The 71695-nt window shown below is 37.5% G+C and overlaps 6 protein-coding genes, 1 long non-coding RNA gene and 1 other non-coding gene across 8 annotated transcripts; 4 read left to right on the forward strand and 4 right to left on the reverse strand.

The window, feature by feature from the left end:
* The first annotated feature begins 777 nt into the window (after positions 1-777).
* LOC126609842 (uncharacterized) lies at positions 778-3667 on the forward strand. Its single transcript, XM_050277775.1, has 4 exons — positions 778-1287; positions 1987-2431; positions 2543-2658; positions 2984-3667. The coding sequence occupies exons 1-4, from the start codon at positions 915-917 to the stop codon at positions 3397-3399; spliced, it is 1350 nt and encodes a 449-aa protein (XP_050133732.1). The 5' UTR covers positions 778-914; the 3' UTR covers positions 3400-3667.
* A 160-nt stretch (positions 3668-3827) lies between these two features.
* LOC126609844 (auxin-responsive protein IAA21-like) lies at positions 3828-6615 on the reverse strand. Its single transcript, XM_050277778.1, has 5 exons — positions 5926-6615; positions 4994-5223; positions 4592-4733; positions 4309-4370; positions 3828-4176 (listed from the first exon to the last, which is right to left on the reverse strand). Exons 1-5 carry the CDS (start codon positions 6447-6449, stop codon positions 4139-4141), a joined length of 996 nt encoding a protein of 331 aa, XP_050133735.1. The 5' UTR covers positions 6450-6615; the 3' UTR covers positions 3828-4138.
* Positions 6616-9672: 3057 nt separating this feature from the next.
* Positions 9673-10093, reverse strand: LOC126611887 (uncharacterized). Its single transcript, XM_050280206.1, has 2 exons — positions 10016-10093; positions 9673-9963 (listed from the first exon to the last, which is right to left on the reverse strand). Exons 1-2 carry the CDS (start codon positions 10091-10093, stop codon positions 9673-9675), a joined length of 369 nt encoding a protein of 122 aa, XP_050136163.1.
* Positions 10094-27775: 17682 nt separating this feature from the next.
* Positions 27776-29355, reverse strand: LOC126609847 (uncharacterized). Its single transcript, XR_007618307.1, has 5 exons — positions 29181-29355; positions 28996-29021; positions 28728-28850; positions 28476-28593; positions 27776-28048 (listed from the first exon to the last, which is right to left on the reverse strand). It is a non-coding gene; the product is annotated as an uncharacterized LOC126609847 (long non-coding RNA).
* A 773-nt stretch (positions 29356-30128) lies between these two features.
* On the forward strand, positions 30129-30210 carry TRNAS-CGA (transfer RNA serine (anticodon CGA)). Its single transcript has one exon. It is a non-coding gene; the product is annotated as a tRNA-Ser (tRNA).
* Positions 30211-30396: 186 nt separating this feature from the next.
* Positions 30397-31257, forward strand: LOC126609846 (protein THYLAKOID ASSEMBLY 8, chloroplastic). The gene has a single exon (XM_050277780.1). The coding sequence runs from the start codon at positions 30412-30414 to the stop codon at positions 31159-31161; it is 750 nt and encodes a 249-aa protein (XP_050133737.1). The 5' UTR covers positions 30397-30411; the 3' UTR covers positions 31162-31257.
* A 193-nt stretch (positions 31258-31450) lies between these two features.
* Positions 31451-36861, reverse strand: LOC126609843 (peroxisome biogenesis protein 2-like). The gene is made up of 8 exons (XM_050277776.1): positions 36469-36861; positions 35889-36002; positions 35633-35786; positions 34865-35001; positions 34670-34770; positions 33919-34036; positions 32073-32239; positions 31451-31871 (listed from the first exon to the last, which is right to left on the reverse strand). The coding sequence occupies exons 1-8, from the start codon at positions 36574-36576 to the stop codon at positions 31757-31759; spliced, it is 1014 nt and encodes a 337-aa protein (XP_050133733.1). The 5' UTR covers positions 36577-36861; the 3' UTR covers positions 31451-31756.
* Positions 36862-67376: 30515 nt separating this feature from the next.
* Positions 67377-70675, forward strand: LOC126609845 (transcription factor bHLH68-like). Its single transcript, XM_050277779.1, has 8 exons — positions 67377-67820; positions 67987-68377; positions 68536-68610; positions 68771-68836; positions 69070-69135; positions 69356-69412; positions 70091-70135; positions 70270-70675. Exons 1-8 carry the CDS (start codon positions 67675-67677, stop codon positions 70399-70401), a joined length of 978 nt encoding a protein of 325 aa, XP_050133736.1. The 5' UTR covers positions 67377-67674; the 3' UTR covers positions 70402-70675.
* The last annotated feature ends 1020 nt before the right edge of the window (positions 70676-71695 follow it).

Here is a 71695-nt window from a genome sequence, read left to right on the forward strand (position 1 = left end):
ATAAATGGAGCTTGTTGGCATTGTAAATATGTATTTTTTTTTTTACATATGCAAATTACTGGTAAATGGACAGCAAAGCAGCATAAGGTAGCAATGCTTGTCAGTCAGGTTAAGAGCCTTCAAGCAAAGTTTACAGTTTGCAATCCAATGCTTGTGCCCCGATATGATGTGAATGAGACTTGCTTGATATGTTTGCACAATCTAACAATTCATTCAATGAGTTACATAAGCATAATATGTCAAATTTTAGTCCAAAAGCCCAAAACCTTGCTTGATATGTTTGCACAATCTAACAATTCATTCAATGAGTTACATAAGCATAATATGTCAAATTTTAGTCCAAAAGCCCAAAACCATTTCGGGATTCCCGATTTGTCCCGAAATCCCGAAACTATTTCGGGATTCCCGAAAATTGGAATTCCCGAAAATTTGGTTTGGGATCGGTATTCAAATTGGGATTCCCGAAAAATTTGGTTTGGGAATCGGGACAAGGGTTTCGGTATAGGATCCCATATCGAACCACCCCTAATCATGTGTGCACAGTGAGAAGGGGAGAGAGAGTGCTTGAGGGAGAGAGTGAGAGAAGAGAGAGGAAGGGATAGAGATAGTAGATGGAGAAATAAAAAATAGGAGGACATAATCCATTTATATGTGGGTATTTTAATAATTTTGATTTTATGCATGATATGCATGATTTGTACGTGACCGATTTATCCTATTTTTGTTCCAAAATTAAGAAATTGTCTTATTTTGAAATATTTCCCAATTTCTTTCCAAGAAACCAAATCCATTAATCCGTCTTTCTTCCCAATATACCCTTGCCACACTATGTTAATCACAATCAAGAAAAATAGGTCCCACCTCGCTTGCTCTTCCTGAAGGCCTGGAAAATCTCAGCTCAACGCTCCACAGCAATGCTACTCTCTCCGTCGAGCTCCACCCAAAGATCCCCCACCAAAATGCTCGATCGCGTCCTGTCCTCGCGCCGATACGCGCCGTACGCAGACGAATCCGCCGTGGAAAACGACGTCGTCGCCGACGAGTCCAAGATCAAGAAGCACCTCCCCTTCTCCTTCTTCACCACCCGAATCACCAACTACTTGACCCGAACCGGACCCGTCTGGCCCTGCCTCCTCATCCTCGCCCTTGTCCTCCTTCTCATCTTCTCCCTCATCTTCAACTCCCGGAGAGTCGTCTGCGTCTCGCCTTACGACCCGGTTTCTCGCACCGGCTTCTTCGGGTTCGATGGCCTCGAATCGGATTTCGGATCACTCGGCGTGCCTTGGTGTAAGTATATCCGGGTCGGATCTCCTTTCTCTAAAACTCCCATTCTTTGTGATGAATTGAAGGATCTGAGTTAATTTAGCTGTTTGATTTAAATATCAGATCGAGGGTTTTTGATATAATTTTTGCTCTGTTCAATTAAAATTAAATGAAAATTGTAGAATTTCTTATAGCTGAGTAAATTAGGGAGCTTGGAATGAATTTCAAATCTTTGACCTTTTGGGTTTATAAGAAAAAGTTGGAAAATTTAGTTTATTTAAGTTTACTTAAGTTTACTTAGTGCACAGTAAATTCATAGTAGTTTCAATAAGTTTATGATTCAAAGGAATTGCAATGTATATATTTCGCCTTTCGATTCTTGCCGGTATCAGATACGTGGATACTACGACCATTTCTATATGTTTTAGTCATGTGTAGCATTTGTTCATGATCAAATTGATGTTATGGTTTTTTTGCTAGACTACACAACAGAAATCTGATTAAATTTCGAGTTTTATGCATTAAATTTGGTGGCCAATGCCTATGTTAGTCCCAATTGCTCAATGTTTGGAATTCGGTAGCGTGTGGACCGTGATTGATTCTTTACGAAGTCAATGTTGGGATTTTTGAGTTCTTTTATTTGGTTTAAATTCCTTGTTGTGGCTGTGAGATCCCTGGGTTCTTGCCCTTGTTTGATTCTTATAATGTTATCCTTGGCAAAAGGCAGATCGAAACACGGAAAAACAGTTGAGTGGACAACAAAGGATTTAATCAAGGGCTTGGAAGTATTTATACCTGTATACGAAACCCGACCGATAAAAAACAACATGTACGGGATGGGTTTTGACCACAGCTTTGGGCTCTGGTTCATTGCCCAGTGGCTGAAGCCGGATCTAATGATTGAGAGTGGCGCTTTCAAGGGTCATTCCACTTGGGTTTTGCGACAAGCGATGCCAGACACTCCAATTATTACCCTCACACCCAAGCATCCTGGGAAGTTTCTAAAGAAGGGCCCTGCATATGTTGATGGAAACTGCACTTACTTCACCGGAAAGGATTTTTTGGATTTTGGAAATGTTGATTGGGGAAAAGTGATGAAGAAACATGGGATTACTGATCTCAGCCGTGTTCTTATTTTTTTTGATGATCATCAGAATGAACTGAAAAGGTACTTAGCAATATCTCAATATAATCTTGCTCCTTCCTCCTATTATGCATGGCCACAGGAATTATCACTTGCTGAATGCTGACTTATCGTATTTTATGCTCTGGTAAGCAGAGTAACGCAGGCTCTGGAAGCTGGTTTTCAGCACATAATTTTCGAGGATAATTATGATACTGGAACTGGAGATCATTATTCCTTACGGCAGATATGTGATCAATCCTATATCAGAGGTGCATGCTCTCTCCTGTTATCCTTCATTTTTCAAGTCTATTTGTTTGCCATATGCTTTACGTTGATGACATGCATTCTTACCTTTGCTCTCTTTTTTTCTTACTGATGCCCAAAGTAGCTTTAGTTAATGTAGTATGGATTGAATTACTGGTGGATAGTTTTGTCAAATAAAAAATCATTGTAGTAAAACCATGGAGTAAGTAAGTAATTGCTGAAAGACTCGGTGTGTGGCCAAATCTTTAACTCATAGATTCATTTATGATCTGTTGTCATGGTTTATTGCTTCAACAAGTAATTCTTGTAGTTTCTTTTGGGGTGCTTTAGGAGGTGGTCACAGCTGCTTTAAAGACAGCGATGAAGCTAGGATTAGGTCAAAAAGGAAGAAGTTCTGGGAGAAAGCGGTGAATATTGAAGAACTTTGTGGGCCTGGTGAAGCATGGTGGGGTGTTAGAGGATACATGCATGATAACTTTACTAAAAGTAGTAAGAAGATTTCCTATTCAGAACATTTTCAGAATAGTCGGTTTGTGGAATCGATTCTTGATGTTTACTGGGAGGTGCCACCAGTGGCAGGTCCATCCCTCACTCATCAAACTAGATATGATCCTGCTCGTGCCGTAACTCCTATTGTTGAAGATGGCCGGTATGGCTTATTCAATCGGCTTGGCTTAACCAGACTCGACCCTTCTGTATTTAATGGATATACCCAGATGGTTTACGTTCAGATATCAAACCAGTAATTTTTTAGCTGTCCAGATTCAGATACATTGTTTAGCTTCCAGTAGTTTGTTCATATTATGCAACATGCATGCAGTTTTCTCATAGCTTTCCGGCTCGTGTATTTCCTTTGAAGTTTTATATGAGCGACGATTGTTCTGTACTAGTATCATGCCATAGCTGAACCAACTCGGCCGTTTTCAGCTGTCCAGTTTCTTGGTTTAACTGATTCAGTTAACTTGTCTGTTGTAATACTTATAAATTCAATTAATTCAAAGTTCTCTGTTTCAATAGCGTTTTCCTTAATCCTTACTTCAAATTTCAATGAACTTTTTTTTGAGTTTGTTATTTATTTTTATCCGAGCGATATTCTAATCTAATCTAAACTATAGGGAGCTGATATTGAACTTCCGTCTTATCGTTTCCAAACAAACCCAGATCAGTTCTTGACTTTCGTTACAGGAAACTCAGTTTCAAAATTCATTGGAGGAACTTATACATACAGCTGCATTTAAGAGAAGGAAGGAGAGATTTGCAAGCAGCAAAAGACATTTTACACAGTAATTAGAATATGTGGTACACATAAGAGGCAAAAACAGCAGCATCAAACACATAATCTCGATGTCTCCAGCGAAAACTTTCTAACTTAGAAGACACGAAAACTAGGATACTATCAAACATATTTAGGACTCTGCAACAAGCACCCGACTCGAGTCCGTTTCAATGCCTGGAGAATGCTTTTCCCGGCTGGTACGGTTCGTGTTAGTTCCGGTTCTTGCATTTCTCCACGGCCCTTGGAGCTGCAAACAAGAACAGTGATCGGGTTAATTACTTTACAATCTGACTTGTAACAATCCCGGGATTAGAACATCGACAGAAGAGAAAAATACCATCAAATTCGTTATAGACATAACGTAGAAGTTAGAACATACCTAGCCCGATTGCTTCGGAACCCTTCATGATCCTCAGCCTCCTACAGGTCTCTGTGAACATCCTGTCATGTACACACACTTTATGATCAGATGAGAACATAAGACTGACTGTCAGAATTGAGATCCGATCAATTGGAAGGTAAAACCACGTTGCATATCGAATTGAAGGTAATTGCAATTCAATCAGCTATAGATAATTTCAATTTCTAATCACTAATCATGCTGCGATTAAGTTTAAATAGCCATAACACAGTGTTCGTACAGAACAGAACAGTTAACTTACTGCCAAGGAACATCACCAACAAGCATCCAGTCATCATCCCTGTCCTCATAAGTCAGAACAAATTCAGAACCGTTGAGAAGATCCATCAGACGACTCGCGCTCAGACCATCTCGCTCCGGAAGTCCATTACAACTGCTCTGCCCTGAATCACAGATAATCGCAAGGTTTAGAAGAATTGCTTTAAACACCCTATAAAACACACACCCTAATGCAGTCTCACTACTCCGGCTGCTAGTTTCGTTCTGGTACCAGCCCATTACAACACCAACCTTAAGTTATTCTCTGGATCAAACCCTAAACCCTACCGGACAGGCGTTGTACACCAAACTAAGTTGTGGTATAACTCAGTCTGCACATGAGGGAGAGAGAGAGAGAGAGAGAGAGAGAGAGAGAGAGGAGTACCAATGGTGAAGCAGCTAAACATCTTCTCCAGAGCCATGGAAAGTTCAGTGTAGTTGTTGTACGTTTTAAGGTCAACCTTTCGTAGGTACGGAGCACCATCCATGCCAACCTTCACATACAGGCACCCGGACCCTTGTTTGCCCTCAGCATCGTCGTTGTTCTTTGCCAAATTAGAGGCCATGGAGTTCTTCCGAAACGATCGAATTGGGGGCCATCCCACCACCTGTGCCCTGTTGCAAAAATACCACAAATGTAAGAATTCACTGCTAAGCTTACAAGTTATTGCAGAGGAAGAAGATTAGCAGATAAATTAACATTTTCTAGAAATTAACGGAGACAATTTCCATATATTTGAAGACAAATTTTTCAAATGAAAGATTAGGAATCAAATTATAGCATGGTATAACAATTCGGAATAGGATCCTATCCGGATCCTCTCCTTGTGAGGATCCTAGGATCTGTTCATTCTATCCGTTTAGAAGTGTTCATGCGGTCATAAATCATTTTGAATTTTTTATTTAAAATTGAACAAAAACAGTACTTAAAAAAAATAATGTACGATCAACGGCTAAACGATTAAGATGAATTGATCCTAGAATCCTCACAAAAAAACCACAACTAGTTCAGGGGAAAAAACCAAAAAAAAAAATTCAAGGGAATGACCAAATGAGTTCATATAGTTGGAAGACAAATTCTTCTTTATTTCTTCCCCTCCCTCCATCGCCCTTAATTATTCATTGTTTCCTCGTATCTCAAGCGCAAAAAAATGAAAACAAAAAATTAAAAACGAAATAGCTATTAAACATGCATTAATTTTTCTGTTTCTTCTTATAATTGTTGAATCAAATTTCTCAGAAATCAAAATTAACCAATAAAACAGAAACAATTAATGAGAAAAAAGGTAAAATAAAAAAAATTAAAAAAATGCTTACTTGGCAGCAGGAGGAGCAGCAGCATGCTCAGAGGCCTGAGGCTTCTTCTTCTCCAACTGAGCTGATGGCTTTGGTAGCAGAGGAACAGAAGAAACCTCTTTCTTGGATAATGGAGAACCCAACACTGCTGCTTTACCCACATCAACCTCAGATCCATTACCCATGGAGAAAACCCATTTCTCACACCCATCAATGGCGTCGGAGAATCCCCTTTTTGCCCCTGACACAGGGTTCTTTGGAGGATTTGGAGAACACCCATTTGGCTTGTTGTTGTCCTCCAAATCTTTCCCAAAAATTGAGACCCCTGACAGTTTTTTTCTGTCAGGGAAGTGGGAACCAGGAAGGCCGAGCCTGAGCTCAGTCTCCCTGAGGTTGATAGCAGAGGAGGAGGTCCTCTTTTCCTCAGCTGTTGTGGAAGAGAAGGTAGAGGAAGTGGAAGATGAAATCTTCTCAGAGCTTCTTTCCATTGGAGAAGATGAAGTCTCTGTTAGGCCTATGTAATCAAGCTCCAGTGGCCTAGACATCAAGTTTTTTTCAACCAATTGTGGACCTCAAAATTTCAGACTTTGTGAGAGAACTGAATGAATTCAAAGGAGTTCTAGAGAGAGAGAGAGAGAGAGAGAGAGAAGGGAGGGAGGGAGGTAGTTGGCAGAATCTGTCTGGTTAAGCTGGTTTTTGTTGAGGCAGAAAGGAAGCTTCTTTTAAGCCTTTCTGTAGCTGCATTATTCTTTTCCATTTTATTAAAAACTCTTTGCACCTTTTTCTTCATACTGCAGTTTACAATGATGAAAGTAGTTTTATGTATTTGTTGTTTAATTAAAAATATAAAAAAAAAAAAGGTTTCTTTTAATGGACTATCATAATGCCTATTCTTTTTTTTTTTTTTTGGTAAAAATCATAATACCTATTCTGGTAATTAAACAGATGCATTTGTTTATGTTATAACTACTAATGATATTAAACTTTTACCCAACTTTATGACTTGGTTTGGTCTAGAGTATAACTACTACTAATATTAAACTTTAGGGAACTTTAACAAAAAAACTCTTGGTACTGTTCATTTTAACGAAAAATCACATTTTTACACTAAAAAGTCAATCCTGGTACTATTCACTTTACCTTTTATTTTATCCTTATCGTTAAAACTCAAAGTTTTCAGACATTTTTCATTAGTTTTCCTTAAACTTTATGGTTTCGTTTGGTACATATGATTGGATTAGAACCTTCAGAATTCAAGACATAATAATGGTAGAGTTCAATTTTTCATTTTGAGGTGATTAGATATGAAGAATTTCTCCTTTTTAATTCTATCGTTTTGGGGACATGATGAGTTTTCTTTTTGAGTAATTTATCTTCTATGTCCAAGTTGGTCATAAAGTTTTGTTAAACATACCTTCAAAATAGTTTCGTATCCATTACAATCCAATCTTTTATACCAAACGAGGCATATGGTCTATGACATGTAGTATGTGGATATAATATCACGTTACAATATAATTGCCAAACTCAAAAAGCTTCTTATACATAAACATGTGTATCTAGTGCTCATACTATACCTTACAGGATATGTTCACCGCATCGTCTATGCTAAGTAGCATCCGAGAAAAGACCACTGAAAATTAGATTGTCATTTATCATAACGACTTTCAATAAATTAATTTACACGTAAATATTATCTACAATATTCGTTTGTATTTACTACAATTATCATCTAACGGTTATATATAATTCATGTGAATATTTATATTAACACAATCATCTTCTGATCGTTGAAATGGTAATTATATTAAATACATTTACACAAACCCGCATGAACAAAAATATTTTTTGGTAATGGAATTTTTTAGAGAAAACTAATGAAAAATGTTTGAAAATTTTGAGTTTTAACAATAAGAACAAAACAAAGGGAAATGAATAGTACCAGGATTGACTTTTTAATGTAAAATGTGTTTTTTCGTTAAAATGAACAAAACCGAGAACTTTTAATTAAAGTTACCAATTTTGTATGATGTGAAAAAGGACGCAACACCACCGACAGAACTCTACGTATTCCCCGTCAACTTTTAGATATTGTTCCCAAATACCCTATCACTTTATACTCGTATTCCAACCAACAATATCAATTCCCACTAAAGTGCACCGATCACAGAAGCGCAAGTTAGAAAAGTGAATGTTGCACGGAATTGAATCATACAGGGCAAGATGCCACTGAATACACAAATGGGGAAGGGAAAGTGATTGGACGAAAATCAACCACTGTCTTATTTTTGTAGTGACAAAATTCAAAATCTGTGATCATTTCCCCCACCACCATCTCCTAATTGGTAATTACCAAACTTTAGATTCGTATAGTGTTTGAGTATGTTCGCATTATGTTATATTTGGGTCGTATGACAAAATTCAAATATATAGCTTAAATATTTTCGTCCATCAATTATGACTTTATGTGTATTATGTCTTTGCTCGTTTTAGTTGTTGTTAACTAAACAACCAATCAAATGCCGAAAGTTTACTTAATGTATTAATTTGAAAGAGTGTAAATCTAATGGTGGCTAACATCACTCATTTCAATTTTTAATTCGATGTATTGTGTTGTGTCATGCTTTGCTCTTGTTGTTGTTTTTTTTTTTTTTTTTTTTTTCCCTTCCTACTAAACAAAACCATTGAGGAACAAATATTTACTTCAACATATTTCATAAGTTGTTAACTTGTGAGACCCGCCATGAGGAAAATGGTCGTGGGAAGGAGAGGAAGCAATTCCAGGCGTTGGCCGAGATGAAAACGATAGAGGAACGCCGAAAAAAGCACCAGAAACCAGATCGCCATTGCGAGTCGAGGGGAAAAGTTCGGTCAACCCGCGTCATCGTAGGATTGGTCCCCTTCCCACTTTCTTGGACTCCCAAGGGCAAAAAACAAAATACCCCTTGCCTTTGATCGCTTTTTTCCCCTTCGTTACAATACCATTTTGCGAATGGTTTTTGCTTATGTGTTATTTGCAACTAAGTAACCAAAACTCCAAAATTAACCAAAAATAAATAGTAAATTCTCGAAAGTACTAAATACGAAAGATTGGATAGTGAAATCCAGATATGAGATTTCACAGTGATAGTACATTAGTTGATATCTTATCAAGGCTTATTCATTGAACATGAATAGAATATCACGTACCATCATTCTCGAATAGCAAAATACCACAAAGCAGAATAGCACATTTCAAAAACATAATGATGCACCATGGACGATCACTGTTCAATGGATTCCACAATAGGATAAATAGACTAACATCACCACCAGTACCAGCCTTCAACTTTAATGGCACTATAGTGGAAGGAATAAAAAATCTCACTGCGAGATATAGACCAAGAGCACCAGGACTCACTAATAGGTTAGTATGCCTTGAGGCTACATGTTGCCTGCCTTGAGGCCAAACTTAGGCTCCATTTGGTATATATATATATATATTTTTTTTTTCACCAAAAATTGTTTTACTTTAAAGTTAAGCAATTAAAAAGTAAAAATTATTTTACTTTAAAGTTAAGCAATAAAAAAGTATAGGTAAAAATGAAATATCTTGCTTATTTTAAAAAGCAATGGCCTAGAGACAGCAGCCCTTAAAAGCGGTATGTAGGTTGCTTTTAAAAGCTACTTTTATAAAAAGCAGAGTTAAGCCTTTAATGAATATTTTTAATTCATGCAATACCCTCGTTAATTTCTAAAAATGACGTTATTTATTATTGTACATACATTTTACTCTTGGGGAACAAAGTGACCACCTACCACTATAGCCACTAACCTTACATCACCACCGCCACTACCACCACATTCGTTGCCACTACCAACGACACCACCACCACCACCGTTGCTGTCACAACCACAACCATAATCGCCACCACGAGCACCACAACTACAACTACCATTACCATTACCATCATTGTTGTTATTGTTGTCATAATTGTTACCATCATTGCCACCACCACCACCACTGCAACCGCCATCACTATCACCATAACCACCACGCTGCTGCCACCGCCTCTTCCACTATTGTAACCTCTGCACCCTAACTACCACACTCCACTATTGGCATTATTACCATACCCTTATAATTGTTGCTGCCACCATCACCATCGCCAACCCCACATGCCACCGTCATTGCTACTTTCATTGCCATGGCCACTGTTGTTGTCACCACCACATACAACTCCAACTAGGAACATAACACCATTGCAGCCATCATCACCACCATCATTGCCACAATGCACCAACAACGTGCAATCACCACTACTATCGCTGCCACAACTACTACCTTTACACCCCAACCACCACACCCTATTAGCAACACCACCGCAATCCCACCATTGTTAATGCCATTACTACCATTACTCTCGACACTGGTGTTGTTGCCACCACCCAACCCGTACTACTATGTCTAGTTTTGTCATTATATATATCTATACCATTTTTACATTGAAAATTATCAAACACTTTTACACTGTTTTTTCTACTCAACATTTTTTAAAATAAAGTTTATAAAACGCTCAACTATTTTATTTTACAGCTAGAGCATGGTAAAAGTAGTTTTTGAAAAAAGCAAAGTAATCCCAAATTAGATTTATTTTTCATTTTTATATTTTTTAACAAATGAAATTATTTACATTAAGAGGGTGAAGAAGTGGGTTAAACCTCACAATAGGCTAGCAATAATATGGTTCACACTCACTTTTGGCTTAAACCCTAAACCCTAAGATTTCTCACTTACAAGTGAAAAATATCAAAAAATTTTTTTATCAAAGAAAAAATAATGTCATTAAACCGTAATATTAAATGATAATATTTTAGAATAAGAAAAATATGATCTTAAATAATAAAAATTTATGTCACATGTCTACTTAGAATTTAACTTTAACTTATTGCATTTATTGTCTCATGCTTCTTAAGTGTCTGATGTATGAATCTTTTCTTTTACCATGCCCGTATCTGCGTAATAATTGTGTAATCCAAAAGTGGGGACGCGTGCAGGAGTGCAACGGATCTGAAATGTACAAGGATCGACGGTATAATATTGGCCATGTCTGCTGATGCGGTGGTTAGGGAACAAGACGGTGTTCCGTTTTCTAGCGTTGACGGAAGTAAACGCTCATGATTGGGATATAGACCATTGCAGTAAACGGGTAATGGAGGTGGTGACCATTTATCGTGAGTCCCGTAAGGTTAAAAAGTGGTCATGACAAAGACTGCCTTTTGACTCATTCCCTAAACTATTTTTCGACAACATTATTAAGTTAGAACTCAAATGGAATTTAGAACTCAATTTATTTTATGGAGTGATGTAGCATGTTAGATGTCATTACATGGAAATATTTAGTACAATTTAGAGCCCAGGAAATGGTTAGAGTATACATTAAAATACTTAATACAATTATTTATTAAAGATTATCAGATATGATCGTTAACTGTTATTATAACACGTGATCATTAATTAATGATTACACTAAGTATCTGTTGTATTGTAGCCAATTCTTCTCATAGAAGACTTTTTTTTACAACATTTTGTCTACACTCAGAGCATCTCCAAGGGAAATAGCATTTCAACAGCAACTTAAATTTCCTATGTCACCTCTAGGAAAAATGCATTCTCAACGGAGGTAGCAACTCAATTAGCAAAATCAAAATTTAGTAGCTTATTTTTTATATTTACAAAGTCAGTTGCTACTTCTTCAAGTTAGCAATTGAGCCCCGCAATGTATTTTAGAATTTGGCTACAACACTTATACTTTTGGTGCCAAGATAAATTTAAGATACCAATAATTTACAGTGAAAGATAAAATTTCAAGAGTTGATGGGAGTGATAAATTTTTAACATAAAAATGTCATATGGGTTAGCAAATGGCACTTTGCTCTAAGTGGGGGGAATGGACCTCACAATGGGTAGCCAAAATATTTTGGTTTGAATTTGCATTTTGTGAGAATCAAACCTAATATCTCTCACTTACAATTGAAGAGTAATATCGCTAGACCGTAGTACTAAATAATTTCTCATGAAAGACTTTAAATTTGCAAGATAGAGCATAAACTTAAAAAAAAAATTTAAAAAAAATAAAAAAACCTTATACTTTATTTCTTGATATACCTTAACAAATTACCAACTCTCCTTAATTCTAATGCATGTTAATGCTTGTATCAATATGCATTGCAAAGTGATTTTCACACTCTTATTCTCTTCCACACCTTTGTTGTTTTATATCATTGAAGTATTATTAAAAGAAAACTAACAACTATAAACAACAACAAAACGTGTTAATGGAGAAAAAGATGATGTATATATAAGTGATTTCTTTATGCATGATCTGCTGCGTGTATAATCTAATATATATATATATATATATATATATATATATATGTATGTATGTATGTGTGTATGTATGTATATATATATGTATGTATGTGTGTATGTATGTATGTATTTTGGGTTGAAGCACTATATGAAAATATAAGAAAACGAAAAACAACTCAAAAGGAAGGAAGGAAGGAGAGGACTTGAGTTCTCTCTTGTGATATTTTGATTACATATTTACATTTAAACTATTGTTTTTTACAATATTTTTTTGTGTTTATTTTTCACAAACAAGCCATATTGGAAGAGGTGGAATTAGAACTCTAAACCTTTAATTTTTCAGAGCAAATGCCTTTGCCCAATTGAATTGCAAAGTCCCTTGCGCTTTTTACAATTGAATCTCTTGTATGCAAAATAGGCACGGTTCGATCCCCACTCACTCTCATTCTTTTATTAACTAACTATTTAACCCATTAATACTATCGCCCTACTCAAATCTCTTGTTACTTAAATTTTTTCCTTTAACATTTTAACTTTTTAACCCACACACTTTTTCGACACACCAAATTAAGTTGAATCTCTTGTTATTTAAATTGTTTTTCTTTCAACATTTTAGTTAGCAGCATTTTAACTATTTAACCAATGAACTTTTTCTACATGCCAAATTAGCTAAAATTGTGTGCTTTTTTCTGTTCACTCAAGTTCAAATCCCCCTCATCATAACAATTTAGTTCATCCTCCAATCACAAATTTAATTAAAAGTAATATGTGTGCCCAAATTCTACAATATTGTTTACATGTTTAAAAAAAAGATAATCATCATATATGAAGTAACAAAAACTTCATTCAACAACATTGATTAATATGACTTTGAGTCTTCTAGGCATTATGCCGTATACATCACATGTAGCTCTAGAGTTTTCGTTAATGAAATTAATTCTTGTAGTAGTATAATTGTTATTATCATTATTCCATTTCAAAGAATATCTCTCACTAGTATAAGAAAAGAGTGATCCACGGAAAAGAGACTACTAATAAACCCTACCCTAATCAAAATGTAATCAAGAAAGAGTGTTTATTTAACGCTTTCATTCTTATATAATGGGTGAATATGTGTGCTAAGTACATTGCATTTGCATCAGTTGATGAAGAGCCGCCTAGGTGCCCAACCTATACATATGCTACTCGATCAGTATATAGGATTGGACTGGAAGAGATAACTCTCTAATTTTAAGGTATACGTATTAAATGTAGAAGAAAATGCCTTTTCATTTGGACAGGATTAGAAAATTATTAGGTCATGAAGAAAACTCGTTCATTCTAAAGTTTTAATCTTACAAATTTAGAGAGGATTGAAAGGGATACATTTTCTTTGTAAGTAATTCATCCAATACTACATAACAAACGAGCGCTAAAGGGTCGCTTCCATGAAATCATAATCTCAAAGTTGAACTTTGGATCTCTTAATAAAAAACCTAAATAAGGTACATATACCTTTAGGTCTATCTTTTTGGTAATATAGTAAGTATAAAGTTTAACACGCACTGCGCATAATCCCCACATACAAGATATTGTCACATCCCAGAGATACGTGAGATCAGAACCACCAATATTGGGTTTAGAGAAAATCCCATACTAATCAGCATGCTTATAAATATATAACCACCTTGATTTTCTTATCTTTAAACTTAATATATTAGTAGTGTTGGTAGGTGTTTGTTATATAAGACCCACATGAGTAATTGTGTGCCACAACATGAGCCAGTTTTGGTCAAACTTTGGGTGTTATGATCTTTCAAGCAAAAAGAAAATCTCATTGCTGCAATGAAAGTAGAAGCATCCAAACGTTTTGGAATAACATTTTGGATTTGCTTAGTTGGGGTATCAATACAACATTGTGTGTGTGTGTGTGTGTGTGTGTGTATTTTGGTTGTTCATGCTTTTGATGAGATATTCTACTAATCTAGATTTTAATATCCCATAGATGATCTTGAAGAACGGCATGTGTTGATCGACCCCGATCTTAATAACAATGTTGTTCATGCAGATTTAGACACATCGCATTATTTTAGAGTTTAATTAATTAGGGATATATATGAACGAACAAATCTTACGATATTTACACACACATAGTTAAGAAAAAGTGTACTCGTTTAATAAGTTCACAGCAAAACATACCGTATTATACATGTTACATGTACAATTACATGCATGTAAAGTGCGTATTGGTTCCAAAAAAAGATGTCCTCTTAGGAGTACTGTATGGTTCACAGCAAAACATACCGTATTATACATGTTACATGTACAATTACATGCATGTAAAATGCGTATTGGTTCCAAAAAAAGATGTCCTCTTAGGAGTACTGTATGTGTGTGCTCCAAATTTTTAATCTTGCAAAGCAAAGAAAGCAATAGCCACTATCAATTAGTAGTTGTTACTTGAGTAATAATATTATTATTGAAATAAAAGTGGTAAAACGCCACATTTTTCTCGTTATTATAATATCGTTATTACACCACCAATAACTACTAATAAATAATGGTTACATATTGCTCTCTTTTCTTACAGTCTAAGCATAGTAAAAAAACACTATGAGACCATGTGGTCTAGTATATTATCACTCTTCTTTTGCATCTGTACGACGGTGTTGAAATGTTATAATCTATTGCTTGGGGAATTATTTAGTTTTCCTTTAAATGATGTCCTTTATGAGAGGTATTAGCAAATTAATTGACTGAGCAGGAACTATGGTGCCCCAGTTGCCCCCCACGCCAAAACTACAAAAGATGCAAATTAAAACTACTTTAATTAGTGACAGCAAATAGGTCCCTCCATGGATAACCACTATAGCTCATTGGTCCTAATCCTAAGCGCACTTCATACACTTTCACTCTCACTCATCTATACTACTCTCGATCCTTTAGGGTAAAGGAAACAAAAGGAAGTTTAATTACCATGTTTTTTTCGTACTGCTAGACCTGATTGAAAATCATCAACGAAAAGACTAATAAAATCACTTATCCATTTACGGCCAATTACCATGTCGATACCAAGGATGAGAATTTGGTTTTGTTTTTATAAAGATAGGATCGATATCAATCTGTTAGTAGCATGTAACATAATGTTTTAGTTGAAATCGATTATCTAGATTCTCTGCATAATTGTATTTTATTGATTAGGTTATGCAGTTTTTTTTATTAGGGTTTGGTCCACTAATATTAATTCAATATACACAGCCAGCTTTGCAATGTTATATGCCTATATTACCCAAAAGAAAGCTTATTATCTAATAGGATTTAATTATGGCCTTCTTCAGTTGGAAAAAAATTATATATTGTCCTCCTAATTAATGAGAGAATTTTGCCGCTTAATACTACGGTTTAGTGGTGTTTCTCTTCACTTGTAAGTAAGATGTCATAGGTTCAATTCGCTCCAAAGATAAATTTGAACCATTTTATTACAAGTCCATAGTGAGGCTTAGCCACTCCTCCACCTCTTAATGTAGATAATATCGTTAGGTCCAAAAAAAAAAGGAGAGCATTTCTAATAGCCGTTTTATTTGACTAAAAGCAAAGGCAAGGAGCTGGTTTGGATCCACCAAGGAGTAGCAGATCCAGATGTCCCTTGCCACAAGATAGTGACTCTCACCAGGAACAATTAACAAGCTAGGACCATCTTCAAGATGTGACCTTACGTTGGAGGAAACCCAACTGAAAACCCTAGCTAGGGTTTCACGATGCTGATGTATATTATTCTCTTTTTTTGGACTGCATTTTTCCTTGTATATAATTGACACATTGTTTTAGTGTTGCACTTGTGGGGTTCAATTCCCAGCACACTATTTCTACAGTGAGCACAAGTGGCAGACTAGATAAGATCCCTATATCAAGAGATTCAAAATGTTCCCCCATATTCCTCGTTCCCCATTGCAAAAATTCTGTTTTGTCATGCTGCTGAAAATGAAATTCTTCAAACCTTTCGGTAAACCACAGATGGTAAAGCTGTGGTCCATTAAACAGAGAAATTATACCATGATACGGTACCACCAGCTGGCATTGCTGAATGGTAGTACATCTCCACTCAAATTTTGCCATGTACACATTAATACACATAAACTTCTGCCGTTAATTCTAGAAGGGTTGTGATTTTCATACACTCTTAACTACTTTTTTCACACCCCTTCTTATTTTTTTAATAGTTAATTGGTATCCTACTATTTAATCTTCCATATGTACCCTTCCTACTTTTTTATGGTAATTAATGAAAAATTAAATAGGGAGGGGTATATATGAAAGATTAAATAGTAGGATACCAATTAAGTACTAAAAATAGGAAAGGTGTGGGAAAAGTAGTTAAAAGTGTGTGAAAATCATAACCCATTCTGGAACAGCCATCTATGTTCGATGCGCCTCAATTCTTGATTATTTCTTCAATTGCTTCGGTTACTAACAAATCCTCTTTAAGAAAATTCTTAATTTTGAGAACTAAATCATCAATTTTATGCATAATAATAATCTGCGACGGCAAAAATAAAGAAAGTTCTTAATTTCTATCAAACATCTGCAATTTCATTTTTACTCAAAGGCATGCGACCGCAAGGAAGTGGTCAAATCTCGAGGCGGCGACGGCGACGGAGTAGCCATAAAGATTAATTAACCCCGAACAAAAGGAAAACCCTTTAACGTGGTGTTAGCTGTTAATCGGCAGAATTTTAAGTTTGTTGATGATTTGTATTAGTAGAACAGATGACGAATTATGGGTGGAGATGTACTACCACTCAGCAATGCCACATGGTATTACTGTATCACATAATAATTAAGGCTGTTTAAATCTAACCACTGTCCTGTTGACGTGTGCGTGTATATATATCGACACAATAAAATAAAATAAAATTTTGTTGAATACATAATAATTTTCTCTTTGTAAAACAACTAGATCAAGTTATCAAAGGTTTAATTTTGGAGGCGGAGTCTAGGCGGGCGCCTAGGTAGATTAGGTGAATTTAAGTAAATTTGTTGTATTTCGTGTAAATAAGTGTCTGTTTATACTTAAAATATATATAATTTCATCATCAACTGAAAATAGAATGACATATATATAATGAAGTATTGGAACATAATAAAAATATGGGGAGCAAATATATAATGTGAGTTTATTTAAGTGTTCAATAAGTTTCTTACAATTTATTGGAAACAATAAAATGCAAAAGGAAAGTTATATATTTTCTATCTAAGTTAGTCACAACCTAAGTAGGTATTAGCAGGTCTAGGCGGGTTTGGGTAGGCTAGGCGGATGCCTAGGCGGGCTAGGCGGATGCCTAGGCGGTCTAGGCGGGCGCCTCAGCAGGTCTAGGCGCCCTTTCTTTATTTTCAAACGCCTATGCATTAATCGGGGCGATGACCAGCCTCCTAGCGTCTAAGCAGCCCTAGACGGAGATTTTTAGAACATTAGTTATAACTTGTAATGAATGAAATTATAAGTTATGTGCAACATTCTGATTCATGCGTTTACTAAAGAGCAATACAATCGCAAGAAATTTTTCTTGCATTCATATGTTTACTTAGGTACCTAAAGAATAAATAAATAAGTGAATCTCACATTGATTTCGAGATGACATATTTGAAAAATCAAGGTATGAGATAATAAGGATGGGGTTTCATCTCATTGTAATTCCTTCACATATCCATACTAAGTAAGCATACCATAAACTTCTGTCTATATATGTGGTACTTATTTATAGTATGTATGGTACCATACAACATGCATGCTACTTATCTAAGAAGAGAATATTACTCTTTATATATCAGCTATTTTTTCCTTTTTTCAAAGACGACAAGGCTAAAGATCATCTCGACGGATCCTCTTACCATACAAATCAAATAATAACCTAAGAACTATTGGAAGAGGAAAATTACAAACCAATTAAATCCAAAATTTATGGTAATTATGAGAACACTGTGAAGTCACAATGATATTAAGGTGAAATATTCATCAAGAATGTAAAGCCTTGCATGTCCTATCACCATCAAATTTCTTCACGCATGACCAATTTAGTTTTGATGTTCTTTCCATGCAAAAGGACTGCAGTTTTGATGTTCTTTCCATGCAAAAACAGGCATGCATGTGTCAACTGTTGAAAGACAGCGACTCATAGGAAACTATGTTGGTTTCCATCTCTCATCAAATTTTACAAACACCATAAGATTTTCATGACGTTGTCAATTTTACGTCCACAGAGAGCCTATCGTATATACATATAAAACTCATTTTTGGAATGCTCAAATTAACAAGTGGTTTGCTTGCTAGCTAGTTTTTCACATGTCGAACTACACTATACCGACTTCTTGCTGATATTATTCAAGTTATTACATCAAGCCAAAAGGGGTCAATTTTAATAAAAAGGAAGTTTTCTTATATGATTAAGACAATTCGTACACATATATGTAGAGCTTTCAGAAAGATTGATCATTGAATTTTTTTGATTTGAAAATCTGTGATCAGGATATATAGCAATGTCAAAATCAATATTCCAGACTTTTGGGAATTTATCAGCCATCGATCTCTGGGGCGTAGATTAAGCAATATTATTATAAACTAGCCTCTCCGCACGTACTAATGTGAGTGCGAGAGGCATTTTTGCATCACGGGCGCTACGCGCCCCAAAGATGTGTTATTTTAGATATTTTTATATTTCTTAAGTGATTATTTTATAAATTGTGGGTGTGTGTCCATCACAATAATTTATTATTTTCAATCATCTAACTTAGTCTTTTTGCACCCACCCATTATACATAAAAAATGAAATTTATGAATTGCACACTAACCATTCCAACTCCGCCTATGTCTTACATGGCCGGTCCCAAGCCCGGATAAAGGAGGAGGGGGAGGGCGTCAGGTAGTCGACAGCCGGCACTCCATGATCACGTCGAATCCTTATGAAAATGAATCCAGAACAAAATCGCGCTAAAGCTAAGGCGTCACCCGTAAGTGGCGCGCTGTGTGGTCCGAGCACAGTGATAAGTGAGCAAGGGTCGCTGTATCTCCATCGGCACCCGGATGCAGTGTTAAATGAGCAAGGGGGCCATAGAAACTTCTTTTCGAACGACTCCACTCAAAGTTGTTTGGGAGCATATGCTCCTATCAACTTTACCCGGGACACACAAAAGAAGTACTTTGATCCTATTAGACGGGGGATGGTGAAGAAGCTAGGACAGAAGGGTAGAGTTCAAGAGAGCAAAATGCGTTTAGGAACGTGGAATATAGGAACCTTAACGGGAAAATCTATGGAAGTAGTGGAAGTTATGGTGAGGAGAAGGATAAATATTATGTGCCTACAAGAAACTAAGTGGGTTGGTAGTAAGGCAAAGGATCTAGAAAACTCAGGGTTTAAACTTTGGTATTCGGGCACAAATAGAACGAGAAACGGTGTTGGCATCATCGTGGACAAGACCTTGGTACAAGATGTTGTAGATGTCAAGAGGGTAGGAGATAGAATCATGGCAATCAAGATTGTAATAGGACAAGAACTTATCAATGTGATTAGTGCGTACGCACCTCAAGTAGGGTTGGATACGAGTTCGAAGGAGAAATTTTGGGAAGATCTTGGAGACTTGGTGCAAGGAATTGCTCAGACGGAGAAGTTATTTATAGGAGGAGATTTAAATGGACACGTGGGCAGGGAGACAGGCAACTACGGAGGTTTTCATGGTGGCCATGGTTTTGGGGAGGGAAACGAGGATGGGGAAGCTATCTTGGATTTTGCAATGGCATATGATCTCTTCTTAGCCAACACCTTCTTTAAGAAGAGAGAAGAACATGTGATCACCTACAAGAGTGGGTCGTCAAAAACACAAATAGATTTTCTTCTAATGAGGAAAGGGGATCGTATAACTTGTAAGGATTGCAAAGTTATACCAGGAGAGAGCGTGGCTAATCAACATCGCTTGTTGGTGATGGATGTACATATCAAAAGAGTAAGACAAAAGAACAAGACTTGGAAGTGCCCAAGAACTAGATGGTGGAATCTAAAAGAAGAAAAACAAGCCATTTTCAAAGAGAAGGTAATCACCCAATGTGTGTGGGATAGAGAGGGGGAAGCTAGCCAAATATGGGATTCCATGGCTAGTTGTATCCGAAAAGTAGCAAAAGAGGTATTAGGAGAGTCCAAGGGCTTTGCCCCACACCAAAAGGAATCTTGGTGGTGGAATGAGGAGGTACAAACAAAGGTGAAGGCTAAGAAGGAATGTTGTAAAGCCTTATACAAGGAGAGGACCGATGAAAATGGTGAAAGGTATAGAAAAGCGAAGCAAGAGGCGAAGAAAGCTGTCAGAGAAGCTAAGTTAGCGGCTTACGACGATATGTATAAACGACTAGATACCAAAGAAGGAGAGTTAGATATCTATAAACTAGCTAGAGCAAGGGAAAAGAAGACAAGGGACCTAAACCAAGTGAGGTGCATCAAGGATGAGGATGGAAAGGTTCTTGCTACAGAGAACGCGGTTAAAGACAGATGGAGAGGTTATTTTCATAATCTTTTCAATGAAGGACATGAAAGGAGTGCTTCTTTAGGGGAGTTGAGTAACTCAGAAGAGTGTAGAAACTACTCCTTTTATCGTCGAATCCGGAAGGAAGAAGTGGTTGTAGCTTTGAAGAAGATGAAGCATAGAAAAGCAATAGGCCCAGACGATATACCAATCGAAGTGTGGAAAGTTTTGGGAGAGACAGGTATAACATGGCTCACTGACCTTTTCAATAGGATTTTGAAAACGAAGAAGATGCCAAATGAGTGGCGAACGAGCACTTTGGTGCCTATCTACAAGAATAAGGGCGACGTACAAAATTGCATGAACTATAGGGGTATTAAGCTAATGAGTCATACAATGAAGCTCTGGGAGAGAGTCATTGAGCATAGATTGAGGCAAGAGACACGGGTTTCGGACAACCAATTCGGGTTCATGCCAGGGCGCTCAACCATGGAGGCAATCTATCTCTTACGAAGATTGATGGAAAGATATAGAGATGGGAAAAAGGATTTACACATGGTCTTTATAGATTTGGAAAAAGCGTATGATAGGGTCCCAAGAGACATTCTTTGGAGGATTTTAGAGAAGAAAGGAGTACGAGTTGCATATATCCAAGCTATAAAGGATATGTATGAAGGAGCAAAGACTGCCGTAAGAACTCATGAAGGACAAACCGAAAGCTTTCCCATAACTGTAGGATTACATCAAGGCTCATCCTTAAGTCCTTACCTTTTTGCGTTGGTAATGGATGAGTTAACAGGACATATTCAAGATGATATTCCTTGGTGTATGCTTTTCGCAGACGATATAGTGTTGATAGATGAAACTCAGGAAGGGGTAAATGCAAAGCTTAACCTTTGGAGAGAAGTGTTGGAATCTAAAGGTCTTCGCCTAAGCCGATCAAAGACAGAATATATGGAGTGCAAGTTCAGTGCAAATGGAGGCCAAAACGAGTTAGGGGTGAGGATCGGAGATCAAGAAATACCAAAGAGCGACCGTTTTCGTTACCTAGGATCTATCTTGCAAAAGAACGGAGAATTAGATGGAGATCTCAACCATAGAATACAAGCTGGATGGATGAAGTGGAAGAGTGCATCCGGCGTGTTGTGTGACCGCCGTATGCCACTGAAGCTCAAGGGAAAATTTTATAGGACGGCAATAAGGCCGGCGATGCTGTATGGCACAGAATGTTGGGCGGTGAAACATCAACACGTACACAAAATGGGTGTAGCGGAGATGAGGATGCTTCGTTGGATGTGTGGGCACACGAGAAAGGATAAGATTAGGAATGAGGATATCCGGGGTAAAGTAGGAGTAGCCGAAATTGAAGGAAAGATGAGAGAAAATCGGTTACGGTGGTTTGGACATGTGCAAAGAAGGCCTACTGACGCTCCGATTAGAAGATGCGACTATGGGACAGAGGTTCAGGGCCGAAGGGGTAGAGGAAGACCTAGGAAAACTTTGGAAGAGACTCTAAGAAAAGACTTAGAGTACTTGGATCTAACGAAGGACATGACACAGGATCGAGCACAATGGCGTTCTAAGATTCATATAGCCGATCCCACTCAGTGACTTGGATTTTCCAAGTCTCCAACCAAGAAGTTTTCCTCACTCGGGAAATTAAGGGAACACTACCCCAACCTACATGCTCCACTCAGAAAGCTTCAACATACAAGCTTCAACAAAAGAAAATTCAAAGAACTTAGCGAAGAAGGCTTTGGTGTATTTAACACAATACGTTGAAATGAAGGAAAGCTTATTTATTGATATCCCCGATAAGCTACAAATATGTACATATACATGAGTCAAAATAAACACACAAGAGGGAGCCTTCACAAAGGTTGCTTAGGAGAAGTCTCAGCAGTCGGTAGAGCCCCAGAAAGAGAAGGCACCGGAGGGGGATCATTTGGAGCCTCAGTACTGGACAGAACCCTAGAAGGAGGAGGCATCAGAGGTTGATCATTTGGAGCTTCATTACGCGGTACAGCCCCAGAAGACGAAGGCAATAAATGCCTTTGGAACAAACCCACAAATCTCTGATGATCAAGTAAAACCTGACCATCAGTTTCCTTCATCTGGTCAAGCTTCCTCTTCATGTTTGTAGCATAGTCATGTGCGAGCCGGTGCAACTGTTTATTCTCATGCTTGAGCCCTCTAATCTCCTGTTTGAGACTCATCACTTCAGCCGCCAATGATTCAACTTGGCGGGTTCGAGCAAATAGGCGTTGGGCCATATTAGACACAGAACCTGCACACTGAACACTGAGAGCCAGCGAATCCTTAACAGCTAACTCATCAGACCGTTTGGAAAGTAGTCTGTTATCTTTGGGAGTGAGAAGGTTCCTGGCCACCACCGCAGCGGTCATATCATTCTTCATCACGGAATCCCCAACGGTAAGAGGACCAGTTGGGGAGACGAAGGATGGGCGCCATATGTTGTCTGGAGAAGGCGGGGCTGCCTCTTCAACAAGGTTCAAGTCAAAACGACGGTCGGAGGGGCCAGACATTTTCAAAGGTGTTGAAGAGAGAAGAGGTCGGAAAAATCAAGATCTTAGAAGTGCAAGAATGAAGCTTCTACTGGTGGAGATTCAAGTGTGCTTTGGAACTTAATGCCAGCCTCTATAAAAATCTGCACTCGACGGAGCTTCAGAAATCAAAGAGGCGCCTGCTCAGAAATCGAAGAGGCGTTTGCTTTCTCAAAAGTTGGGCTGCTTAGAGATCACGAGGGTTGATCTCAGAAATCGAAGAGCCGTTTGCTTTCTCAAAAGTTGGGCTGCTCAAAGACCACGAAGGCCGATCTCAGAAATCGAAGAGGCGCTCGCTTTCTCAAAAGCTGGGCTCCCTAGAGACCACGAGGGCCGATCTCAGAAATCGAAGAGGCACCTACTTTTCCAGCCTTGTCAGCACCTGTCACACGCACACTCAGCTTTGTGGAAATTATGGGCATTCTGTCAAAGACTTCTGGGGAAGTAGAAAACACATGAATCTTACTGTTCAATCACCCACTTCCCACACGCAACAATAGCTCATGGGTACCACAGATAACTTTGCCAAAGTTCTCTGCCAAAGTTGAGCACGTGAAGCTTGCAGCTCCCACTACATCGCTCTGACCAAGAAGGGTAAAAGAATAGCAAAGAAACAGCACTAACAAAGTTTAGACCCATAAATTTTGAAGGTCTAGCTACCATATTATTACCCACAAGGGTAAAGGAACAGTACCACTGCTGGATAATTGGAAAGTCCATGTATGTCAACCTCTGTGCTTCGTGGTAAGGTAGACTAGCAAACATGCCCAACCTTTACTCACATTCGAGAAAACACTCCCAATAAGATTGCTTGCTCCAAAATCGAAGAGGCACCGTCCTCCGAATCTAAAGAGCCAGACTCCCAACATGACTACTTTCTTAAAAATCGAAGAGAGGGTAAAGGAACAGTACCATTGCTGGATAATTGGAAAGTCCCTGTGTGTCAACCTCTGTGCTTCGTGGCAAGGTAGACTAGCAAACATGCCCAACCTTTACTCACATTCGAGAAAACACTCCCAACAAGATTGCTTGCTCCAAAATCGAAGAGGCACCGCCCTCCGAATCTCGAGAGCCACTCTCCCAACATGATTACTTTCTCAAAAATCGAAGAGACACTGCTCCCCGAATCTTGAGAGCCAGACCCCCAGCATGATTGCTTTCTCAAAAATCGGTGAGGCACCGTTCTCCGAATCAATCGAAGAGGCGCTCGCTTTCTCAAAAGCTGGGCTGCTCAGAGACCACGAGGGCCGATCTCAGAAATCGAAGAGGCACCTACTTTTCTAGCCTTGTCAGCACCTGTCACACGCACACTCAGCTTTGCAGAAATTATGGGCATTCTGTCGAAGACTTCTGGTGAAGTAGAAAGCACATGAATCTTACTGTTCAATCACCCACTTCCCACACGCAACAATAACTCATGGGTACCACAGATCACTTTGCCAAAGTTCTCTGCCAAAGTTGAGCACGTGAAGCTTGCAGCTCCCACTACATCGCTCTGACCAAGAAAGGTAAAAGAATAGCAAAGAAACAGCACTAACAAAGTTTAGACACATAAATTTTGAAGGTCTAGCTACCATATTATTACCCACAAGGGTAAAGGAACAGTACCACTGCTGGATAATTGGAAAGTCCCTGTGTGTCAACCTCTGTGCTTCGTGGCAAGGTAGACTAGCAAACATGCCCAACCTTTACTCACATTCGAGAAAACAGTCCCAACAAGATTGCTTGCTCCAAAATCGAAGAGGCACCTTCCTCCGAATCTCGAGAGCCAGACTCCCAACATGACTACTTTCTCAAAATCGAAGAGAGGGTAAAGGAACAGTACCATTGCTGGATAATTGGAAAGTCCCTGTGTGTCAACCTTTGTGCTTCGTGGCAAGGTAGACTAGCAAACATGTCCAACCTTTACTCACATTCGAGACAACACTCCCAACAAGATTGCTTGCTCCAAAATCGAAGAGGCACCGCCTTCCGAATCTCGAGAGCCAGACTCCCAACATGATTACTCCCTCAAAAATCGAAGAGACACTGCTCTCCGAATCTCGAGAGTCAGACCCCCAGCATGATTGCTTTCTCAAAAATCGAAGAGGCATCGTTCTCCGAATCTCGAGAGCCAGATACCACAGACCACTTTTTCAAAGTGCTCTGACAGAGTTAAAACATGTGAAACTGGCAGCTCCCACTACCGTGCTATGACCAAGCAGGGTAAAGGAATAGCATTACTACTTGTTGTTAGGGAGACTCCTATATATGTCGACCTCCATCCCCAACGGACAGGCAGACCTGCAAAAATGCTCAACCCTTCATCATATCTGAGAGGGCACTCCCAACAAAGCCTTTCGAAATATTCAGCTTTCTTTCCCCCCGATAATACCTCTGCAAACAAGCTATACTAGAGCAAGAATATCTCATATCATCAGGGTTAAAAGCAAGAGTATCCCATATCATGCTTTTTCCCTGTTTTTTCTTTTGGCCTTGTTTTTACCTGCAAGACAAGGAGAAAGAGAGCAATCAGTCAGCACTTGGAATCAAGCTTCCAGCCAGGAACTGACTGCCTGGAACCCCTTACCTGATTACTTACCTGGCATTGCTCTCGAGTACTCATCTTCATCATCTTATGTTTCCAGGGAAGATTCCGCATCTGCTTGAGGAACAGATAGGGCAAGTGCGAAGGATACAAGGAAGCATGTGGAGACAAGCGTAACAGCACACGTGCCGATACATCCATTACTCTGTCAAAAGCAAAAGTATCCCATATCAGCAGGGTGGAACGTACTCTAGATTTGATGGACTTGTTTTGACCCTCAAATTCTTCAGTCGGCCTTATACTCTGGAGGAAACCAGAAAACCCTCCAGCTCAGTTCAAGAATAAGCCTGTGGAAAGTTACTTCTTCAAAAGCAAAAGTATCTCATATCATCTCTTCTCATCTTTCTTCTCTTTATCCTTCATGCTGCTGCAAGATGGGGAGAAGGTGAACAATCAGTCGGAGCTCTGATTGCTTACCTTGTCTGTCACCTCTTTCAGCAGACCCCCTAGCTCGGCGACTTGGGGGACTCCTACTACATGGTTTGTATCGCGCTTGACCAAGCCTGAAACTACAAGTAAGCTTCAAGTGAAATTGATACATTACCTTGTGCATCTCCACCAGTTAAAGATACCACCCCTGGATGGAGGAAGAGTACTTCCAGAGAAGATGCTACATCTACCTATGAGACAGATAAGGCAAGTCAAGACGACACCACACTCCGATACTTAGAAGTTTCGTGATTACGAGATCATTCTCCCACAATATTTCCTAATGTCATTTGTACTAAATCATTCACTCGTACTCACTAAAGGAGAGCTTGAACCTATGTACTTGTGTAAACCCTTCACAATTAATGAGAACTCTTCTATTCCGTGGACGTAGCCAATCTGGGTGAACCACGTACATCTTGTGTTTGCTTTCCTATCTCTATCCATTTATATACTTATCCACACTAATGACCGGAGCAATCTAGCGAAGATCACAAAAAGCGACCGTTTTCGTTACCTAGGATCTATCTTGTAAGAGAACGGAGAATTAGATGGAGATCTCAACCATAGAATACGAGCTGGATGGAAAGAGTGCATCCGGCGTGTTGTGTGACCGTCGTAGGCCATTGAAGCTCAAGGGAAAATTTTATAGGACGGCAATAAGGCCAGCGATGTTGTATGGCAGAGAATGTTGGGTGGTGAAGCATCAACACGTACACAAAATGGGTGTAGCGGAGATGAGGATGCTTCGTGGGATGTGTGGGCACACGAGAAAGGATAAGATTGGGAATGAGGATATCCGAGGTAAAGTAGGAGTAGCCGAAATTGTAGGAAAGATGAGAGAAAATCGGCTCTGGTGATTTGGACATGTGCAAAGAAGGCCGACTGACGCTCCGGTTCGAAGATGTGACTACGGGACAGAGGTTCAGGGCCGAAGGGGTAGAGGAAGACCTAGGAAAACTTTGGAAGAGACTCTAAGAAAAGACTTAGAGTACTTGGATCTAACGGAGGGCATGACACAAAACCGAGCGCAATGGCGTTCTAGGATTCATATAGCCGACCCCACTTAGTGGGAAAAGGCTTTGTTGTTGTTGTTGTTGTTGTGTTGCACACTAACCATTCCACATTTTTTTGCTTGCTGCTTATTATGGTGTCATTTTTTTGTTTTATTTTTGTGTGGCCATCACTTTAGCGAAAAATTGTGTGCAAGATTAACATTACATTTTTTTTAGCAATTAAGTTTTGGATTAGCTTTCGTGTCTGCAATAATTGTTTTTGTTTCATTCACACAATATTTACATCTAAAATTTTGGTAATTTTGTGTGAAGAAGGTGAAATAAGAATCCTTTAAAGATAGATATTGTGGTTTGTATATTGTTGTTCAAAATAATCATTAAAAACAGTAATATAAAATAAGGGTCCTAATTAAAATAAGTAACAAAATTGCTTAGAAAGTTTAGAAATAACATTTGCGTCGTACTTTGTATATTATTAAGAAATGCAAATTGTGCGTTTTTTTTCATGAACATACGTTGGAAGTTTTCGCAAATTGGTCATAGAATTCACATCTGCCACACTGCATAAGTCACCGAAATCATGATACTTGTTTATTTATTTACACTGTAGTCTGTACTCCCAAAAGCTAGCGCGTGATCGTTTTTCAACTATTTGCAAGCAAAACCCCATGTATAGTTCCACAAATTCTTGGCGTGATTGATGTCTAACTCTCTGCAAAAGAAGAAAAAGATTTTCAAATGGATTATGGAATTAAACCAACGTACCATTCCACCAATTTTGATTTAAAACTATGAGCAGCTCATTGGGAGAGAAATGATGAAAACAATATATATTATTGAGAAATCTTTTTTAGACGATTCAAAAGTGAATAGCATAAAAAGACAATTTAATTTTTAATCTTATACCCTAATATTTTATAGGTGAATCCATTTAGTCAATCCGTCATATGTGGTTTTTATCATAATCCCTTTGCTAAAATCCGAACTCTTTCTCCTTTACATTTGGCAGTTGTGTAAATTTGCATCTCTAGTAAAATTATCTTCTGTTATACTTTGTTTGTTGACGAAGTATTTAGCAAAAAGCAAATAAGCATTGGTGACAAAGAGTAAATTGCATATTATCAAACTCAAATACATACCTTAGAACGATTATTCCCACCATCTAGAAAATATCAGTTTAAGCCCTTCAACCATCCTTACAATTAGTCAGTCTTTTCCTAATTTCTTCCTTCATCCCACACGTATGCTCTCTAAAAACTACAAACTCAATGAACACACCTTCCTCATAAATACGATTTCTCAACAATATGCTCCCTAAACAAATAATATTGTACACTTAAAAATGTCAGGTTAGTTCTATAGTATGCAAGGAGTAATAGTTCTAGTGTTACCTATTGGGAGAATAATGTAAATTCGTGAGGCCAAATCATAGAGACAAAAGATCGAAACAAATGGCGTACTAATTGAATCGACTCCCATCTAAAACAAACAAAGCATGCCAACCGGCAACATACCTGAAAAAGCAATCGTTAAATAAGAAGAAACATTGGAGAATCTATATGCACGAAATATTCAGAATTTAAAAAACATAATCTTCAAAAGCGAACAATGAAAAAATCACATATAATGATTCAAAAGAACCTGAATCATGTGAACTACCTTGTACTTTCTGATGAGCTTGCATCCTGCAAGAGGACCAACATTGAAGGCTTGAGCAAGAAGCTTATCACCCATTCAAAATTAATGAAAAACAAAATGAAATTTGAGTAATTGATAATTGTAAATCATAATTGCAAGTCATTTGTAAGGCTGACATGCATACAATTCAGAGACGATGGTTTTACCTTTTTGTTTATAGAAGTTGAAAACATAATATTGAGAGACGATGAGATTTTGGAAAACCGAGGAAATCTGATTAAAAAGGGATACGACTTCAGAGAAATTTGTGGAAACCTATAGCGGTTTCCAATCGTCCCTGCAGAACGTGGAATCGTTGGAGAAAACTGCTTCTATCTCTAGCTTTGGTAGTTTATGTATCATCCTCTATTTGAGGGTTTACCACGTTCTTTTTTCTTTTCTTTTTTAATATTTTTTTTTCAATAAAATGAATTATAAATTTATGTTTTTTTTTTGACAAAAGTACCCCTGCTATTTTGATTACATTATTTTCATTCAGTTTTGATTTGTTTTTGTTTGGGGGACTTTTTAGTCCAAATTTTTTTGTGAAGCCTTGAGACACCAAACTCTCATTCTGGCTTTCTAATATTAAAGATTAAAGATTAAAGATTATCATGAGAAAAGAAGTATAAATCTAAGGCAACTGTAAATGGAAAACAATAGACCTCAATTCTCTGTCGCACTTTATGTGAATTGGTGAAAATAAACATTAAACGCACAATCACACGAAGAAGAAACACCTAAATAAAATGTCGTTTCCCGAGTTAGAGTAAAAGTGAAAACTCATGCGGTGTTACAACGCGACGGATAATGTTATTACTTAGACAAAGGTTTGGTCCTGATTGATGTCGCCATGGAGAAATAGATTGCAGCATAAGCCGGAATAATGGAAGGTTAAACTCCATTAAGACGAATGGTATAGGTAACCTCAATTTTTTAACTCCAATGCCTAGGAGAACGGGACTGTGGGAAATAGAACATGCAGAGGGTCACCTAATTCTTAAGCCTGCCAGAACCCAGAAGACAGCATTTCAGCTTAGAATATCTTGGCCCATCAAGGGCCCGTTTAATATTATATTTATAAAATGGCTTAGTGGAATGTTGTGATCGAGAGCGTCGATATGTCCGAGTGGTTAAGGAGACAGACTCGAAATCTGTTGGGCTTTGCCTGCGCAGGTTCAAATCCTGCTGTCGACGATTTTTATCTATTTTCCGTTTTTCCGAACTAATTAAATTTCCGGGGCGGAATCGTCATTATACATAAAAAAAAAAAAAAACTAAAACCCGTGGTTAAGTTCGTTTTTCATATATTTTCTTTTTGTTTTTTGTTTCTCCACCAAAAAATCATATTTTATTTTCTTTTAAAAGGGCAAATTCGTCATTACAGATCAAAATCCAATGCACCTTTTACCACCTCCACCTTCTTGCTCTTCTCCACTCGCATCCATGGCTTCCTCAATGCACACGAACGCAACCCACTTCCTCTCACCCAAACCAGTCGCACAGACACCTACCCGCTCCACAACCCGCGTTTCCATACGGTGCGGTCCACGCGACAACCGTGGACCTTTGGTCAAAGGCCGGGTCCTCAGCATCGAGGCCATCCAAGCCGTTCAAACCCTCAAACGGGCGCAAAGATCCGACCCGGCCCAATTCCCCGCCCTTGTCTCCAAAACCCTCTCCCGCCTGATCAAAGCCGACCTCGTCGCCGCTCTTAGGGAGCTTCTACGTCAGGACCAGTGCCACCTGGCCCTCCAAGTCTTCTCCGCCGTCCGATCGGAATACCCGCCCGACTTATCCGTTTACGCTGAGATGGCGCTGGCGCTGGCGAGAAATGAGATGGGGGAGGACATGGACCGTTTGATTTGTGATCTGGAGACAGAGAGTGGGGTCCAGTGGGGCAGCGATAAGGGGCTGATAAGGTTGATCAGGGCCGTTATTGGGGCGGATAGGAGGGAATCAACGGTCAGGATTTACAAGATGCTGAAGAGGAATGGGTGGGGGTCCACTGGGTTTGAAGCGGATGAGTATATGGTTAGGGTTTTGAGTAAGGGATTGAGGAGACTTGGGGAGGTTGGGTTGGCTGATGAGGTTGATTTGAAATTCGGGAGCCTTTTGAAGGGTAGTCTGGAGAATTCAAGTGTATAAAACTAGCGAAGGAAATTTTAAGGAGGGAGTTTTTATTTACACCCTCCAAAATGTTTATTTATCCACATTCGAATGAAACAATTTGGGCTATTCTAATTTCAATTGTCTTTTTCTTTGGTAAATTGTATTTCCGTTACTGTTTATAGTACTTCAGATAAGCTCTCAAAATAATATGCGAGCCAAATCGGTCTGAAATCAACGGTATTACCTAACTTGCTTTGTATGTATTACATAATTGATGAGATGACGCACAAAATAATTAACGAGGAACATAAAAACAATATGCTGGTTGATTCAATCTTTTAACAAATTTTCTTAATTGAGTTAGTTCCAAAGCAGATCAAATTTACACAAAAGGTATAACAGACAAGGGCATAGAGGGATCAAAAAGGCGAATGAATGAAGCTCTCTCTAATCAATAGATGAATGAATGATTCTAAAAGGAACATGATTTCTAAATTTCATATGTTATTTTCCCCTCAATTAAAAGGTTTTTCTTAGGAGGAGGAAAATAAAGTAATGCTGCTACTTTCAAGCATTAGTTTAAACACTTGTGCTTATACTATAAACTACTTTGCTTCTCCACTGTAATCAATCATTGCTTTGGCTGGCCAACATGCCGCTGCATTGCAACCACGGCCTCGTTGCATCTGGAACATCGGAAAGCTGGGACTGCAGCACACCGCGTCCTAAGGCAGTAATAACAGTATCTGCCCACCATGAACAATTATTACATTGCACTATAAATATCAAATCCTACTGTAAATCATCATTTCATCCAACAAACATTTTCGCTTAATTTCTGCATGATGTACGCCGTATCTTATTTTTATGCAATTTTGGTCCTCCGTCAAAACTAGCTTTCTTTCGATAAAAAACACTCAACAGATGGATCAGATTTAGTGATGTACCTGTGCTCGCACGGAAGAGCGAGAAAGGGAACGGTTGGACTGGACTGGCAAATGGGGCAAGTAAGGTCATCCTCCTTTGAACTCGATGATTTATCTTTCGAAAATGGACTAAGAAGTTTTTTCATAGAGGATGAGTTTAGAAGAGGAAGTAGTAGCAATAACATCTCCTGCCATCAGCACAAGGACTCTTTAAGTTCCATCCAATGTTATGTGAAATTCCCATAAAGTAAACCAAAAGCGGACACCAGAACAACAAATCATGAGGCAAAGATGTAAAAACTATTATGCAGAACAAAAATCTAAAGAGAAAAGCGGGCGCGCACAAAGTGTATACCTTTGCAACAGGCCAATCAAGTAATTAATATTGTTTTTTTCTTTTCTAGTTTCAGTAACTAAAAGAATGCCATGGATGTATGAGTCATGGATACGAATTCAGGATTGGTACAAAATCTAGAACTTTCCCTCGCAAATCCAAAACTCTGAAAATGTTTTTGCTCTGTAAGATGGAGAATGACTGCACATATCCATGTGGTTAACCTTGGTCATTGGTTTGTGTATTTAAAATCATGCAAGAAGGAGAAAGAATTGAGCACATAACTTGGAGCTTTCTTTGCAGAAAGAACTCTGAAAATGGTTGTGCTTTGTCAGAATGGACTAGATATTGTAAACATAAAATCATCGTACCTAAATGTAGGTGTCTGTTTTCAAACCAATGCAATCACATGCCAAGACGCATGCAACCTAGGCAGAAAAAAAAGGGGCGGAACCTCGTGCAGTTTGAGCAGTGGCAGAGATAAAACTGACACATACGATCTCTAGAAACCACTTAATCACATTAACATGGAACTAAAGGGGAGCAAGCTTTTTACTTATTAACAAAAAAGCTTCTTTACGAATACTTTCTTTTTTGCCATTTTTTCGTCTGAATTTTTTAATTTCTAATGAACACACCCTCATTCGTCGACTATATATGATACTAATATTTCTATCAATCATAAGTTCTATTACAAGTCATCAATCTATTTCTGGGTTTTTATTTGTGATTCAGGGCAGCGGTTGTCCTTGAATTTTGGGATACCACCTAAATAACTGTGGACAGAGAGTTAAATAGGTCAGGAAGAAAGAGTCTGAAGTTGGGTCGGACGACATACATCTTGGAAGGAAGGTTCATTCTTTGAGTCCGACGGTGACTTTTGTTCTACTGCTATCGTTAAGGAAACATTTGGGAGAAGATCCTTTATAATTTGGTTTTCAATACTACTTGTCATATCAAAAAATGAAAGTATCAACAACCCTAACTAAATACAAATTCCATCAATTCTGAGCCCTGAGTCTCCCCCAATGAATGCATTAAATGAGAGGGAGGCAGATACTATGCTGATTCTAATTGGTGAAATGTGGAAAACATAATTTCAAATAACAGAATTGTTCTCATATATCTGCCATATCACATTTAACTGTTCATCAGTACAGAAAACCGCAAAATCATAAATATCGAGAACAAATCCCTTTAATGAAAGATTCAACTCCGACAAAAGGAAAAAGAACTGCACATAAACTTCATCCTTAAAAACCCTTGACGACTATTCACTTGTGATAGATGTAAAGATAACACATGAGACAGTGAAATGAACCCAAACCAACAAAATAAGCATTGAGATGAGCTTTCAAACAACCTAGAATTTTTCCAGTATCAACTACGCTCTCAGCTGTTTTGAGTCAATCCCCTACTACCAAATCATAGATAGAATTACTTGGTGTGTGTCAGAGTGACAATTCCTCAAACTACGAATGTAAACTCACCTCATGCAATAATTAAAATGATAAATCAAATAAAAGGGCATACCGAGAATTCATTCCATACTAACTGGCGGTTCATGTACTCAAAGCTAACTGCTCTGTTCATATTAGGGCTTCCATAGACCAGCCTAGCTCTTAAAACTCTTTCAATTAGATTCCTATACCTGCATCATCAACATGTAATATGTAAAGTTCTGCAAGCTTGCCAAGGGAAATGCTATTCCTATATCACATTAAGAACATCACATGAAAAAATTCTCACATTATTATATTACACATGCAGCTTCAACATGTTGACCTATACAAAATGGAAGTAAATGAACAAAGATGAATATCAAAAGGTTCATGCAATATAAAAAAAAATTTAATTTCCATTAAAAAATATTACATACGATGCTGCAAGTTCAGTTATATGTTTTAACATGTCCAGGAACAGAAACTACCAACTCTACGTGTAGTGCACTTATGCACTCTAAGCTGTGTTATTGGGATTGGCTTGATAGGATAACTCGCTAGATTCAAGGCATACTGAAGGAAGAAATGAATGACAATTTGCAAATTTTTGTCCAAGTTTGAATGTTTGACAGTAGAAGGTGGATTACTCATGAAGCAAATTCAGCCTTCAGTTGGAAGGTTCCTCCATCTCTTCCATATGCCTAGAACCTAGTGAGTTATCCTATCCAATCTAATCCTCTCTAGAAAATGCAGCCTCAGTTTCTGAAAAAATTTGCTTAAAGTCGCATGCACACGAGTACATTGATTAAATGACACCATTTTTCGAGTATCAAATTGCATACCTTCCTGTGTAAAGAAATAAAAGCAGGTTGCCAAATGAGGCAGCTTTGTAAAGTCCTTCTATACGTTGTATCAGAATCCATGCTCCTCGTGCCACTGACCTCTGAATAAAATGCAGAGCACTTCATTTGCCTGCTTCAATAATTCTCCAAATGTTGTAATGAAGGGGAACAAAAAGATTGAAAAGAAAAAAATACCTGTTCAGAATCGCCCCACCTACGGAAAGCAGAAAATGATTGCACACGTGCCCATATGTATTGACCACCAACAGTAGCAACACAATACCAAAGCTTCTGTGCAACTGTAAGTCCAGGTCCTTCCAAACCCGTTCTGACTGTAAATAAGTTGAAGAAAAAACCATAAGCACAACAAATAGGAATACTACATGTAATTATGATGTACATTAAACAAGTTGAATGAAAAAAAATGAAAATTGCATATATCAGACAAAATATAACTGTTCACAGTTCAATTTATGATTGGCAAATTTAGGAACAGCCTGGTTACTACATCAGACAATTATCTGGAATTGAAAACTTCTACTTGAACAAAGTCTAGAATGTTCGTTCAGCTGTGTCATATAAAGTTGGTGTACGTTCGTTATTCTGTTGTGAGAGTATAATCATATTTGTTAACAACAAATATAGGGAAGAAAAATAAACTTTTCTAGAAATAAAACAATATCAACACTTTTGGTTATTGTATATCACCTAAAACAGCAACTTATGATCAATCTTGGGACAAAGTGCATGCACACCAAACAAAGCAGAACCGCCTGGAGAATATAACTCCATTTATTCCAATGCCAAAAGAAGAACATTAAGCCACAATGACTCATATAAATCAGTGCCAAGACAACAATATTTAGAAAGCTCATCTTCTTTGGTTCCTCCTTAACCTCACTGGTCACAACTTTATCTAGAACCTAGAGCCAACCTATGCAACAAATTTCCAGAACTTCTTACCTTTTCCTCTTGATTCCACAGCACGATCGTCTCTATACCTCAGATTCATGAGAGCGATTCCTGGAGTAGGTTTATCCACCCAAATTGAGAACCGCCAGATAAGAAATTCGAGGAAGGCATCAAGTTCTGCTTCATATTGAAATAGCATTCCTGGCTAATTTCAATGAAAATAATAACAGTTTAGGGATTCTGTAACAGCTATACATGGTTACTCGCTTCGAGGACTAGCACTATAAGCCGAGACCAGGAGAGATACCTTCATTAAGGAGAAGACCTTAACCAACTGTTCCTTCAACATGGCTGACATTTCAATGTCCAGCCTTCCAGCATCGAATTGGTTAACTCTAGATATTGAAATTGGGATTATTGACTGCAAAAGAATTCCTCATAAATCAACAACACACAATAACTAAGGTAATTCAACTCGAACAAATTCACATAAACACTACAACACATATGCACGCATAAGCAATACCCGGTGGAAAGAAGATTCTTTTAAACAGAATAAGTTTAGATTTAATAAATACTTGTTTTATTTTGCCATTAAATTACTTTTTTTTTTTTTGGAGAATTCACCGGTTATATTTATGTGCTAATTCTAATCAAAAGACTGAATTTAATCTAAAAACCCATCAAACTCTCTCCCTACTTCACGAAATTTTATTTCTCAGAAATCATTTTTCCGCAAAAACAAATAGAAAAAAATAAAAAATAAAAACCCACAAACGTAAGTAACCTTCTGAAATCCAGAAATTGAAAAATTGAACTAAATTGATAGCAGAGGCATGAAAGCTAAATAGCAAGTAAATTGATAAATTATGAAAGGAAGAAGGCACCTGGTGGGAGTGAGAGATGGATTGCCACTGAGGATGTAAGGACTTGTAAGCGTGAAGCCAAGCGTCTTGTGCTGGTGGTCGAACATTACTACTACTGCTACTACTCATTGAACGACTGATCAATTCAACAATCCCCTCCTTCTTCTTCTTATTCTTCTTCTTTGAAGGGTTCGGCGATTGCGAACCGAATGAAATTGATTTGGAGTTTTGATTTGAGATTGGGGGTGGACGGCGGAGTCGGGGATGGGTAGGTGCTCTTCTCAAGGCTCTCTGGCTCTCTCTCTCTCTCTCTCTCTCTCTCTCTCTCTCTCTCTCTCTCTCTCTCTCCGTACAAGGGCGGTTGAGTTTTGGTAGTGCTACTATCAGATACCGGTAAAAAGCTATATTCACTGGAGAGACGGTTAAATCGGGGAAATCTGGAAAACTGGAAATCGTAAGTTTAGGGTTACATATAAAAAAGGGCTTTTGTTCCCTATTTTCAAATTTCTTTTAGAACTTTCAAGTAGAAATACCTAACTGATCATAGAGTTTTTTATCCAACGATAGGCTAAATCTCATAATAAGTTAGCAATAATGCAGTTTAAATTTATTTTTGGCGAAAATTGAATTTAAATTTATTTTTGACGAGAACTGAACTGAAAACCTCTTATTTATCAGTGAAAAAGAATATCATTAGATTGTAGTACTAAGTCATAATTGACCATAAAGTTAAATGAATTAAACTTACTTACCTAGTTCTTCTCATTCATTGAGAAACAAATTTGAACAAATTCTTATATTTATTTGTTGTCATATTACTGGAGGATGTATAAAAATTAGGGAAACAAAAGTTTCGAATCAAATTAAAACTAGTGTCAACTAAAATTTTTCACAAGTGAAAAAAAAAAAACTGAAAATTTCTAATGATTTTAAAAGGGAATTGTTATTGGCATTTCAAAATTTTTATTTTGCACTCCAAGCTGTCTATAATTAGAAAGAAAATTACACTTGTGAAGAGAGAGAACTTAGAGATTGAAGTGGAACATGAGTAATGTATTACACTGTTTATTTTTTTGCGCTAATGTTAGACAAGTGAAATAGACGTAGAAGAGGAGATGTGAAAGAAAGCGGTATTATCTTTATGCTTTTCTTTTTTTCTTGTGTAAAGGAAAAGTAAAGTTCTCACATATTGTTTATGGGTAGATAAAAATGGGATGATACTTACATTACAAATGTCTCTTTATATAGGGAAGTCTTACACCATAGGAAATAATTGTTTTACTATTTTATCTCCCTATAACTTATCCTACCTAAAGCCTTTAATTGGTGTAAACATAGTCCACTTTGGCTGGATGTTGTTTTTCTTCTTCATCATTCATATGTATGACATTCATACCATATTTCACAACACTCACCCTTGGATGCCCACATAACAACATAAGTTGCCCGTTAAAACCTTACTAGAAAAAATTAAGTAGAAAATATTTTAGCGAAGGAAAAGAGTACAACTTTACTTGGATTATTGATACAGTGTCAAATATGCTTATGTTTTCTTCGTTAAAACCCTAATACGAAAAACCCATTGAAAAAAATCCTAGTCGAAAGAAAAAAAGTACAACATCCATGTGTCCTAGATGCTCCCCCTAATGTGTATCTCCCTAATTCTGCATTCTTCAATCCAATTGATTAATAAGTTAGTGTAATCCAATACCATGAGTCAACTTCTAAAATGTACACTTTGGTAAAGATTTGGTAAATAGGTTAGCCGGATTGCCATTAGAACGGATTTCTCTAGCTTCAATAACCTTAGCCTTCTGAAGCTCTTATGTATTGAAATTTTTTGGAGATATGTGCTTAGTCTTATTGCCTTTCATGAATCTTTCCTTCATTTGAGCAATACACATTGCATTATCTTCATGAATGGTAGTAGGAATTTGTTTTGAAGATAGACCGTATGAATTTCAGATGTGATGGATCATTGATCTTAACAAAAAACATTCACAATTGATTTTATGGAGAACAAATATTTCTGAGTTATTGTAAGATGTAACAACTACTGTTTGTTTTGTTGAGCACCACGAGATTGTGTATTTCCATAAGTCAACACATATCCAATTTGTTAGCGAGCTTTATGCGGATCAGAGAGAAAACCAGCATTTACATATCCAACAAAACTATGGTGATTTATGGGTTTATGGAGTAAAGTAAGCCTATGTCTGTTGTCCCACGAGAGAACGTAAAACATCTTTGATTCCCTTCCAATGTCAAATTGTTGGAGCAGAGCTATATTTTACTAACAAGTTGACTGTAAATGCTATATCTGGTATACTACTTTGTGCTAAGTACAATAAAGCACCTATTGCACTCATATGTGGTACTTCTGAACCAATGACTATTCCATCATCTTCTTTTGGGCGAAATGGATATTTCTTAATGTCAAGAGACTGAACGACCATTGGCGTGCTGAGTGGATAGGATTTATCCATGCCAAATCACTTTACGACTTTTTTCAATATAAGCTGATTAATGGACTAAAATTCCACCAGCACAATACTTGATATGTAGGTCAAGACAATATTTTGTTTTCCCAAGAAGGAAAGTTGCAACTACGCCAAGAGAAAGAAGGAGAAAGATTTAGCCACAATGAAAGATTCCCTAGGAACCTTGGAAATGAATTAATCATCTACAAAAGGGAGGTTAGTTAGAAAGGGGATCGACATAAAAAAGGGAGCGAGAATGCTAGGAGAAGATTAAGGATCATACTGCACCAAGTTAGGGAAATCACTCCCTTAGTGCAAATAACCTTAAACCTTAGAAAGCATCACTTCTGTAACCTGAGTGTTCTTCATGACTTTCCTTTAAGCTTCCCCGCCATTAGAAACCTTGTGATCTGTAACATCCCACATCGACTAACGTAGAGTGGGTGATGTGCCTTATATGTACATGCCCACCTCCATATAGCACGAGGCATTTTGGGAACTCACTGGTTTCGGGTTCCATTGGAACTCCGAAGTTAAGCGAGTTCTGACGAGAGCAATCCTAGGATGGGTGACCCACTGGGAAGTTTTTGTGTGAATTCCTAGAAACAAAACCGTGAGAGCATGGTCGGGGCCCAAAGCGAACAATATCATGCTATGGCAGAGCTAAGACTAGGATATGACAGAATGGTATCAGAGCCACTCTGTCATGTGGTGCGAGTGTGTTGACGAGGATGTCGGGCCCTTAAGGGGGGTGGATTGTAACATCCCACATCGACCAATGGAGAGGGGGTGATGTGCCTTATATATACATGCCCATCTCTATATAGCACGAGGCCTTTTGGGAACTCACTAACTTCGAGTTCCATCGGAACTTCGAAGTTAAGCGAGTTCAGATGAGAGCAATCCTAAGATGGGTGACCCACTGGGAAGTTCTCGTGTGAGTTTCCAAAAACATAACCGTGAAGGCGTGGCTAGGGCTCAAAACGGATAATATCGTGCTACAGCGGAGCCGAGACTGGGATGTGACATGATCACCTAAGGAAGCCCAAATTACCCAATCTAGAGTATCATGCAACCATGCAAACGCTATCTCTCTCATGCTAAACTGATAAACTTCTAGCTTCCATATCATGCCTCACTTGAGCAAACCATTATTTGCTTAATCATGCTATCTTTGATTCATTGATCCAACCGGGGTATTTCCTAAGGCATGCTACTTTTTTGAAGGAATTCCTAAATTTGGTACGAAAGCGAACCAAGGGAGGCAAGAGAACATCCATAAAGCCCCAATCCACCTCGACTTAAAAGTCCCCCAACATCTTGCAATCTCATTTTTCACATTGCATTTTCCTATGAACACTATTTGTTACCTATAGGGTTTATATCAAGTGAGTTTAGATTACTGGTCCAAAAATGCTTCATTTTCCAAGGAATTTAATTTTGCCTGAATCGCATCTTTCCTTTTAGGTCAATCTTGTCTCTTTTTGCTTTCATGAACAGAACGAGGCTCAATATCTCTCTTAATATGATTTCAGTGACTACTACAAATGTCAATATATCATCAATGATCATTTCAGTTTGATTCCACAATTAATTAGTACATGCATAATTTATGGAGATTTCTTTACTTTCATGTACTTTTGTCTCTTTAGGGACTTATGTCTTGTCAATGACATTTTCTTTTTCTAGAAGTATCGAAACAAGAATTGTAGGTTCTTCATTCATTTCCTTTTCATGAATGAATTCATTTGAATTCAGATGTGTCTTCATCTTCTTTCGAGGAGCTGAATATTTTGAACCTGAGGGCTTACCACGCTTCAGGCGTGCAATAGATGAATCATTCGCTACCGCATTATTTTGCCCAATAGGGACATTAATTCTTGAAGGAGCATTTGCAGTTGGTATATGTGATTTTGTCACTCTATTGCATCATTAAGTGCATCTGACATTTACTTGGCAATACTTTGAAGATGAATGATTCATCTCACTTCATTTTCACATTGAGTGCTTCGTGAATCAAAATGAGACAAGGTGGATCCATCCCATGTCAATTCTCGTTATTCTTCTAGAACGGTTTTCTTCCCCCAATAACGGAAAAACTGTCGTTGTTTTTATTGAAACAATGCGAGCATATCAGAGTATAGATTCCAATGTACGAGATCTTGTAGCACTTACTAATGAGGCCTTATCGATTAGTATTACCTAGAAGAAATCAATTATAGACACTAATATAATTGGATTTGTTCCCTATAGACAAACTTGGGATTTGCGATCCTAATTCAACTAGTGACTTTTTTCTAGAATTGTGATTGATAAATCTTTTTTTCTCGTTATCGTGGAATTCGTCATCAAAATGGATCGCCCTTACGCGGTAAACAAACTCATACTAATGCTATGACTTTTCACAAGCAAATTCGGAAATGAAAGAAATCTATCGAATGCCCTTAGTACTTGTTTGATCAATCACACTGATAGCTTCAATTGTTCATTTTTTTTACCGGTTACTAATCCACTATACGTGTAGTAGGCCTCTTTCACCGCTGCATTATCCTATTGGTAAAACTAACTATTTGAAATTCAATAAATCCTCTGTTTTCATCATTTTCTTCTTGTGAAATAATTGAGATGAATGAAGCGGTAAAATTATTACCCATCAAGGGCTCCAAATATCAAATGATAGATAATGAATAAAAGCTTACATAAATTCTCAGTCTGCATTGAGGTCCCATTTAAATACGTTGTGGCGGTGCAATAGGCACATAAATAACACAACTAATAACTCGTAATGTGAAATGTTTGGTTAATGCCTAAACACAAGTTTGTACTAAGCAATATTGATAGTTGGCAACAAGTCTCAATCGAACTAATGATGCACTATGTAAAATGGCATGGCCACATGTAGAAATTGACAATTTTGTTTTCATGAGCAGTGCGCGAGTGATTAATTGAAGCAACTTGATAAATGTTTATGCTAAACCGTTTTGAGTATAGACATGAAGAACATGGCGTGCAATATCACTATCTAGTATCATGTAATAATCATCAAAAGTTTGAGATGTAAATTTACCAATGTTATCAAGTCGAATTGACTTAATATGATGATCTGGGAATTGTGCTCGTAGTTTAATTATTTGAGCAAGGAGTCTCACAAAAGCTACGTTTCGAGTAGACAAGAGGCAAACATTTAACCATCGAGTAAGGTTGTAAAAAGTGGTAGTGCATGGGAATGTAGAGCTAGAGATTTTGATCAAGAAATTAACCAAGACAAGGGAAGCATGCAGAGCTATGCCTAATCAGAAAGCTAATAACAATAACAATTCAAAAGATAAAAAGAAAAACAAAGGTAAAGAGAAGCAGCAAAGCGAGGCTGAAAACTCTGAGAATTGCATCAACCAAAACCATAAAATATTGAAATGGTCCACGAGGTGATGGAATAGGCCCACAAATATCCCCTTGAATTCTTTGCAAAAATGATGGGGATTCAACATCAATCTTTTATTATAATGGTCTAATTACCAATTTCCCTTGAGAACAAGCCTTGCAAGGTTGCCATTTGATATAGCAATATGTCTACTCAACAATGGATGCCTATTAAAGTTGATAATAATTCTACGTATCATGAAGGATCTTGGATGACCAGATGGTCATGCCAAAGCATGTAAATATTTTAATCAATGAACTTCTAGTTTATGACATTATATGCTTTAATTGTCTTTATATATGTATAATACAATCCTCTCGATAAACCACACAACTTCTCCAATATATGCTTCTGGGTATCATGGGAGGTAATGCATAAACTGTAATTTTGACCCTTGAAAAAATGCAAAGTTGCTTTCAAGGCATTGTTCGGCTGTCAATTGCTACATACTGGTCTACATTTCTGAAATAGTTATGGGCTTTTGCTAGTGGGAAAGTGGGAAATTATATCTCTGTCATATAGGCTTAGTGGACTTGACCCACACACACCAATCAAACAAACCTACTCTCTCTACTCACTATTTCCTTCTCGATGCGCCATGGAGTTGATGCCACCAGTACCTCTAGAACACCAAACCACCACCAATCATCACCAAATGCCTCACTCATTATTTGGAAACGTCTCCCTTTCCCTCAGACCTTTCCAGTCCAACCCCAAACTCGAGGACTCCCAATAAACTTCATTTTGATTTTGAAAACTTCGACGAGTTCCCCAACGTTACAGGCAATTGTAGACCAACAAAAATAGTCTCACTCAATTCCTAACGATCTCACATAACCTCCAAGCCTTTTGCATGTAAGTTTTACCTTCAGGTTATGAGTTTCGAAATGAACTAATGATATCGAAATTTTTTGGACGACGTTGCAGGTTTTCCAAGCAGAACGTTGACCAAATCCCGTCGATTTGGTTGAGGATTAGGTGACCAAACACTTGCCCTCAATTCCTAAGACCTAGATTTGAGTTTGCTAGCTTAAATCTGTCTCGACCCTAGCAAAACCAAAACAAAATGAGATTCCTAAGGCTTTTTATGAGCAACTCCGTCAACTTTTAGGTCTCATGATATGTATGAAACGATCCATTTCCCTCTAACTTATTTGATTTATTGTGTGAAAATTGGTGTTGAAATGACTTTGATAAAGCTTTTTGAAATTTTTCGAGGAAAAACCCAAATTTTGGCCAAACTTAGGTCGGCAACAAAGAAAAAGAGAGAATATCTGTCAATTATGACAGTATATTCTCACAGCGTCAGGTAATGCTTAAATCTAACCAAATATTCCATCGCTGACCTCAACCCCTAACCAACGCTTGTGGCGCGTGGTCACACATATAAGCTTTTGTTGACTCTAGCCGGTGCATAACAGCTCGGGTCAGCTTGTCTCAGCATGTGGCAGTGTGTAGTGACACGTGTCGATGTGTGACGACATGCAAAACTTCGTTTCAATCAGTTTTAAATCTTTTTTTTTAGAACACAAAGGGTAATTAGGTTCCTTACATTAATTGTTATTAGTGTAATGACTAGTGTAATAATTTCCCATATAGAAGAGAACTATCTAGAGAAGTTCCAAGGGCCAACTAGGCGAGGCGGCTATGCCCTTGCTACTTACCAATGAGTGGGTTTTTTTGCTTTCAAAAGTATTATTATATTATATTATAGGGGTGTGCTATCCACACACCCCTTTTTACTTCTCTCACACCCCTTGTTAATTTCTGTTATTTGATCTTCTTTAATTCATCCGATCCGACGACCGAAAATTAAAAGGGTGTGAGAGAAGTAAAAAGGAGTGTGTGGATATCACACCCCTATATTATATAGTTTCCATGCCTTTAACTTATGCTTATTAATGTGACATGCTATGTTTAGCTTAACAACTAATAATTGTCTACACTTTATTATTATATTATGATTTGTGAGTAACTTGCATATTATATACTCATTATTAAATGTTTGTGTGGTGTCACTTTAGTTGTATTGGCCGGGTAAGGACTAGCCTCATGTGTATGTTCACATGCACTGTTTACATTCGCTTTGGATCCAGAGTTAGGTGCTAGATTGTCCCTAAGGTTGCAGTTAAGACTCGTATGCAAACCTTTAGCACCAGTTTCACGCGATTGTAGTACTAGAATGTAAACCTACACCTAGCCTGTTCATGTAGCTACTTACTGCATCATTTATGTGTTTACATAGATTAATGAGTATTGCCTTTACTTTGTTACAACTGTTATATACCTAACCTGTATCTTTTGACTAATTATATCTACCTGGTATTATACAGTTGTTTGGACCCAAAATTACATCATCGGCCTGCGTAATCGAGGCTGTTGAAATGGCATAACTCTCAACCGTTGGATGGAAAAATGAGGATAATTCTATTTTTAAAAGGATAATATTATGGTTTTTACAATAAAAATGATCTTTTAATGAGTTATCTTGACATATTCTTAAGCGGGATAGATAAGATGCAAATTATATCTCCAAGCAAGCGGAATAGTCCGAATTAATTTTGAGTTGTTAGCAGTGCCTCAGATTAGAGCAGCTTGGATTTATCTTCCAAGTTTGATATCAAGTTCGTTGCATGCACCTGGTTTGAAAGCAGGGTAATGCTAAGATAAAGATCTTGGATAATGATGACATTTAAGAAGCCTAAGGAGGCTAGGTTTTTGGGGAGGCTAGGTCTTTTTGATGATGATGGATGTTGTTAGACATTATCAAATCAAAAGACTAATTTGAAGATGGGATTGCATGCAAAGAGCGGAAATTGAAAATACATATTGGATTGCATGCACGTGGCCACAAACTAAGCCCAAATAGCGTGATTTTAACCGAGTTTGAATAGTAATCCTAGGGATATTTGAAGATATTCTTAGGAATATTATTGGCAGCTTTTGTACTTCTCGGAATACAATAATACAATGTGGTTGTCAAACATACAAGCTCTATAAATACAGGACGTACCAGGCTGAGAGAAGCCCCTCAAATTCAACACACAAATTGCCTTGCGCAAACTCTTGCTATACTCGAAACCTCATAACAACCTTGGAGATTTTTATTTTCTTTTCCACCGACACATCTTCAGTTTGGATAAACAACACTGTGAAGGCAACTGGCGAACATCTTCAGTTTGGATAAATAGCACTGCCACCGTAGAATCAGCCGACCATGAAGCATTTTCAGTTTGGATAAACAGCACTGCGTCGAGGCCGACTGGTTGTCTATCCAAGTCTCAGTTGAGAGGGATTTTCGAACCCTTATTGGTAGAGGTCATCTTATTAGCCTTCTCGGCGAAGTGAGGTGTTACGAATTACTAGGCTCGGCACATTGAACGTCGAGTTGTTATGATTGGTTATTCACAGGTAGGGTTTAAAGTTTAGCATTCTGACAGCTGAACCACTTTCACAATCAAGACGTACATTTGTTTTGAGTACTTGTGCCCATATAGTCTGATGTTGATTCGGCGTGCTAATACTTTCACGAATATAATCATTGTAACCGAATCCAGGATCGACGAGTTGTGAACTTCGCAGAGCTAGCAGCCTTGTCTTCAGGCTCTAGAACCCGAAGGACGAGACGTGTTCCTTCCTCGGACGCAGTCGCGAGATCAAGAAGTTGGCAACATTCAACGCCACATCAACACATTTTACTCCCTGGCCAAGCTCGGCCGACGAGTTGGCACGCCCCGTACATAACCGAAGGACGTAGTTAGCTCATTAGTTACTCGGCCTACACGCCATGTAGGCTTGGTAGTTTTTAGGGTCAACAACAGTATACCCTAGTAGTGAACTATGTTGAAACTATCTTGTTTTATAGCAAAGGGTTACAACATTTACAAACAAAGATTTTACAAACTTTATTTTATAGGCCCACTCACCTTTATTTTTTGCCCCTCCAAGACCAAGAGGCTGAATGTTTGAGGACAAGGAATTTCGGCCTTAGCTGACCAGTGTTATAGTCATAGTAGACAACTTTACTTTCTGTAATAATATATGTCATTTCGAGGATGTGAATGCTTTTACTTTACTCTTGTTTTAAGATATCCAACCCGCTCACTTGCGCACTCTTATTTTATTTGATTCAAGTTTAATTTATTTGCATTTTTCACAACTACACTTTATGACTTCATCGCTCTCTAGGTGTCATCCATCACATCTTGACTCGTGAACATTCTGTGTCGGCGTGTGTCAAAAGGTGTATAAAAAAATTGGTACAGTTTACATGAAAAGTTTTGGTACATTTTACATATATCAAAGTGACACATTTTTTTAATGAAAAAATCAGTACACTTAACTAAATTATTAGTATAAATAAAAATTTAGAAGTATTGGCAAAAAAAAATTAAATATATGGGTCCAAATTAAAACTAAAAACATTTGTACAGACTAAAAAGGGGTTTTTTGAACTTTAATCCTTCAAGAAGATTAAAAATTTAATAAAAACTTGGTGTTAGATTGAATATTGATTTTAGTCCCTTAATGTGTACTTAATTCAAATTCGTATTATATTTTTGTTTTTATATTTAATAGATAACTTATTTAATGTTATTACATTAAATTTTAAATTTATTATTATACACATTTTAAATCATTAATTTTATTTAACTTTCTCTAATTAGTGTACCTAAATGTCACAACCCGTCCTGAAATATTATATTTTTAGGCACGAAATGTCAAATATACCCTTGGACGTTTCGTGTGGTAGTGTGGTAGGTTAGAATTTGGACCAATTACTGCTAAGTCCTATTATTTTGGAACCAATTACGACTTAGATGGTATTTTCTTTGGTTTTGGTTGGTGACCTACGTGTACCACACACACACTCTCTCTCTTTCTCCCGTGCACTCTCTCTCCTCCCTCACGGATTTTTCTGAAAATCCATACAATTGTACGGACGAACTTTGGAACCAACCATACTAGCATGGATCGACGTCAAGAAGGTAAGATTCGAACTCCTTGCAAGTCTCTGAGTTCATATATGCCATTTTTAGATCGTGAAACCCTCCAAACCCCGAGAAACCATCACCCCCAATTTGAGTATTGTTCATATGGTCGTAATTATGGATGTTTCAGGGGATTTTAAGCTCGTAGGAAGCTTTAGGACGTTCTTACGAAGCTCGAAGAAGAAAAACCAAGCAAATTGGATGTCGGGAAGTCGAGTTTGGCGAGTTTGAAATTTGGCCGAAATTATCGTGCTTTCTCTAGCAAGATCCTGTGATTTTTGGAGCTTGAAATTGGTAAGAATGTGTTCTTCTCGTTGTAAGCTTCAATTTGGTATAAGTTTCATGAGTTTTGGTGCAAAAATGAAGAAGTTATAAGGATTTTAAGATTTTTTTAGTTTCCGGCGACGGCGACGGCGACGGTCGCCAGAGTTCGAAGGTAGAAGACGGAGAATATTCCGTCAACCTTGACGGAATATTCTAACTCCGTCAAGTAGATTTAACGGCTTTTGTTGCTTTTTAACGGAATATTCCTAACGGCAGTTAGGGATTCTGTTAGGATTCCTTGCGCGTAGAGCCGGGCCCTTGTCCATGCGTGAGGGCTCTAAAAATTATTTTAAAAATTTGAGCATGTTCGTGGAGTTCTGTAGGTCACGATGGTATATTTATATACCTCATCTGAGCAATGTATGAGAAGTTATTAGCTAGTATTGATTATGTGCTTTAAATAACGTTTATTCAATTATTTCGCATATAGGTGGGACCTATCCCGAGGACGAGCGCAGTCAAGGGCGACTCGGGGGCTACGACCCTTAGACATACCATTGAGTGGACTTTTGGTTTTCAATATATAATTATATACTTGATATTTTCCCAGAAAATGTGTTTAGATGACAGTATGCTTTTAAATGCCATGCATATAAATTTATATTCAACATATGAATTAGTATATGATGCATAATATAAATTGGTGTTGTGGACGCTCAGGTAAGTACCAGGTGAGTTATGTTTTGTTATATGAGATATTGATAGTGTGAGACGTGATTGAGAACTCATAAACATGCATCCTGGGTGATTGTGATTTAGCCAGAAATAAGGTACATGCCCGTTTATGATGTCACCTCCCGCACCTTATGCTCACATTGGATCCAATTTAGGTGCACAGTCTTGTCGTACACACCATTATAGGTGGTTCTGACTCGTAGGTGACTAACGATTTATCGCACATCTATAATGAGAATGTAGTAATGAGCATAATTATATTACACCCAGTCCTGTCGTACAAACCATTACAGTGGTTCCGACTCGTGTGCAGTGTAGTGCCATATAGGTCACTTGCGGTGACTCCGGCTAGATTGACTAATGAGCTATGAATTCAGCCGTATAGACTTCTGCGGGGGTTCTGACTATATGTTATTTTTCCATGAAATTATTTTCACCTGAGTTACTTATTCTGTTTTATATTTTGGCATGGCATACTTATGAATATGGATATATGAAGCATGAATTGAATGTATATATATATATATATATATATATATATATATATATATTTATATTTATATTCTATTTTTTGGGAAATTATACATGTTTTGCGGCGAGGGGTTAAAGTATTTGATAATGAAATGGTTTTGAAAAGCTTTGTTTTTGCTCACTCACACTTTCTGTTTTGCGCCCCTCCAGGCTTTAGTTAAGCTTGTTCGTTGGTGTCTCACGAGGATTGACTGGAGGTTCTGACAGACTATCACAAATGTAGGGTATATTTTGGGTGTTTAATAATTAGTACTTGTTTTATGGACTAAACTTAGGCTACTTATGCTCTGATTGTGTATTCACACATTTTCTAGCACTTACCTTAGCTAGTACTCTTATGAATTTGGCTTTTATTTATTTGTATTCTCTATTATCATTATTGCTTCCGCACTGTGCATATGGGTACGTCACCCTCACGTGACGGCCAACATGCCTTGATCTCGGTCGGGGTGTGTCAATTTGGTATCAGAGCCTAGGTTTAGTAGTCCTGCATATCTTTTGAATAATCTAATCATTGTGATGTCTCTTGTCAAAACTATGCCGCCTCGTAGAGTGCCACATCACTCAGCTGAGCCTAGTTTCCTTGATATTGCTCAGTTAGGGGAAGCTATAACTAATGCCATTCAATCTTCGCTCCGTCCTCCTCAAATGACACATCTTGAGACTGTGTATAATCTAAAGCTGAATCATTTCATGGGTAATGAAGGACATGATGGAGCGAAGAAGTGGCTTAATCATGTCGAGAAGACTTTCCTTGTGATGCAGAGTTAGGGGAATCTTTCTCCTGGTAGGTGGGTCGAGATGACTACCTAGTTTCTGGGTCCGAAGCCTGCATCCTGGTGGAGACATGAGTCCTATCATATGTCACCAGAGGTAGTAACCGATTAGGAAGTGTTTAAACAGTTATTTTAAAAAAGGTTTATTCCCCCTGAGTATATTGATAGCAAGAAACAAGAATTTACGCATCTGAGACAAGGAAAGATGACATTGAAAGAGTATTACAGGAGGTTCATTGATTTGTCTCGATATGATCCGGAGGTTGCTGCTAATCTGGTTGAGATGCTCTATGGTTTCAGGTTGGGTACTAAGAAGAAATGACGTTCTATAGTGACATCGACTCCCTGTGCCACTTACCAGGAGTTTTATGAAGTTTTAATGCGGATTGAGGACTCAGAGAACATGCCTAGTGAAAGTGAAAATGAAGAAGAAATGAACGGGAACCAGAGGCGAGATGATAAGTCAATCATCCTAGGGATCTCGTAAGACCCAGAGTTTTAAGAAAAGTGGTGTCAGTTCCAGCTCTTCTAGTGGAGGCTTGAGCTCTATTGTACAGATGAGAGGTGGTAGATTTTCTGAAGGCCCGAGATTTCAGAAGCAGAGGGACTTTGGTGGTTCAGGTGCTCCTTTATGCCGCAGGTGTAATAATAGGCATTTTGGAGAGTGTAGGAGAGGCAGTAATGCATGCTATACTTGTGGACAGATAGGGCATAGGGCTGCACATTGCCCTCAGAATCAGCAGAGGCCTCAACAACCTTCCTTACCACTACTTGCGCTAACCCAGCAAGTTTCAGGATCTAGTGGTTATACCCAGACTGGTTGTGGAGGTGCTTATCATTATCAGGGCGACGCCGCTCCTTATACTTCAGGGCAGTATCAGTACTCGCATGATCCTCATTATCAAGGTGGTTACCCTTAGTATCAGGGAGGTTCTATGCCATATCAACCACATTCAGCAAGTGGATCTCAATGGTACCAGGGGACATCCCCAGCAAGTAAAGATTGCTGCTAGCAGTGCAGGATCTTCGAGATAATCGGGTCAGCCAAGGCAAGGACGACGGATTCATGCTAACAGAAGTCGTGGTAGACGACAGCAAAATCAGGGACATATCCACGACATGACACTGCAAGATGCTCAGAACAATCCTGATTTAATCATGGGTACGTTGAACATTCTTGGTCATTTTGCTAAAGTATTAATTAATTATGGTGCTACTCATTTCGTTGTTTGTCATACATTTGCTCAAGTGACGCAACCTCATCCTACACCTCTAGGATATGATTTAGAGTTTTCTATGCCTAGAAGGGAGAGATGTTATGTTGATCGAGTATATCTAGGATGTCCAGTGATGGTGGAGGATGTCGTCCTGCCAACTAACCTTATTCTGTTAAACATTGTTGATTTTGATGTGATTTTGGGCACTGATTGGTTACACTACAATCGTACCAAGATAGATTACTATGGAAAGGCAATTACTTTCCATTGTCCTAGATTACCTGAAGTTACATTTGTAGGAGAGCCTAGTGGGGTGAGGCATGGTGTTATTTCTACCATTAAAGCCAAAAGATTATTATCGAAAGGTTGTCAAGGATATTTAGCTCATGTGGTGTTGAATGATAATGCTCCTAGTAGTTTGGAGGATGTACGTGTGGTCAGGCATTTTCTGGATGTGTTCCCTGATGATTTGCGTGGATTGTTGCCAGACAGAGATGTGGAGTTCGCTATTGATCTGCTTCCAGGTACAGATCCTATATCTTTGACTCCTTATCAAATGGCTCTTTCTGAGTTGAGGGAATTGGTTGATAAGGGATTTATTCAACCTAGTACTTCACCATGGGGAGCTCCAATTTTATTTGTGAGGAAGAAATACGGAACTTTGAGGCTATGCATTGATTACAGGCAATTGAATCGGGGAACAATTAAGAATCGTTATCCATTGCCACGTATAGATGATTTGTTTGATCAATTCCAAAATGCTTGTGTGTTCTCTAAGATTGACTTGAGGTCTGGTTACTACCAATTGAAGATTAAAAGTGAAGATGTCCCTAAAACAGCTTTCAGGACTCGATATGGTCATTATGAATTTCTTGTGATGCCATTCGGCCAGTAGCTTTCATGGATTTAATTAATCGAGTATTCCAGCCATATTTTGATAGGTTTGTCATTGTCTTCATTGATGATATTTTGGTACACTCTAAGTCTAAAGCAGAGCATGCTAGACATCTTAATTTGGTGTTGAAAAGTTTAAAGAACACCAATTATATGCTAAGTTTAGCAAACGCCAATTCTAGTTAGATCAAGTGGCATTTTTAGGACATGTTATATCAGCTCAAGGTATTCGAGTGGATTCTCAAAAAGTGGCAGCTGTAGAGAATTAGGAGCAACCTCGAACCGTCACTGAGGTACGAAGTTTTCTTGGCCTAGCAAGCTATTATAGACGGTTTGATAAGGATTTTTTCAGTTATTGCTTTACCATTAATGAGGTTGACCAAAAAGGATGTTAAGTTTGAGTGGGATGATAATTGTGAGCAAAGTTTTCAGCAGTTGGAGTATTATCTCATTCATGCATCTGTTTTAGCACTCTCAAATGATAGTGGTAATTTTAAGGTCTACAATGATGCTTCTTTGAATGGTCTGGGTTGTGTATTGATGCAACATGGTAGGGTGATTTCTTATGCTTCGAGACAGTTGAAACCTCATGAGAAGAATTACCCTACTCATGATCTAGAGTTAGCTGCTATCATCTTTGCTTTGAAGATTTGGAGACATTATCTTTATGGTGAGAAATGTAAGATCTTCACGGATCATAAGAGTTTTCAGTATCTTTTTACTCAGAGGGATTTAAATATTCGGCAGCGAAGGTGGATTGAGTTGCTTAGTGATTATGATTGCATGATTGAGTATCACTCTGGACGTGCAAATACAGTGGCTGATGTACTTAATAGGAAAACTTCAGCTAGACTTAATGCCATTTATGATTGTCATGTTCCTCTTCTTGCCGATTTGAGGTCCACTGGAGTGGAGTTAGGAGTGGAAGATCAAGAGGAAGCCTTACTTGTGAATTTTCAAGTTAGGCCAATTTTAATTGATCGTGTTCTTGAAGCTCAAATGATTGATGAAGAGACCCGGGAAATAATTTAAGTAAGAAATCGAGGCAAGAAGAAAGATTTCAGAATTCAAGAAACTGATGGCATGCTTATGAAAGAGAACAGAATGTATGTGCCGAACAATGCAGAATTAAAGAAAGAAATCCTTGATGAAACGCATATTTCGGCATATGCAATGCATCCAGGAGGTACTAAAATATATCATACCATTTGACCATTTTATTATTGGCCGGGTTTGAAAAGAGAGATTGTTGAGTATGTGAGTAGGTGTGCCATTTGTCAGCAAGTTAAAGCAGAAAGAAAGAAACCTTTTGGATTGATGCAGCCACTTCCCATTTCATAGTGGAAATAGGAAAATATTACTATGGATTTCGTGTACAAGCTTCCTCATACACAGAATGGTTATGACAGCATTTGGGTGATAGTTGATCGGCTCATTAAGTCAGCACACTTTATTCCAGTGAGGGAAAAATACTCATTAAGCCGATTAGCTAAGTTATTCATATCGAAGATTGTGAAGTACCATGGTGTTCCAGTTGATATTATCTCGGATCGGGATCCTAGATTCACTTCTAAGTTCTGGGTAACATTCCAGGAAGCTCTTGGTACGAGATTACCTTTTAGTACGACATATCATCCTCAGACAGATAGACAATCTAAGAGAACTATTCAGACATTAGAGGATATACTGAGATCATCAATGCTGCAGTTTGGCGATGGTTGGCATGATTGTTTGGATTTGATGGAGTTCGCCTACAACAACAGTTACCATTCGAGTATTGGTATGGCACCTTTTGAGGCACTCTATGGAAAGTCTTGTTGAACGCCATTATGCTGGTCAGAAGTTGGTGAAAAAGTTTTGATGGGCCCAGAGATTGTGGATGAAACTACTCAGAATATTCAGGTAATTAAGTCTAACCTGAAAGCGGCCCGGGATCGACAAAAGAGCTTAGCAGACAAGCATGCCACTGACCAGATGTATAATGTAGGTGATTGGGTATTTCTAAAGTTATCACCATGGAAAGGTGTTGTGTAGTTTGGCAAGAAAGGCAAACAGAGTCCTAGGTATATTGGACCATATATGATCACCGAGCAAGTCGGTGAGGTTGCTTATAGGCTTGAGTTGCCTCTAGAGTTGTCCAAAGTGCATGATGTGTTTCATGTTTCGATGCTTCGACATTAAGTCTCAGATCCTTCTTATGTAATACCTCATTTACCGCTGGAAATTCATTCGGATTTGACTTACGATGAGCAGCCAGTGACTATTTTGGATTGGAAGGATAAGGAGCTGAGGAATAAAATAGTGCATTTGGTGAAAGTCTTGTGGAAGGATCATTCAGTGGAAGAAGCTACTTGGGAAACAGATGACCAGATAAGATAGATGTATCCACGCTTATTTTATGATTTTTAGTGGATTTGATGATTGTGTAAATTTTCGAGGATGAAATCTTATAAGGTGGGTAGATTGTCACAACCCATCCTGAAATATTATATTTTTAGGCGCAAAATGTCAAATATACCCTTGGACGTTTTGTGTGGTAGTGTGGTAGGTTAGAATTTGGACCAATTAGTGCTAAGTCTTATTATTTTGGAACCAATTACGACTTAGATGGTATTTTCTTTGGTTTTGGTTGGTGACTTACGTGTACCACACACACACACACACATACACTCTCTCTCACCCGTGCACTCTCTCTCTCCTCCCTCACGGATTTTTCTGAAAAATCCATACAATTATACAAACGAACTTTGGAAGCAACCATAGTCGCACAGAGCGACGTCAAGAAGGTAAGATTTGAACTCCTTACAAGTCCCTGAGTTCATATATGCCATTTTTAGATCGTGAAACCCTCCAAAACCCCGAGAAACCATCACCCCCGATTTGAGTACTATTCATGTGGTCATAATTATGGATGTTTCAGGGGATTTTAAGCTCGTAGAAAGCTTTAGGACTTTCTTACGAAGCTCGGAGAAGAAAAACCAAGCAAATTGGATGTCGAGAAGTCGAGTTCGGCGAGTTTGAAATTTGGTCAGAATTATCGTGCTTTCTCCGACGAGATCCTATGATTTTTGGAGCTTGAAATTGGTAAGAATGTGTTCTACTCATTGTAAGCTTCAATTTGGTATAAGTTTCATGAGTTTTGGTGCAAAAATGAAAAAGTTATAAGGATTTTAAGATTTTTCCAATTTTCGGTGACGGTGACAGTCGCCGAAGTTCGAAGGTAGAAGACGAAGAATATTCCATCAACCTTGACGGAATATTCTAACGCTGTCAGGTAGATTTAACGGCTTCTGTTACTTTTTAACGGAATATTCCTAACGGCAGTTAAGGATTCCGTTAGGATTCCCTGCTCGTGGCCGCACGTAGAGCCGTGCCCTTGCCGACCCGTGACAGTGCGTCAGGGCTCTAAAAATCATTTTAAAAATTTGGGCGTGTTCGTGGAGTTGTGTAGGTCACGATGGTATATTTATATACTTCATTTGAGCAATGTATGAGAAGTTATTAGCTAGTATTGGTTATGTGTTTTAAATAACGTTTATTTAATTATTTCGCATATAGGTGATACCTATCCCGAAGACGAGCGCAGTTAAGGACGACTCGGGGGCTACGACCCTTCGACATACCAGTGAGTGGGATTTTGGTTTTCAGTATATAATTATATACTTGATATTTTCCCAGAAAATGTGTTTAAATGAAAGTATGCTTTGAAATGCCATGCATATAAATTAATATTCAACATATGAATTAGTATATGATGCATAATGTGAATTGGTGCTGTGGACGCTCAGGTAAGTACCAGGTGAGTTATGTTTTGTTATATGAGATATTGATAATGTGAGACGTGATTAAGAGCTCATAAACCTGCACCCCGGGTGATTGTGATTTAGCCGAGATATGGTACAAGCCCGTTTATGATGTCACCTCCCGCACCCTATGCTCACATTGGATCCAATTTAGGTGCACAGTCTTGTCGTACACACCATTACAGGTGGTTTCGACTCGTAGGTGACTAGCGATTTATCGCACAGCTATAATGAGAATGTAGTAATGAGCATAATTATATTACACCCAGTCCTGTCGTACATACCATTACAGTGGTTCCGACTTATGTGCAGTGTCGTGCCGTATAGGTCACTTGCGGTGACTCCGGCAGATTGACTAATGAGCTATGAATTCAGCCGTACAGACTTCTGTAAGGGTTCCGGCTAATATGCTATTTTTCCATGAAATTATTTTCACCTGAGTTACTTATTCTGTTTTATATTTTGGCATGGCATACTTAATAATATGGATATGTGAAGCATGAATTGAATATATATAAATATATATATATATATATATATATTCTATTTCTGGTAAAATTAGACATGTTTTACGGCGAGGGGTTAAAGTATTTGATAATGAAATGGTTTTGAAAGGCTTTGTTTTTGCCCATTCACACTTTCTATTTTGTGCCCCTCTAGGTTTTAGTTAAGCTTGATCGTTGGTGGCTCACGAGGATTGACTGGAGGTTCTGACAGACTATCACAAATGTAGGGCATCATTGGGTGTCGTTTAATTAGTACTCGTTTTCTTGACTGAACTTATACTATTTATGCTCTGACTATGTATTCACACATTTTCTAGCACTTACCTTAGTTAGTACTCTTATGATTTTGGCTTTTATTTATTCGTATTCTCTATTATCATTATTGTCATTATTGCTTCCGCACTGTGCACATGGCTACATCACCCTCACATGACAGCCAGCATGCCTCGATCTCGATCGGGGTGTGTCATAAACGTTCGTATCATAATATGTTTTACTAAATTAGTGTACCAAAATGCCCGTACCTAAATATATTGTAGTGAATTAGTGACACATAAGAAAATATGTAAAAACATAAGTGTACTGAAAATTTCATACCTAACTATATGATACTAAAATAGTGTACCGAAATGTCGGTACCTAAATATATTACATTAAACTAGTGTACCGAAATATCTGTACCTAACCATATTATACTAACCCAGTGTACTGAAATGTTCATACCTAAATATATTGTAATGAATTAATGGCAGATAAGAAAATGTGCAAAAACATAAGTGTTCCGAAAAATCTCTACGAAAATATTTTCTCATATAAGATGCTTACCATAATGAGAATTAAAATTTATAATATTTTCATAAAATTTATATTCATAAAATTATAAATAAAAAAAGAGACATTGAATACATATGCTGGCATTAAACAGAGTCTAGGGACTAAAATCAAATTTTAATCTTGTATAAGACATTTTTCTAAACTTCATCTTATTTAGGAATTAAAATCTAGTTTTCTACTAAAAAAATGGTTGCATTTACAAAATGACTAAAAATAGTAGCCATAAATATAAATATACCAAATGTTGTTGCAGTCCTATTGAAATAGAAATGTGACTGTGTAAATCCTAACATATCTAGGATATCTTTATGGGATTCTACCATATTTCCTAGGGTTAGATATTATTCTATTAGTGTTGTAATCCTAAAAGGGTAAGGAATTAACCTTCTCTACTATTATAAATAAAGACACAATGGGGTGGAATAGAACACACCTCACAATTACACATCTCTCTCTTCTCTCTATGCCGCACCCTTTCTCTCTGGCCTTCATAATTGTTCAGTAAATTATGTCTATAATACGTTATTAGCACGCACTTAAAGCTAAGCTCAAGAGAGTTTGATTTTCAATCAGGGGAATATTACGTTTTAATCATTCTTTTTTATGGTTAATTTATTATTTTATTAAATTGATCTACATGCTATTTATTTAAGGGAACTTTAACGAAAAGCTCCTGGTACTGTTCACTTTAACGAAAAACCACATTTTAACACTAAAAAGTCAATCTTGGTACTATTCACTTTACCTTTTATTTTGTCCTTATCGTTAAAACTCAAAGTTTTCAAGCCCTTTTCATTAGTTTTCCTTTTATTTAATTTAATTTTTCTTTGTTGAATGGGATACAACGCATTGGAGATACAATTTCTACTTTCAAAGAAGGAGCTTCTACAAATTCAAAGGCTTTTGTTGTTTTCAGCCAATCAGGTACGCTTACAATAAAGGAAGATCCTTGAAACACCATGAAGCATGAAAACATTCCTCATGATGCATGAACCCCCTACATCTATATTTACCTTCCAATAGATGTTGTATATGTTCATATATTTGTTATATATATATATATATATATATATATATATATATATATATATATATATATATATATATACACGTTTCATGCATTACGCAATTTTTGCTATGTGGAATTTGCGAGTCAAAGCATATAAATAAATTAGAATCAATTCTAGGGTTTTCCAAACCCTAATTTAGTCGAGAAAAAAAATATTATTGGGCATGGTGCGGTACAACCGTGGCATCACCGTAGTCCTCCGCGTTGGCCTGCAGCCCAACCGCGTCGAGCACGCCACCAGGACGACATTGTTTCGACGTTTGGACCATGGCAGTAGCCATTTGGGCCTTGCTACAACCACATAGACACACCAGGTCTTCAATTTAGTTGGCTATCTTGGGCTCGAAGCCCAACCTACCCCCTAAGGAAGCCCACAGCCTTTCTTGGATATGTCCATGTGTCCCCGGCCCAAAATACCAATAGCAATAGACTGCTGAGCCTTGTCTTCCGCCCCGGTCCACTTACCCTCAACCTTGTCTGCTGTGCTTAGCTCGCCTCAACCCAACAATAGTGAAACCCAGCTTTGGCTGGGCTTTCCGAACTCAACCTTGCTGGGCATGCCCCGTGTCTACCCATTCGACCCAAACGCTAGCAGCGGCTGCTGGGCTCCCCAACCTCAACCCGTGGCCTGTAGCCACATGTAGGCTGCTTTTTCAGCCAAACCCGAGGCCCAATAGCCTCTAGGGTTTTGTCACATCCCAGTCTCGACTCCGCCATAGCACGATATTGTCCGTTTTGGGCTTACCGTTCCCTCACGATTTTGTTTCTAGGAACTCAAACAAGAACTTCCCAATAGACCACTCATCCTAGGATTATTCTTGCCCAAACTCGTTTAACTTCGGAGTTCTGATGGAACCCAAAGCCAATGAGTTCCTAAAAGGCCTCGTGCTAAATAGAGGTGGGCATGTACATATAAGGCACATCACCCCTTCTCCGTTGGTCGATGTGGGATGTTACAATCCATTCCCTTACGGGCCCGATGTCTTTGTCGACACACTCGCACCACACGACAAAGTGGCTCTGATATCATTCTGTCACATCCCAGTCTCAACTCTGTCGTAGCACGATATTGTCTGTTTTGGGCCCCGGCCATGCCCTCACGGTTTTGTTTTTGGGAACTTAGTTGAGAACTTCCCAGTGGGTCACCCATCATAGGATTGCTCTCGCCCGAACTCGCTTAACTTCGAAGTTTTGATGGCACCTGAAGCCAGTGAGTTCCCAAAAGGCTTCGTGCTATATGAAGGTAGGGATGTACATATAAGGCACATCACCCCCTCTCCGTTGGTCGATGTGGGATGTTACAGCTTTGCCCTACCCACGGCACCCAAACCCAAACCCTTTTGGGCTATGTTTTTTTCGACCCAATGCTATTATTTGGCATTTTAAAATAATTTTAACCCAAATGTTATAATTATTTTGCTTCCATGATCGACCCCATTTGGTTCCGATCTATTGAATTAATTAAAAGTGACCAGCAGTCCATTAATCTGATAATTAATCTAAAATTATTAACGTGAAGATCATTTTTGGACATTAACAATTCAATAATTGATTTTCTCTTCTTTGAATCGTTAACATCCTTTCGTAGTCCCGAAGCGCTCACACTTGAGTTCCTGAAGCAACTCAAATCCACTACACTTAAATGAGCATATTGCATTCTATGTTCTTACACGAACCTCTCTTTTATGAACTAAACGTTCATAAACTAAATTGAACTTGTAGTTTCAAATTTAGTGCCTTTGAAACCCGAAGTTTTCATAAAATAATACACCCATGAAAACCCGACGTTTTTCATGTAAATCATGTCTTAGAACTCGAATGTTATAGCTTTGATGCTTATAGATGATTCATTCCCATATCACCAATCACAATCTTGTTCCCTCCAATTCAGTGGACTATCGTATCGTAACAAGTTATGTTTTCCTAAATTGGATGCTTCTAATAGAAATCACTTTATGTGGGTACAAAACGTGAATCTTCACTTGATTATCAAGAAGCTGAGAAACCATTGAAGCCAACAATGGCATGGAAGAGCTAAAAAAGCTTCTGCCATGATCTTCATTCAAATATTTATGCCCGAAGCATTACAAACAGAAATACCTTCCGAATGAGGATTCCATGGCTCTTTGACTCGCTCTTATAAACTTTCTAATCATGAAAGATATTGCCTGAAGCATACCATAGTTACATTTATGAATGAGTACAATTCTGAAGTTTATAAATCCGATTGAATTTTGACTAGAGAATAATTTTCTCGTCATTCCTTGTTTCTAGCTCGATCTTGAAGTAATAGTGTAAAGAACGAAAGTTTACCAAATTCTTGGATATGATTACTACCACAAACATGAGATAAAGGTATAGACCTATCTTTGGCTGGAGTCTACCGAACGGTATAGACCCAGTTCAGTTAGAATCTATCAAATGGCTCAACCCAATTCGATAAAAGCCTACCGAAGGGCATGCTCTGCTTCGGTAGAGATACACCAAACGGTATTGCTCTACTTCGGCAGAGGCCTACCGAAGGGCATGCTCTGTTTCGATTGGAGCCTACCAAACCCAAGTATGGGTATGTCTCTCTCACAATCTGATTTTGAGTTTGTCTTTACAACATATGGTAAAATCAGGGCCTGCCAAGGTGTGGCATCATGCCCAAAGCGTGATCTTTGGCACCTAAGACCTAAAACTTCAAGAATAAGGTATAATATTTCCAAACCTTAACCCTGCATAATCTACTTCCGTCTTAATGGAATAAGATCATTGGTTATGTACCTATTTCTGCCTCTACCAATGTCGTTGATGAGTACCATTCTCTTTCACCTTAGCTCTTTTAAAGCCTTTGCATGCGATTTCTTTACATCTCATTTGCTGAGTCACTTCAATGAGACAGTCTTCCCACCATTAAGGGGAGATAAGAACGTTAGTGTTCCTGTAGAAAGACGTAAATTTGCGTGGACGTTGCCCACTATGTCTCATCTCGATCCCCGTACTGCACTAGTGTGATAAGCAAGTACAATGAATTCTAGCTTTCAAAATGTTGCTCCAGATGCATTCCTCTGATCTAGCTAAAGTAACAAGATTATATACCAGCTGTAAACATGCCTGCAAGGATAGACGTACTTAAACGGACGTCGAGTCAACATCCTCGAATGGTGTGCTACCCTTGTTGGACAATTTGGCCATCCTTGTTGGACGGTCCGGTAAACCGGCAGATAGCCAATCAATCTATCCTAACCTGGAACACGACAGATCACTCGGTTCATAAAATTAATTGATCAGTCAAGGATATGAATGAATGCCCTTGCATCTTAAACTATAAAGTCTTATTTTGAATTGCTAGAGTTCAGTTTATGTTGTTGACATGAATCTCACTAAGACTCTAGAAGAGCTTGAGAAAACTTCCTTACACCTGAAGACGGAATTTGAGATGAATGATCTTGGGAAAATTCATCTTGATGGTACTTTGGTGTACCAGTCGAACTACACCCTAAAGGTGTCACTTTTGAGACTACCTATGATATTCCATATGTTATATGCAAATAAGACCCTTGAAGAGGTTATGGAATCCAAAATTCCATATCTAAGTTTAACTTTGCACTTTGTTGTGCTTAGCTCATTGTTTTAGACATGACATCTCCTTTGCTATTGATCTATTGGTAAAGATGCAGCGTCGCGCCTGCATGCAACCACTGAATTGGTATTAAAGACCTACCCCAAAGGTATTACGGATTTGGGCAAATCCCAACGCTTTTTGAACGGATCCAACCCCCCTGATCCTCGAAATGATGCTTGCCTTATTTGTTATGCTGACACTGGTTACTTATCAAACCTGCACAAGACACATCCTCAAATGGTTATGTCTTTACCGTTAGGGATATCACAATATCTTGGAGGTCCAAGATATGACCTTAGTTGCAAAATCTTCAATTCATCCCAAGACTCACCTCACTTCACTATTCCACACGTGAGACATGGTTAGTAGCTCTTGTTGAGCATATTCAAAGTACTTGCTGTTTTCACCCATCGTTGAGTCCCAACGACGATCCATGAAGATTATGCCGCATGAATCCACCCGACCAAGACATGATACATCAACAAAGTCAACGCCAAGACATATTGCGTCTACATCTACATTAGCAATGCATCAAGAGATTGAAGTCATGCAAGCCGATCCTAGACAACCTTGTCGACCTCTACATGACGTCAATGTGGAAGTCAACATTCCAGAAGCTTGTCCGAGGAATTGGTATGTCTAACTATTCATATGCAATGCTTGTAGTTCTCATTTGGAAGTTTTGTCAAACTTAGGGGGAGTATCCAGAAGTATACTCACTTGATCTTAATATACTATTTTCCCTACAATTAGGAGCATTTTTCCCACTGGGGTTTTGCTACCTAACTAGGTTTTAACGAAACACCCATCCTGGGTTGATCATACCTTTGTGAGCTCTTCTACTTGCGTCCAGAAGATGTATAGTTTTGACTTAATGCAACTTCTCACTTTTCTTCTTAGTCTATGAGTTTTTCTCCCACCTTGGATTTTACCATAGCAAGGTTTTGTGAGTTTTACTTTTTATGAATTCTTCCGTTAATTTGAGACTCGCATTCACTCATTGTGCCAACGACTTCATCAACTAAGCTTACTTCATCGCTGAAGACCTGATGCGTCATTTGTTTGAGTATTTACACACTTAAGGGGGAGTGTTGCAGTCTTATTGGAATATGAATGTGATTGTGTAAATCCTAACATATCTAAGATATCCTTATGAGATTCTACCATATCTCCTAGGGTTAGATATTAACCTATTAGAGTTGTATTAACCTTCCATACTACTATAAATAAAGGCAAAATGAGGTAGAATAGAACACACATCACAATTACACATCTCTCTCTTCTCTCTCTATGCCGCACCCCCTCTCTCTGGCCTCCACAATTGTTCAGTAAATTATGCTTACAACAAATGTAACGTTTTCAACACTAAATCGATATATTTGGAAATGCTTAAATAATTTTTAGTTATAAAATTAAAATATACTGACACGTAAATTTTTTATTATTGAAATAGTGACGTAGATAAAACCAAAGAACCTTAATAAAAAAAATAACTTAATCAATGAAATAGGAAGATGAGTTATGAGCATGGAAGAAAATATCCAAAATATCGGCGAAATATCGCCGATATTTTCGTTTTTTTTTGTTAACGATATTTTAATGAGTATCCAATGAGTTTTCGTCAAAATATCGCGATATTAGCTATAATATCGCGATATTTTGTTCAAAAATTCCTGAAAATTTTGAAAAGTCACAATTTTGAACACAGAGGGGTTCGAACCCCTCCCACATTAACTCCTTAGCGCCTTAACCACCATACCACTTATGTTGTTGTGATAATATGCTACAATATTTATATATATGCTTTTGTTTTGAATTCTTTTTACAAGAAACAAATTTGCACATTTTCCAAATTTTTTGTGGTATTATATTTTAAATTGTGTCAATTAATTACTTAGTCAATGGCATGTGGTTTTTAATTTTTCTATTTTTTATTTGGTCACTTACATGGTAGGGCTGGAAAAAATTCCGAAAAATCCCAAACCAAACCGAAAAAGTCCCAAACCCAAACCGAAAAATCCCAAACCAAAACCATCCTGAAGTTCGAGAATCCCATCCCGAAAAATACCAAAATTTTCGATATGGGATTGGTTTCCAAATCCCATTTGTTTGGTAATCCCGAAAAATACCGAAGTATTCGGTTTCTTATTGACTTTTGGGTTTTGGTTCTTGAAAACCATTGCCATGGTTGCTAACTACTCTTCAAAATACACTCACTCTACACATAGAGATGATGAAGATAGTGAAAATTTTGAACCTCATAGGAACTCTATGTGGTACTAAGTCACTCATGTATCTTACCATGCAATGTATAAAGTGTAAAATATTGTACTAATTCATTATATATAAATGATTATGGTGTGTTTAGACTTCTTTCATTAATTTCTACATATTTTCTACACTCACAATGTTTGTCAGCTCGCTATATAATTAACTTGATAATGTTAAATCCATCATGTAATGCATTTCCTTCCAATTTTTTGTGATAAACTAATAGATAATTGACTAAATAAACATCCTGCAAAGTTTCAATAAAAATTTCCAAGTTTTTCTTACAATTTCCGTGGTTTCCATGTAATTTTTATCGATATCGATATTATTCCGATATTTCCATTGATATTTCCGTGTTTTCGGACTACCGATATTTCCGATATTACCGATATTTTCTTCCTTGGTTATGAGAGCTCCTAGTCTTTGTTTGGTATGTTATCTTCACCGCTTTTAATTTTAATACATAACCAAGATCATCTCCGGATGCTTTACGTGCGGATCCTGGGGACCAAATGATCTTGACCGTCCACAATAAATTGAACGGTTATGAATTAATATTTATTTGACTTATACTTCAACGCAAACCGATTCTTCTTGGCTTGAGCTTCGCTGCATCAATGGCAGCGAACCTGGACAGTGTGGCGTTGAATATTGGCTCTGGTTCAATTTCGTTGAATTTTGAAATGCAAATTCTTCCGTCTTCTCCCCTTCCTCCTGCCCTGCTTCCTCTCTCAATCCAAATTTACAAGTACTAAAATAGGGTTTGGGTTTGGCTGCCAATTAAAAGAAAAAACATATTAAAGTTGGGTATGGACGAAATTTGAGGGAAATAAGAGAGATCGGAGTGGAAGGAAGAAGAGAGAAATTTGAGGGAAAAGAGAGATCAGAGTGGAAGAAATAAGAGAGAAGGATACTCTTCGTATCAAGCTCGCTCACTTATGCAAACTGGGTTCCCTCTTTGCTTCCTGCCCACGTAAAACAAGAACACGAAAAATTGAAGGCTTCTGCAACTGAAAGCAAAATTACAGGCCACAAATACAAAAGGTAGAGTATTGAAAGATAGATAATTTTGCTCTCTTTTTTAAAGAGCAAAAAAATGAAATTAAGAATTTTTATGTGGAAAATTGAAAGATTGAAAAAAAAGTTCGTGTTTCATATCTTCTTGTGTTGTGTTTTCATGAAATGAAGCCCTAGAGCTTTCTTCGCTGGATGGTGAGAGAACCGGAGAAGAGAGAAGGCCGGTCAACAGAAGAAAAGGAGCAAAATAAAATATTAATTCATAACCGTTCAATCTTTTGTGGACGGTCAAGATCATTTGGTCCTCAGGATCCCCACGTAAAGGATCCTGGTCCTTCTACTTTCTCAGTTTCTCATATCAATGTCACTAGTTTCAAGCGTTTTTTGAATGATGTGTGTGCAGTGACAGACATGGGATCATCAGTTGTTTTTTACTCCAATAATTTCAAAAAATCACATGTGTATTTGTTTGTATACATATTTGACCCTTATAAACAATTAAAACAAATTAAATTAAAATTTATCTCCTCCTACTTCTTATATTATCTTCATATTTGTCTTTATTTTCTCTCTTTTTATGTATGACTCTATTTTGCGCATCACGTACTCGATGAAATACTATAGTTGAAAAGCCTTAACAATCTTCAACATTATTCACAATATTCGAATAAGCCTCTACAAAAAATAGTCGTTGTAAACATATGTTGCAATAAACTTCTGGCATATGTTGACAAGAATCGGCTGGTGATGAAATAGCCCATCAAAGCTTTTTTGGTTGCTATTATGACCCCATTATTTGTGTGTGAGTATGATGGAAGAACTAGTATTTGTTCTTATGTATTTGTTAAAAAATATCGTAACTCTCTCTTTGGTCAATGGTGGAAACCTGGCAACGTCGAAATACAAATTAACATTTTATGTTTTATTGTTTAATGAAATTATTAATGATGATTATGTGGAGGAGTAGTCGTGGCCAGACAAAAAACAAAAAAAAAAAAACAAAAAAAGGATATCTGAAGACTTTAATCTCAGCCAGCAGTGTACATAAACGTACGAATGAGTTTTAACCACTTTGCCTTTTATTTTTTTTTGTCAATAACCACTTTTTCTTAGGGGTTAGTCTACCATACCTTTAATACAAAAAGTAATCGGATGTTAACAGTGTAATTATAAACATGGTTAATCTATCGTTACACTTGTAATAGAACGTTCTTAATATAACTACTAACCTTGTTGGAGTAATAACAACGTCATTATTTGATTAACTATAACCTTATAATATTAATGTTTGAATTAAATGGAATCTATACCATTTTTTATTAAACGTACCATCGAATCCTCCTTTTCATAGACCATTATTTGCTGGAAAATTGTAACATATTTCCAAACAAATTAAGATGAAATAACCTAACTACAGCATAACTTGAGTAGGACTCGTGTTCAAGAAATTAAACAGTCCTAATGTCAACATAAAATCTTATTACAATCCAATTACTCTATCAATTAAGTTCATGGGTCTACCATGTGGCGCTATTTCACGATAGCTTTCATGATTAGATTGTTCTTTGTAAGGCAAGAATCAAATATTAGGATCTTCGAATTCAATCAAATATACAAATGGTAAGAGTATCATTTTTGTAGAATCTTGGCTTATTATAATATATTATTGCTCAGTTCATTCTTCTGACTAATATGAAGTCGAGCTTTTTGAGTTTAACATTGTGTTTAGTTATATTGAAAAGATGATGAAGTAAAAGCTTGATAGGATGCATGCTTTGCAAATAATTATGTCGAGAAGGCAATGGGGTTTCTGACAAATAAAAATAATATATTATGTTTTTCACATCACATTCTAATTTTTAGACATCTTAGACTTTGTCTCCCCTTCTTATTGTATAATTTTTTTATTTTTAATCATCTATGTTCTTTGTTTTATAGCTTGTTTTGTAGGTTTATACCTTCTCTACACTCGTAAGTAGATGATATATTCCTACTGTATAAGACCATTAGATCCGATTTACTTATATGACCAAAAAATCTTAGACATGACAATTTCGTTTATAGCCTGAATACAGTGCTACGACTTATTAATTAATATCCACTATTTCCCGACACTATCTTTTACAAATGCATAATGTGGATTGTTTAATCACGCACTCACTCAGATTCTCTAGCCGGTTTGTTGAAGTGAATTATTGCATCAAGAGTAAAGAAAGAATATATACATTACATTGATATGAATAGTACTATTACACCCAAAACCCTAACTCCAATTATAAACAAGGCCAACTTCTTAAGGTACAACCCTAATTAGAGGAAGTAAGCCTTAATAGCCATTAGTTTATGGGGGCCTGAAAACACTGCCCACCCAGCTTTATTTGCCCCCACTTTAGAAAAAAAAGCAAAAGCAGGAATAAAAAAAGATATTACTAAACAAATGAAACGAGAAAATGGAAAGAAAAACATACAATATGCAAAGTTTCTCAACCCCATTCTCTATAAAAAAAATTTAAAAGGTCATAGACTTGAGCTTCTTCAACCTCATCCGAGAAAGCAAACAGTACTCATAAAGCTTTAGTTAGCAAAGTCTTGTTTGGGTGCATATACAGGGCAATATAAGAAAGTGAGAGAGAGAGAGAAAGAGAAAGAGAAAGAGGGAGAGAGAGGGAGAGAGAGAATTGAGAGAGAGCAAAAGAGAAAGGAAAACAAAGAGAAATTCTTTTCTCGCTTCCCTTTATGATCTTTTGATTAAAGCAGCAAGCGCATCAACTGGACAAGTGTTTTTGGGAGTGGTCATAAGAGCAACAAATGATGGCTGGAAACCCTAACTGGTGGAGCAGTATGCATCCACCATCTCTCTTCCCTTCTCAATATGTGCAGCTTGGATCTCCTAATTCACTCCCTCTGCCTGACCATAACCTAGAGCCTCCACAATCCTGGAGCCAGTTACTATTGTACCTCTCTCCCCCCTCCCCCCCCCCTCCTCTCTCTCTCTCTCTCTCTCTCTCTCTCTCTCTCTCTCTCGATTTATCTTTGAAGTAGTATTATATGTTATGAACTGAAATGTTTTGTAAGGTACTTACTTTTAGTTATTTGTTGGATGTTTTAATCATTTTTCAGGGGTGGATTGTCCAGCCAGGAAGATACCTTTGGTACTCTGAGTCATAATTTTCAACCTAAAAGTAGGTTGGAAAGTTGGGAGGAGGACCAAATCTTGATTACACAATATCCAAGGGCTCCTCTTCCTCCTCATGGTGTTGATAATATTATAAAGCAAGAGGCTAACTCCCAGAACAGCATTAACTTATTGGGCAGTAGTCCTCATGGAGATGAAGAATTTCAGCTGCAGACACTTAGCAGCTGCAGGCCTGTTTGGTCCCCAGTTCAAACCATGCCAGTTTCATCCCCTAGCTCTTGTGTCACTAGTTTAAGTAATACTAATAATATATTGGACTTCTCCTATAACAAAACTGACAATAAGAGGAACCAACATGCAGATCACTCATCTGAGGTAATTAAGGGAGAATTATATCCCTTCCAATATATACATATTGGCTTTCTTCAGTTTTGTCTTCATGTACATTAGTTATGTTTTTATTATATATAGGTTTTTTTATTTATTTTTTACTTTTAATTTATGTTTCCCATATGCACATTTGTTTGTAATAGTGTAATAGCACTGACACTGGTGGGATAAGCAAGAAGGCCAGGGTTCAACAATCTCCAAGCCAACCACCTCTCAAGGTAGCAAAATTAATCTCTCTTCGTATTAAGTGAAGTTGAGTAAATCTTTTGTGGTTAGTCTGGTGACCAATATTATATGATCGATCCATCATCAAAATAAACAAGTGCTAAATTAACCATCTTCTAATCTAAATTTTCTTGTTAATTTACTGTGAACCAGGTGAGGAAGGAGAAGCTGGGTGATAGGATAACATCCCTTCACCAACTAGTTTCCCCGTTTGGGAAGGTGAATACTGGGGATTTCATATTTGTTGAGCTTTTTTTTTTCTTTTTCCTTTTTCCATGATAAAATCCAACGAAAAGATTTATTTCCCAAAAACTCAGATCAAAGCAGCTCTTTTACTTCTTTATTTGTATTTATTTCACTTGGATTCTCTATTTTAACATTAAAGAGGACCAGAGAGAGATGACTTATAAAGGGTTTGCTGTGGTGTGTGCATTTGTGTTTCTCTTTTGCAGACTGACACTGCTTCAGTCTTGTTAGAAGCCATCGGGTATATCAGATTCCTTCAGGGTCAAATTGAGGTGATGTTTCTGTCAAAATTATATATATATATATATATATATATATATATATATATATATATATATTACATATATGTTATATTTATACTCTACCCTGCTAGCAACTCAGAATCAGTGAGCGCATGCACTTAAAGTTTTAATAATTCATGCTTTTCGTTACATTCTTTAGTTATATGGAAGTCATAAACTTTATTCCTTTTTCCCTTCCCTTTGTTTGCAGGCCCTCAGCTCCCCTTACTTGGGCAATGCCTCAAAAAACACGAGGAAGCAACAGTCTGTAAGTACTTATATCCCATTTCCCAAATCATAACCAGTTCACTACATTTTTGTTCACCATTCTAAATTGGTGATGAGTGTCACTATTTCAGTGATTATGTGCGATCTAATCTATTTACTTCACCATTTTGAAATTAACTTTGTTCAAAGATCATACGTACGGTGGTGAGCAAAAATATTTCATCTTTCTCTTTCATCTCTCTTTTTCTCACACACACATATACTTTGAGAAATTAAGCATATGGACTAGCTAACTTAATTAATTAATTATTGGGGGTACTGATGAATTAGAATAATGTAATTGATGAAGGAGAATTTAATTACTTTAGGTTCAAGGAGAAAGGAATTGTGTATTTGCTTAAGACCCTGGTCAGGTAGCTTTATTGGATCCATCACCCCATAAAAAGCAAGGAGGGGAGGCTTTGAATATATAAATTAAAGCATCTAACAAATTAATTATTTTATTCATGATAAAGAAAAGCACTCAAGGAACAAGATTCTCAGCTTTACAAAAACTTTAGTAGTATAGATTTATGTAAATTAAAAACATAATATGCTTTTTGGATCATAAAATATAGTCACTATTGGAATCAAAAGTTGAATTTGATGATATAGAAATTGACATTAAAATTACTGATAATATGGTGATATCTTTTTTTTATCTCTTTTCCCCTTTTAGCTGCTGAATGACAATTGCCTGAAAAGCAAAGGCGCTCCTAACCAGGTGCATTTTATGAGTTTGATCACACTATTCATTTCCATTTCTAAATTCAATACAGTAATCATATGCATTATGATGATCAGCATCATTAACCTTAAATCTCATCATTTGCCATTGATTTTTTACAATAATCACAGGAATCACAAGATCATAAGGCAAAGGATCTAAGAAGTAAAGGGTTGTGCTTGGTTCCTGTGTCATGCACTCAGCATGTTGGGAGTGACAATGGAGCTGATTATTGGGCTCCTGCTTATGGAAATGGGTTTTAATTAACCCTAATTTGACAAGCAGTACTAGCAAGTGCATGTTTTTGACAGTAGGAGTACTGCAGCATGGTACTGAGCTTTTGTAGAATGAGATAACATTATGAGCAGTCAATCTGTTGCAAGTTAAATTAAGGTTGATTGGCCATGATGTTATGCATTCTAAATTAGATTTGTGTACTATTGCTAGCTTTATATTGTACTCATTTACTAACTAAATAAAAGCTCAATGTAGTAGTACTATTCTTGTAGGAAGAAGTACTCCATGCATCTCTCCTTATCTCTCTTTTTTTATGGATAGCTTCATGAAGTTCTTGCAGGTTCTTGGATTGAAAACTAATAATTTGGACTAGAGACATAATTAATATCGAGTTATCTTGAATAAAAGGAACTTTTTATTTAAAAAATAACTTGTCAATGATAATTTGGTTTAGTGGCCTCCACTTTGTTGAAGATTGGAGGTCCTCGGTTGAAATATTTTGAACAAAAGAAAGGGAATACTATTTATTTATTTTTAACTAAAAAATTAGTTCAAGTTGCAGCTCGAGAGATCATAGTTAGTTGAACTCTTTACTTCTCCAGAGAAGAATGATAACCAATATTAACACAAAACACGAAAAAAATTGGTAATCGTAACACTATGATTTTGATGATAAGGAAATAATTTAGGCTTTATATATTGAAGTGACAGAACAATATTGAAAGAATCATGATGATATACTCCACACTGAGTTCTTTTCTTCGTTTTTTTTATGCATGCATGTTTCGTTTCCGAATTTTTCATAAATGTTGATTATAGAACGGAAAAACTTTGATCTGGTGTTCATGTTGTATGCATCAAACGAATTCGCCATCGATCGCAATGAACTCTCATTCATAAAGACTCTAAAATTAAGATCCCATCTAACGAAATAAAGATAAATCCAACTAGGCCAAATAATCATTGATTCCAGAACTTATTCATCTATCATACAAGACCGTATAAATAAGTTATATAGAACTTTTGGATCTATTAATCTCGAATTTTACTCTTGAGTATACTTCTTACACTTGCGTTGTAATTCGTTCATTAATCTCACTGCCTCACACATTCATCTTTAATAATTTCGAAACCCTACGCATATTTTGGCCTTTGCCATATAATTTCTAGGTTTCTAGCTTACTGGAAAGTTGAGAGACTGATGCCAGACACTCATGTGGGAGATGGCTGAGCCTGACTAGAATATGCTAAGATAGACCCCATTTTTGGGTCCTTTTGGACCACTTTTAGAGATTGCACTCAAGTGACATGCCCCATCCC

Source organism: Malus sylvestris, chromosome 17 (genome assembly GCF_916048215.2).
Source record: "Malus sylvestris chromosome 17, drMalSylv7.2, whole genome shotgun sequence".
Lineage (NCBI taxonomy): Eukaryota > Viridiplantae > Streptophyta > Magnoliopsida > Rosales > Rosaceae > Malus > Malus sylvestris.

Bases quoted from the DNA above. Each gene is read 5' to 3' on its own strand.
- LOC126609842 (XM_050277775.1), top strand. From the start codon at position 915: ATGCTACTCTCTCCGTCGAGCTCCACCCAAAGATCCCCCACCAAAATG. The intron at 1,288-1,986 runs GTAAGTATATCC...CCTTGGCAAAAG, and splicing joins ATCACTCGGCGTGCCTTGGT to GCAGATCGAAACACGGAAAA. The intron at 2,432-2,542 runs GTACTTAGCAAT...TCTGGTAAGCAG, and splicing joins CATCAGAATGAACTGAAAAG to AGTAACGCAGGCTCTGGAAG.
- LOC126609844 (XM_050277778.1), bottom strand. From the start codon at position 6,449: ATGTCTAGGCCACTGGAGCTTGATTACATAGGCCTAACAGAGACTTCA. The intron at 5,224-5,925 runs GTAAGCATTTTT...TTTTTGCAACAG, and splicing joins GCTGCTCCTCCTGCTGCCAA to GGCACAGGTGGTGGGATGGC. The intron at 4,371-4,591 runs GTAAGTTAACTG...TGTACATGACAG, and splicing joins GTTGGTGATGTTCCTTGGCA to GATGTTCACAGAGACCTGTA.
- LOC126611887 (XM_050280206.1), bottom strand. From the start codon at position 10,093: ATGGCAATGAAAGTAGCAATGACGGTGGCATGTGGGGTTGGCGATGGT. The intron at 9,964-10,015 runs GTAATAATGCCA...AGGTTACAATAG, and splicing joins GCAACAATTATAAGGGTATG to TGGAAGAGGCGGTGGCAGCA.
- LOC126609846 (XM_050277780.1), top strand. From the start codon at position 30,412: ATGCACCTTTTACCACCTCCACCTTCTTGCTCTTCTCCACTCGCATCC.
- LOC126609843 (XM_050277776.1), bottom strand. From the start codon at position 36,576: ATGAGTAGTAGCAGTAGTAGTAATGTTCGACCACCAGCACAAGACGCT. The intron at 35,787-35,888 runs GTATCTCTCCTG...CATTGAAATTAG, and splicing joins AGGTCTTCTCCTTAATGAAG to CCAGGAATGCTATTTCAATA. The intron at 34,771-34,864 runs GTATTTTTTTCT...CATTTTATTCAG, and splicing joins GGTGGGGCGATTCTGAACAG to AGGTCAGTGGCACGAGGAGC.
- LOC126609845 (XM_050277779.1), top strand. From the start codon at position 67,675: ATGATGGCTGGAAACCCTAACTGGTGGAGCAGTATGCATCCACCATCT. The intron at 67,821-67,986 runs GTACCTCTCTCC...ATCATTTTTCAG, and splicing joins TCCTGGAGCCAGTTACTATT to GGGTGGATTGTCCAGCCAGG. The intron at 69,136-69,355 runs GTGATGTTTCTG...CTTTGTTTGCAG, and splicing joins TCCTTCAGGGTCAAATTGAG to GCCCTCAGCTCCCCTTACTT.